General features: G+C 33.8%; 4 protein-coding genes across 5 annotated transcripts; 1 reads left to right on the forward strand and 3 right to left on the reverse strand.

Annotated features, from left to right (window-relative positions):
* Positions 1-15,791: 15,791 nt before the first annotated feature.
* LOC142637400 (dof zinc finger protein DOF4.6) lies at positions 15,792-17,708 on the forward strand. The gene is made up of 2 exons (XM_075811676.1): positions 15,792-15,950; positions 16,376-17,708. The coding sequence occupies exons 1-2, from the start codon at positions 15,927-15,929 to the stop codon at positions 17,240-17,242; spliced, it is 891 nt and encodes a 296-aa protein (XP_075667791.1). The 5' UTR covers positions 15,792-15,926; the 3' UTR covers positions 17,243-17,708.
* A 3,013-nt stretch (positions 17,709-20,721) lies between these two features.
* LOC142621816 (uncharacterized) lies at positions 20,722-25,209 on the reverse strand. Its single transcript, XM_075795181.1, has 3 exons — positions 24,679-25,209; positions 22,146-22,294; positions 20,722-21,098 (listed from the first exon to the last, which is right to left on the reverse strand). Exons 1-3 carry the CDS (start codon positions 24,853-24,855, stop codon positions 20,960-20,962), a joined length of 465 nt encoding a protein of 154 aa, XP_075651296.1. The 5' UTR covers positions 24,856-25,209; the 3' UTR covers positions 20,722-20,959.
* Positions 25,210-37,705: 12,496 nt separating this feature from the next.
* Positions 37,706-42,638, reverse strand: LOC142622543 (BTB/POZ domain-containing protein At3g05675). 2 transcript variants are annotated; one of them, XM_075796034.1, is made up of 3 exons: positions 42,406-42,638; positions 39,367-39,495; positions 37,706-39,185 (listed from the first exon to the last, which is right to left on the reverse strand). In XM_075796034.1, the coding sequence occupies exon 3, from the start codon at positions 39,113-39,115 to the stop codon at positions 37,820-37,822; it is 1,296 nt and encodes a 431-aa protein (XP_075652149.1). In that variant the 5' UTR covers positions 39,116-39,185; positions 39,367-39,495; positions 42,406-42,638; the 3' UTR covers positions 37,706-37,819. The 2 variants fall into 2 exon arrangements, with proteins under 2 accessions (XP_075652149.1, XP_075652148.1); XM_075796033.1 differs by lacking the exon at positions 39,367-39,495 and having other exon boundaries at positions 42,406-42,637.
* Positions 42,639-50,920: 8,282 nt separating this feature from the next.
* LOC142624228 (uncharacterized) lies at positions 50,921-51,769 on the reverse strand. The gene is made up of 2 exons (XM_075797764.1): positions 51,382-51,769; positions 50,921-51,246 (listed from the first exon to the last, which is right to left on the reverse strand). Exons 1-2 carry the CDS (start codon positions 51,767-51,769, stop codon positions 50,921-50,923), a joined length of 714 nt encoding a protein of 237 aa, XP_075653879.1.
* Positions 51,770-72,089: the final 20,320 nt, after the last annotated feature.

Consider the following 72,089-nt stretch of genomic DNA (forward strand, 5'->3'; position numbering starts at 1 on the left):
AACGTCTACATCACCATTACTGAGCTAAAAAAGGGAGTATTCAAGTATAAGACATAGGCCACTCAAATTCATATTGCAAAACCAAGTAATAAATCTTTCAAATATGAGATTCCCACTGCTCAAAAGCTCTCGTCATGAAGAAACTATACCTGAATTATTAAGTAGCTTATTGTTACTCTGATATGTCACATGTAGTACTGTATCAAGATAATTGCAGAATCATAAATGCTGCATTTGATTCTCAGAATATCTTACTACAAAGTTTAGAAGAGACACGCATTTTAGCAAATGAGAAACAGCTACTAGATAAATCATAAATGTTGGTGCAGGCAAGAGTCATAAGTGATAAGACTCATAGCACCCAAGAAAAGATAGACAAATAAAGGAGTTTCATTCCTTGACACAATTGGAAGTTCTCTTTTGGGTATAGGAGTTACATATATAAATCCCACGAAATTGAAACATAATATGAGGTAGATTTGGATTATATATGCTTTTAAAAATTAGTTAATTTGCATTTTGCAGCCCTAAATTATAGTGTCAAGTTCAATCCCCCATAAAATTATAAAACTGAGCAATAATAGGCAAAATGCTCCATGTCTTTCTCTACGTGAACATTGTTCGATTTCATAATTTTTAATTAAAATGTTGAAGTTAATGAAATTGTTAATAGCATAGGTATTTTGTCTATTACCAATCAATCATGCTCTATTTCATAGTTAAGTAGAGGGATTAAATTTGAGAGTAGAATTTTGAGGGAAAAATTGCAAATTACGCGTAAAATATTTACATAAAAATGAATATTTATTAATAAATGGCGAGGGACACACAATGGTTAATTGCAACTACTCCAAAATTTGGAGGTGTCATGCCGCATTTTATCTTTAAAATTTCGCTTTTAAAACTTTTTGGCCAAGTGGAAGACAAATGCCAAGTCTGTTGTTTAAAACACTCCTAAGTCCTAACTAGCTAGTTAAGTACAAATTAACTTGTCCAAAATGTTTCTACTTTTCCAATGAATACAACGAATTGAAAACCAAATAATGTTCCAAAGTGTCAAACATGTGCATGACTTTCAAATCTTACCAAAAGAAACCATTCTTAAAAAGAATTCTATTACTTTCTCCTGTGAACTACGCTCCTTTGGGTGAAGAAGTGGTCCTTTAACTGTGTGTGGCGCCGGCCTGCCCTATTGCAATCATGGCCCCCTCTACATTCTCTATTGCAATGTCGTGCTTTAGCTAATAATTCTGTTTTTTTGGTTTGGGCTAGAGGAAAGCAATGTTCGGCTATGACATTTCAAAATTTCAAATGCTAAATTTAGCCATGTGTTGCACACAAGTCCATCGTCTCTCCTCCTCAACCACTTGTGCTGATTTATTTTAATTCTTTGGTCAAGGTTCAATATCTTTTGATGGCCTACAAAAACCATGTTACCAACTAATATATAAATATTAGCTATTCTCTAATGGAGGTCTTTTAAGTTAAAAGTTAAAATAAAAAAATATTTTATTTTTGATACATCCAATCTATATATATATATATATATATATATATATATATATAAAGGTAAAACTGAGAGAAAATTCAATTGAAATTCAATTAAAATCTAATTTTGTGTCACGTGTCTCATCTAATCTAAATCTTAAATTTTTGTGCCAAGTAAATTAATTCAGTGAAAAAATTGGATTTCAATTAAGGTTTAATCTTGTACCACGTGTCCCATCTAATCTAAGTTTTTTTTTTTTTTTTTAATTTTGTGCTACATGAGTTAATTTAATGTAGAAAACGAGAAGTCCAATATAAATAAACCATAAAACACCTAATCATATAATTAAAAATAATTCAAATTTATAAGTCATTTATGTAATATACCATGACTATGTATGGTCCATTACTAACTATGTTATATATAGATATATTAAACCATAGTTTATAGAAAATTCAATTAGAATTCAAATTGGATTTTGTTTTTGTTAGCTTTCCATACAAATTAAATTGTTTAGAATTTTGTTATTATTATTTTTAGCACTAAACTAATGAATATATTTTTTATACAATTTCTATTCAGATATATGTATATGAAGATATTGAACATAACAAACTATAATTGAGTTGAACAATCTCATACTCATATCTCCATTTAATTTAAGAGATATTATTTGACCAATTTATTATTTTATTTTGTGTTATATTTAGTAGACTTTTACAAATAATAATTGTGAATTGATATTGTATATTGATGAGAATCAACAAGCATTCAAGGATCCATTGCATGTTCCAGTTGGGCTTATTACAAGAGCAAGATCCAAGAAGATCAAAGAAGCACTTAATGGGCTGATTCAAGAGATTTGGGTTGATTCTAACGCAGGATATTCCAAGCTTGGCCTAAAGGAAGATGAAAGCGTAATAAATTTAATTCAAGCTATTTAGGGCTGATCTGGCTTAATTAGGAGTGATTTATGGTGTGAAATAATGGCTGATTGACTTTCCAGCTCTATATCAGTTAAAGCAGATTTTTTCCTATTTTGGATCTGTTAATTTCACACCAAATCAACTTTTATTTAGGGTTTTATTATTTAGTAGTTTTTTAGGTATTTTCCTTGTTTTTAGGTGCAATTAATGCTTTTTAGGTCAAATTTGATTCCTGATATGGTAAGGTATCAATTAGGAGTTATTTTAGAATATATTTTCTTGTCTGTCAAGTTTTATGGAGCCCTTAAATAGGCTCTAAAGTTTGTAAACGTTTTTCAGACTATTATTGAATAGAAATCAGAAAAGGTGAGGTTTTGCTCTCTTTTGGTTCTCAAGAACTGTGAACTTATCAAGGATTCTTCCTTATGGCGTTCAAACTTTATACCTTTGGTTCGTGATTCTTTATAATCATTGGGTCAAGGTCAACTTATACCTTTGGTTCGCGTTTTTCTTATAAACGTTGGGTCAGGGTTTCTATCAAAAATCTGAATTTTAGCTTTCTTGGCCAAGTATTCCAATATTTTTGTTGGGTCTCAAAGCGTGTCGATTGAGGTTCGCATCATATATGTAGATCCGATAGTGATTTCAAAATTATAAACGTAATAGTAATGTAATGAGAAATTTAGTGTAACCAACATCATGAAATTACAGGAAAAACTATTTTAGTATCTCCAAATATACTGGTCAAACTATGTCCTTTATATTTAATAATCCAAGTTAATATCAATAACACCACTCCGATTCTTCATTCCCGGGCATAAGTATAGGTTACATACTAGTTTAGAATAATTTGTTGAAAAACTTTAAAGCCTGAGGTTGGTGGAATGCTCATGATTAACCTCTGGTCTCACTTGTGTGGGTGGGGTCCAATTTTATTATTCCTAATGATGAATATGCTCCGTTGGAAGCAGTGATAGTGGCATTGAAATTGGATCCTGCCTCCAAAAGACTATTTGGCAGTGATATTCCCTAAGGCAATACCGAGCTACAGAAGACATATGCCGCTTAGGGACGCATTCTCGATTAGGTCATAATTGGCCGGTGTGGGCTTGTTCACTGGGTATTTGAAATATGTTAGGCTCACTATGCGAGTTGGGCCCAGTTATGGCCCGAAGTAATGTTTGGGCCAAGGCCCAAGGCCCAACCTGTCCCGTACAACATTAATTTATACCATCCTTACATGCACATAACTCATTAATACACGTTACTTTGAATTTTATTGTTAAGATACACGAGTACTCAATGGATCCTGAACTCATGATTTTACTCTGTCTTACTCTTGCACACTTGATAAATTTTATGCTTTTGTGTGTGTGTGTGTGTGTTTGTCTTTTGCTTATATTTTGGCATTTCCTTGTACTTTGATGGATGCCATTATATTATAAAGTCTAATATTTAAGTTGTTTAATTTTAGGTATATATTTGAATATTTGAAGGTGTTGCGTGGATGTATACAAAATTTCACATTATAAATGTATTACAAGAATCCTAATTATACCTTGACTATCTTGTCTAATGTATAGTGCATTTATAAGCAGCACTTTCCTAATGTGTTGACAAATACGGAGTAGTATCATAACCAACCCAATAGCATCCCTTTCATATAGATATATAATTTTTATCCACCGATCATAATTTGTTCTTTTATAAATTGTGAGGAAAAAAAAAAGTGTCTAGAAACTTATCTACATATAAAAGATTCCAAGTGGGTCTCTTAATTAGACAAAGGACAATATTTGATATGTGCAAATGAAATGATCCTAATTCCTATTCATTTCACACTCAAACAGGGCAAAGGCCAACCCCTTCTTCCTTGGGTGGACATGTAATCTAACTGAGATTTGGTGGACCCTATAAGGACATATCCCTCATACGCGTTTCAAAAAAACCAGTGCACTCATCAGACGACTGTAATTATCTAATCAATTCACACTAATTTTGGAATTACTACTTTGACTATTCATACAATTCTTTGTTTTTTTTTTTTTTTTTAGAATTCAATATAGTCTTATATTATTACCTCACTCTTAAGAGGGGAATATATGTGTATTGACAAAGTCATCCAAGTTGCTAAGTAGTATTTTTTTTTTGTGCTGACGTGTCATGCACTAGCACATGCGGTCCACGTCAAGAGGAGGAGGAGAGGAGAGAACCTCCCATGGGATCACATCATCTTGATTTTGATTTGGATTATTTAGCAACGTGTAGAGACAAAAAAATTGTATGATCTAAAATCATCTCTATTTGGATTGAAATGAACACTTTTGACCTATCATGATTTTTTTTCTTATATCTTAACATTTTATATGCTATCAAATTTTAAATAATAACACATTGATATGCATTTAGATTTATAATTTTTAATCTCAATCATTAAATGAATTTCTTTAAGAATTGAAAATGCTTTTTTTTTTTTATAATGCTAAATATTTTAACACACATACACACATGAGGAAAGGAGAATTGAAAATCCTTTGATTGTGTTACTTATGTTACATAGAAATTCTTGAACCTATGAGTCATTATTTCATAATTTGTTGGAACAAGATGGATATAACCAATGGTCAAGATTTCTTGGATTTGACCGTTTATGTGGTATTTAAATTTTAAATGATATAGTACTAGATAATAAATACACCATTAGATTTAATCTAAACCACGGAATGGATTCATTTCAATAGAGAGAATCTTTAATATCAATATGTTAAGATGTTAAGTTATATTTAGAGTAACATCATTTTTACATGTCAATTTTGTTAAAAACATGTTCTAAGGATACAAGTTAATATTCATTTAGTGCTCTATCAACTAATATTTTTATATTTTTCAAAAAAAAAAGCTAAATTGTGCCCATATATATATATATATATATATATATATATATTGTGGGGGGCCGAGGACCGAGGATGAGGATCAAGGGTTGAAAGTGTACATTAAGGGGCTGAAGGCCGAGGACCCTAGGACAATGTTGCATAGAAAAGTACAAAGAGTAGACCAGTGATGTATTGCTGAGAAAGAAAGTCTCTAGTTTGGGGGTAGACAGCCTGTGGACTCTGCATTGAATGCTCTGCACCTAGCTTTCTAGCCGCATTAAATGATGAGCAACAACTTTATCAGCTGCATTGATGTGGAGGTGACCTGAACAGTGCAAACCACAACTAAGAAACTTCTTTCCACCACCTTCTACAAGCAATCGTACAAGTGTCAACAAAAGAAAGTGGTTAGGTGGGAGATGAATGGTTGAGATGCAAAGAGCAAGGAGTATAGATAGAGATGAAAGAGGCTAATGGAGGAAAAAAAGAAGAGATGAACACGACTCTAATAATTGAATGAACAGTACTGTTTGAATGTAATGGATTCCTCCTCGGGAAAGCTGGGAGGAGAGTGTTTCCTCCTCTTTTGATTTTGAATAGAATCCTTGAGACACAGCTGTCCTATGTTGTTTTGTTCCCTCTCTACAAATTCTTTGTTTTGGGCCTTAAGTGATTGGATCCACTTCCTGTTTTAAGTGGGCTATAATTCCTAGTGTGATTTTTGATCCTTACATATATATATATATATATACACATATACACACAACTAAAATAAACTTGTATTTGTCATGCAAGCAAAATAATTATTAATTTTTTTCGTTGAAAAAAAAAATATATATATATATTAACATTTATTATTCCATAACTTGTTTCCTTATAACACTTGTTAACAAAACCTTTGATCGATTGCTCAAGAGTGTAGCTTAGTAGTAAGAAGTCTTTACAGCTTATCATACCTACGAGTTTAGGAGTTGTGAGTTTAAGTAGTAATAAATCTCATTATTTTTTAGACAGTCCCATACCATACAAAATTAGGACTTAAGTGAGTAGAGAACAATAACCACACGTGAGAGCCCAATTTTCTCTTGATTTTTTTTTTCATTTAAAAAAAAAAAAACCCAAAACCTTTAATGGGGGATTCCTTACTTGTTTGGGTTAGAGAATAGTTGGCAATGCGCATGTTCAAAATAGTGGGGGGTCCACTCCACACACACACACACCTTGACCCCACACTTCCCACCTCCTCCACCGCCCACCCCAATATTCATTCTAAAATCGCATGCCTTTCTCGAAGAATTCAATATACATTACATAGGAATGTATGTACGTTTATGTTGTGCTGTGAGTGCTCTTCTGTAGCGTCAACATCGTGGGACACGTTTCCTTACCAACCATTTGTGCTTCTGTTTTTTGCATGGTTGGGTCCCACAATCAAAGATGCCCCCACATCTGACGGCTTCTATTCGCCGCCATTTTTATTTTTGTTTCAGTTCCACTACGCACTACAATAACTTCTATACGTACATGATGAATAGTATATGTATCTATATACGAATTGTTTCAGAGACTGTTTGTCTACAGAATCTAAGGAATGGTTGGAATAGTGTCAGTACAGTTCAATGTTTTTCCCAATTCTTTCTACGTAGTTGGATAGCATTTATATGTAGCTACAGTATTTTTTTGACTTTCATCCTCATCCCCATGCTTGTTATTTCAATGGTTGTCAAAATTTTGTGGGTAGATTGATTTTGAATTGGGTGGTTATACTGTTTAGATGTAGATGGATATAGCATTTATGTTTTTGAGTAATGTTATAGTACTTTGTAGTCATTTCAATGATTGTGAAAATTTCATGAAAAAAATTGTTTAGGTGCATGGAATTGTTATGTTATTGTTTAGGAACAGAAGAGGAAGTGTGGGACTGTGGGAGTGACTTTTGAGAGTGTGTATATATATATAAATATATACTGACATGTTTTCCTCTTAAAAGTGTTATTATAATTTTATAATCATATTGATTGAGACATGATGTTTAATTATACGTATCAAACTCTCTTTTAAGAGTAACACAATTGGTGGTTTTGGAGAAAATGATAACAATCATGTACCTGGTGTTTAGTGTCCATATGTGCTTCTTGAATTTTCTTAAACACAATGGAGTACATCAAAAATAGAATAAACTCTATTGTCTGGAAAGTCAACTAAAGAATATCACTAATCCAAATCTGATTTGCTTACTGCAATGAATTACGAAGCTTGAGTACGTATACCTCATTGTGTTACACTCCACTTGACTCATTTTAAATGCATGTAAGATATAGCATCTCATGCCAATTTTCCATGCTCGAGGTTTGCCAATAGGGGATGTAATGTAGTCCGTCTGTGGTGCTTATCCAAACGCTGTCGTGAAAAATTTCGGACCATACATTTTTTATTTTTTATAATTCAATAATTAGAAGTGGAGAATTTAAACTATAAATATTTACATTAAAAATATTATAAATGTCAATTAGTTGAAATATAAGACTTTTGGCTTTGGATAAGACATTAAATATTAATTACAGTATAGTTACAATTTTTTTAATAAAAAAATTATATTATAGATAAGCATTTTTCATAATTGTTGAGCTAGTAAGTAATTATCGACTTTTGTATAAACTCAATACTGATACAATTTTATATCTACCATTAACAACTTGTTAATATTGTGAAAATTGTATAAAATATTGTAATAAAAAAAATTATGACTTAGACATGCATGTTATAAAAATATAATCCAGTTAACGGGTGCCCTTAAAACATCTGTTAATAGGCCATTTGAAGAAAGTTTTGATATCATTTTTATGGGAAATATAAAAAATTATCAAAAAAATCAGTTTTTTTTTTCCCATAAATTGTTTCTAAAAATATTTTATAAACCAATACTCTTAGGACACTCATTAACTTTTCCAGTAAAAAAAAAATTTAATGTATCATTTAAAGAAAGTTTTGATGCCATTTTCATTGAAAATATAAAAAGTTGCAAAAAAATAATTTTCCGTAAAAATTTTATTAAAATATTTTCTAAACCAATGTCATTAATGTATTAACTTTACCCTTTTCAGATTTAACTATAAACGGCAGAACGTTCAAGGATATCGAGAAGGTAGGTCTAGGTGCTGTGATTCGAAACTAATCTGGACAGGTCCTAGCATCCCTATTTGAGTAGGTTCCTCTCCCACACACATCGGATATCATCGAAGCCTTGGCAACGGCATGAGCCATTTCCTTTGCAGTTGAACTTGGCTTCTCATCCTTTATCCTTGAAGGAGACTCGGAGGTAGTGATAAAGAGCCTCAAGAGCGACGAAGCGACACTCTCCCCATTTGGCCATATTCTAGAATCAACCAAACAAAAAACAGAGACCAATTGTTGCATTTCATTCTCTCACGTTCGTAGGCTTGGTAATTTTGTTGCTCACAATCTAGCGAAACATGCTAGACATGTTCAAGGCCTTTCAGTGTAAATGGAGGATGTTCCTCCACATCTTCTACTTGCATTTGTAGCTGATTTCGGCTAATTTTTAATGAAAATTCAAGTTATTCCTTCTCAAAAAAAAAAAAAAAAAAAACTATAAAGGGTTTTAATATATGTGCGTGTGGGGCGCATGTGATTTTGCTAAATGAAGTTAAAAGGAGATCGAAACCAAAGATCTAAAGATCAAAGCCACCACTAGGACCATTGCAAGAAGGACTTTTATATTAGTGTAAAGGACTTTGAAACTTAAAAAAGAAACTTCACCATCATCCTTCTCCCTGGTTTAACAATAAATTCTTTTTTTTTGTGCCCATCCTACCTAATATAAACTAGTTCTACCCGACAACAAATGGCTCCTCAAGTAGCTAGGACAACCCAAACTAGTATCTTGATAATCTTAGTTCATGATACGTATTACAAGAACCCATCAACCAAACACACCTAATGGATAACAACATTCCAGTCTTATCAATTATAGTTCTTTTACTCTCTATTTTGCCAAGTTTGGTACATGATTGATTGATTCAGTCAAGCGCTCACCTTGTGGAAATTAGAGGTCATTTGGTAATGTTATTTTAATAATGTGTAAGTATTGTAAAAATATGTGTAGGTAAAAAAATGTTGTAGAAATACGTGTTATATTGTTTAAAGAACGAAAACTATTGTTTAAACAACATTATCAAATAAGTCCTAGAATTGATTCCGTTCGTATACAGTCAATCATATATTTTATTCCACTATTTTTTTAGTTTGTGCAATTGTGAGTGGCCATATTTTTTATCTTATGTAATTTTTTTTATTTTGGTAAATATCTTATGTAACCTACTACTCTGTATTCACTACGTATATATTGAAATTAAGTGTGCAATTAGTTTTGTCTAGTCTCTACAATTACTCTATCAGAACTACAGAGCCAAGCAAAATTTGAGGAGCATTTGGTGGCCCTAGGGCGAGAGCATGATTAGGTATACTAATGATTTCATAGCAGTTTGTCCAGAAAGATAGCGAGGTGGGTCCTAGATGTTTGATGGATGAGTGGCCCATTTCATCAATCAAGGCCATGATTAGAAAGAGAAATTGAGCAAATCAGGGCCGTTCATTTTATATTCTCCTTAAAGATGTGACCGCATGGTGCCAGGTGCGTACGCTCAGACCACGGCCCACGCGCGGGTCAGTACTCAGTAGCCATACCAGTACACACATCACACCCATGGATCGAGCTAGCACACTATTATATCTAAGGGAGAAGTGACAAAAATTACAAAGCATATACAATTGAAGAAATTATTGAGCTATAAGAGCATTCTTATCGAGCATTTTAAAATTTTAGTATTTATCATCTCAAAACTCAATTTTATAACATATAATACACTACTTTACAACCTTCCTTCCTTCCTTTCATTAAAACTTCTAATTTTTTTAACACTTCATTTAAATATTATTTCTTTATCATTTTTTATTCTTTTTTATTCATTCTCTCTCTTTCTCTGTCTCTCTCTCTCCTCTGTGTCTCTCTTTTACAACCCAACGCCGCTGGCCACCATATCCACCCACCCATATCACAATCACCACAACCACCCCACCATCGCCGCAACCACAAACAATAGAAAAAAAAAAACCAACTTCCACATCCAAAGCCACAAAATCAAAAAATAATCCAAATCAAATAATCACAATATCACAATAAAGACCCAAAACCACCCCGATCAACCCACACCCAGCACCCAAAACCACCCTGATCAACCCACAAACCCAACCACCGCAATCAAGAACCCACCAAAATCAATCAAAACCACTGAAATTAAAACTCACCGATATCAAATTGCAAAACCCACTCGCCGAATCACCGTAGAGACCCACCATGAACCACCGTAGAGACCCACAATCCACAAAAAACCACCGCAGCCCAACCACACCCAGCATCGCATCCTGGCCACACCCAAGACCCACGAACTCGAGATGCAGAGAGAAAGGGAAACAGAGAGATGAAGAGAAAATGAAAGAAAGAGTAAGAAGGAGTGGACAGAGAGCACGAGAGAGACAATGAAAAGGAAAGGAGTGGACAGACATCACGAGATCGGCGGCGGCATGTGGGCATGGAGATAGCGCAGAGATCGGAGGGTAATCGGATCGGATAGTGGGATGGAGATAATAGCGATGATGATGACGAGGAGAGAGCATGTGGGTTTGGAGAATAATGGTGGCAGCATGTTTTGGCGAACTATAGAGGGCTTGCCCGAGAGAGAGACATTAGAAGGAGAGAAGGACGGAGAGCTCAAGAGAGAGGGACAGAGGAGAAGTGAAAGGAGAGAGAAGAGACTTGGAAGAGACAAACACAGAAGAGAGAGAGAGAGAGAGAGAAAGAAATTAATAAAAAAATTATAGTATAGTGCTACAGTGCAGTTTCAAAAATGAAAGTACACTGTAGTAGTATTGCAAAATTTTTGGCATATACCATTTTTGATGGAGCACGTTTTTGGGTCATAAATGCTAAAAAAAAAGCATCTTTTAGCATATAGCATGCTTAATAAGAATGCTCTAAATGTGAACACAAAAAGAGGACTGGAATTTTAGTATATAATACACCTCATTGTTAAACCAAACAAAGAATACTCTAATGATTTGTTTGAATGGAGGGAAAAAGAGGAAAAGTAGAGTAGAATAAAGTTTAAAATTAGTCTATTTTCAGTCGACTTTACTCTACTTCCCGTATTCTCCCTCCCTCCCTCCTCAATTCAAATAGATCCTAAGATTTAGAATTCCTTTGATATTGTGATTTTGTTGAGATAAAGAATAGGCCAAATACACTTTATATCCTAAAATTTGACCCAACTTCCAATTTTGTCCCCAAATTTTAAAATTTGCAATTTGGTTCCAAACAAAATTTAAAAGTATTAATTTCTTCATTCTGCGTTGAATAAATTGCAATTGCGAAATGAAACTTATATTGTTAGATAATGGTTAACTTCATTTCTTAACTTGATAAGATTTTGGGACTAATAGTAATTTTCTATGGTCTGTCCAAATTAACTCTACCATACTTAACCTCCTATTTAAAAAAGTTAACGGATCTCATGCGTTGAACCAACTCTCAAGGATGGTCTGAACCCACAAGTAAGAACAGCTTAAACTTCTAGACAACAATAAATATAGGGACATCCAATTTCACAATACCTTTGTTGGCACGTAGTTTTTTCATAGTAATATAGTATTATTTTTTAAGACATTTACAAAATTCTCAATTGCATTTTTAAAAATAAGATTTTCAAAACCCAACTTTTAAAATTTCTCTTTTTTCAAGAGGGATGTTTTCAAAACATATGTAGTTGGGCTTTTGCGGTTAATGGTAAGTTTGGTTAGATAAAATTTTCATGAGATGCTTTAATCTAAAATTGTCATGAAATGATTTAAATGGCCTCCCCACTTCTTAGGCGAGTTTGTACCTTCATAGGGTTCAAATTGTGGGCATCGTAACTAATAATATTATTTTTAACCATTATTAAAAAAAATTGCCATGAAAAGATTTAAATGGCTGCATGAGTCATTGTTATGCAAGTCATATTTTTTGGGAGAAAAAAGGCATTCCTTCGAAATTATTTTGAATAATAAGGTAATAAAAAAAAATTTCCCCAAAGCCTTCAATGGAAATTTTCTTCTTTACCATAAAAGAGTATATGCTTTGTTGGACCTTAGCAATGCCGACTAATGTCCAAAGATAGTTATCAAAACTTAAAGAGTCGGCATTCATCACTGGTTTCAAGTATTAGGGGATGAATTTCATGTGCCATTGAATTGGTATATACTTTGAGCAGAATGCTTTCTGTTTTTATAGAATTGATTCTTCAAAATTCTGACAATCATGTACATGCATGTCTTGGAGCTCTTGGTACCCTTAAAACTGTGATCCACGTACACTCTGAGCATGATAAAATGTTAATAATTGTAACCACATTATTAAAGTAAATCACTTTAATTTACATACTCATCAATTTTCAATAGTAGGTCAAAATTAATCACCTATTTCCCCTAGATATGTGCAATAATTATAATAAGTTAATTATAATATCACTCTACCTACAAAGGGCTTTAATTTTTCGATCGAGTCGAGTTGTACCCTTCATACAACTGGCATTTCATATTTGTAGCCCAGTGGCAGTGAGGGTCTTCTACTATGATCCTCTTCTTTTTTCTATTTTGGTGTTTCCCCCAGATGTGACTGGGAATTAAGACACTCACTTCTTTAATTTATTGTCCTCATTAATTAGGATAAACACCCGTGAATTCTTGATAACAAAAGGTATACTTTACAATTAATTAACTGAATAAACCTTCATGTTAGTGATAATAACATTAACCTTCCCGTATGATTATTCAAAGAAGCAAGACCCACCTCTTATTATAAAATGTTTGGCCTCATCATTGTGATAGTTAATTACTTGGCTGCCACCATGCTTTCCAAGCCTATGTTAAAGGGTCACTTTCCATGATGAAAGAAATACGTTTTGTCAATTCACCTTTTTGGGGTTCCTGGGGGATGTAAAATTTTACGTGTACGTACGATTTTGGTTTTGAATTGATTCTTTGTTTTTTTAAATTTTAATTAGACTCTACTTTTGGATACATATGGCTTTGCATTCATTATTTGAATTAAAAAAGAACAACAATTGAGTAGCTAGCCCAATTGGGATGCTATCAATGGAATAGAAGGAACATTGGTTTGTTGGATGGTTCAAAGCTATGGGAAAGCAATCCAAACCCAATATGTCCTTTATTTTATGCTGTTCAGTTCAGGCATGCAATGAAGCCATGAAAGTTTCCATTAGTCACTCCCTATAGTTATACTGGATTATGTTTCAATGTCCATCTAATATAGAGTGTGTTATTTCATTGAAATTTTTAGATGTGACAGTTAATACAACTTTAGATTTATAATATTTATTATAAATCATAGAAAAAATCCATTCCAATCCAAGAGCATTCTCAATTCTTTATGCATCTCATTCTCATATATATTTATGCATGAGATTAAAGGAATTCCTTTATAATCTGTCACATTATAACAAACAGTCACTATGGCCAAATAGTGCATAATTATTACCCCCACCCCCAATTGCCATACCCTAGCTTCTGTCACAATCTACAAGACTACTAGCTGATATTATGAATAAGGAACACATGCATTTGTGGATCCTGAGTCACACTTATTACTTTTATATGCTCCATGCAAAAAGGGTTTGTACTGATAGTAGAATTATTGGAGTCTGGGTTCTGTCTCAGCAAAAGCTATGTCAGTTTGTTTTAGCAGCTAATCCAATCTTTTCATCAACTTTTAAATGGTCGGTAGCATAGTCAGCTTAGGTTCGCCTGCCTAATTCTCTTAGATGTCAAATCCTTTTAAGTTGTTGGTCGTAGGAGTTTGTTTTCATTGGTATATATATTGAACTTAAAAATAAGTTGAACAAAAATACAATTTAATCTAAATGAAAAGTAATATTAATTTTTTAAAGTTACATATAAACCAACCAAATAAGTATAACAAGCTGAAAATGGATTATAGGCGACATGTCAAAGATTTGAAATTAAGAGAAGTGAAGAAAAAATTGTTAATATATATAAATTGTTAGATATATATATTTTTTACTATATATATAAGTTTTAAGGAATTTATTACATCAAAATCATTTACATTATGAATTTAAAATAATATTTTAGATCTGATAATTTCAATTTACATACTAGTATAATTGAAATTTACTTATGAATTTCTTCAATTGGAGACAGTTGTGGTTTCATACTTTGTTCAATGTTTGACCTCTTTATATTGTGTACTAATTGTAACCCACAAAAGAACAGTAAATGTTTTTTATGTTTTTTTTTTTAATGTAAATATCAATGTAGCTAATATTAAAATATACGACATGCAACTATGCAAGTTACTGCCCCCCCAAAAAAAAAAAAAAAAACCTTGTACTTCGGTATGAGAACTGAAAAGCCAATTCTTTGTAAGTTCCTTTCTTCTTTTTGGTTTTATTAGTAACAATTTCAATTGCAAAAACCAACGAACCAAATTAACTTCTTCTTCTTTTTTGGCTGAATGAATAAACAAGTTCAATTAATTAGTCCACTCCACGGTTGCATGACTCAACCAAATTGAGCAAAAACCTCACAAAGATGAAAAAAATGTGGCTGACCGAAAAATATGGACAAAATCTGACGTCTCCTACTTTTCTGGTCAGAAAGTAGAAAGCCATCACCAGAAGATGTCTACACAAACCCACCTACAAAGTTTTACATAATAACTTATAAAAAAAAACATACATAACATTCTATAGAGTAACAAAACTTTTTTTTAGTAGATATAAAATAAGATTTTAATAGACTAAAGTACACTTTTAGTTCTTAAAGTCTAGATTATTTTCATTTTGATTCTTTATGTTTTAAAATTTTCATTTTAGTTAATTTTTCTTTGTATCTTTACGTTTTAAAATTCATTTTGACCCTTCACATTTTAGCCCTTCATGAAATTGAAATGTAAATAATCAAATAGAAAATTGAATTAAACATGATGGATTAAAATGAAAATTTTGAAAAATAAAGAGTTAATATAAATTAGAATCAAACATAAAGCTTTGCAGTTAAATTGACACATTCTCATGCAAAAAATATTTAGGAGTTTAAGAGAAAAGGGTTCAAACAATCTCAAATTTTAAAGGTCAAATATATATTTTAGTTATTTTAAAATTTATATAAATATCATTTTTATTTAAAAATAAATAACTTTATTAGTTGAATTAACTAAAACTCAAAAACAGCCTAAGCAAAAAAGAGTGACTACATGTGCACCTTAAACAAATTATTATTTAATCTACAAATCGGCATTACTCAAATAATTAGAATATAATAGTATTTTATCCTCTCTCTCTCACATTCTCATATACAGTACAAACAGCACATAAAGCAAGGAAGAGACAAGGGTGATACATACATAAGACGTCCACCCAAACCGTCTTAAACATTCCTTTTCCTGCTCTTATAACCAGTTTCAAGGAAAGGAGCTCATTTTTACTCTCTTTGAACACATCATTTCCTTATTTTCCTTATCTTCTTTCAGTTGCAACATCCATGGACACTGCTCAATGGCCACAGGTAGATAGATCTATATCACTTGGTCTTTTGGTTTTCAATTCTGTACACAAGGCTGTAATTTTCTTTCTTTTTCTTGCTAGCTAGCTTTTCTAGATGTTTATTGGGTACTTTTTTTGGTAAAAAAAGATGATGGTGTTCATGGCTAGTGTGTCTAAGTCCCCACCTATTTGGATTTAGTTCTTATCAGTTCTTCAACATGTATTTCACTTTATCTTTCTCTTTTGTGTATATGATAAAGGAAAAGAAACCCTTTTTTTCTTTTTTAAGTGTAAAAGCAGCTAACTTGTTTTGCTTTGCTTGTTTTGTTTGTTTGTTTAGTTTCTGATCTTTCCTTGATCTTGAAGTTCTGGTTTTTTTCTTTATGTCTGTTTTCTTTTTTTATTTTTTTTCATTTTTTCCTTTTGTTTGTTACTGTCTCTCTATAGGAGATTGTGGTGAAACCAATAGAAGAGATAATCTCCAACACATGTCCAAAGCCTGCAAGTTTAGAAAGGAAAGCAAGGCCTCAGAAAGAACAAGCCCTAAACTGTCCAAGGTGCAATTCAACTAACACCAAGTTCTGCTACTACAACAACTACAGCCTCACACAGCCTAGATACTTTTGCAAGACTTGTAGAAGGTATTGGACTGAAGGTGGTTCTCTGAGAAACATTCCTGTTGGTGGGGGTTCAAGAAAGAACAAGAGGTCAGCCTCTTCTTCTTCTAATTCTTCTTCCTCTAATACTTCATCAAAAAATAAGCTTCCTGATTTGGTCACACCCCAAAGCCTGTCACAATCTTCCACTCAAAACCCTAAGATCCATGAAGGTCATGATCTAAACTTGGGTTTCCCAACCACGCAAGATTTCAGAACTATCACAGAATTGGTTCAAGTACCTAGCATTAATAATGATAACAGCAACAAGAACCAAATTTCTGGTACTTCTTCTACTACTACCAATACCACTACTGCATCTCATCAACTTTCTGCTTTGGAGCTTCTTACTGGAATTACTTCAAGGGGTTTCAATTCCTTCATGCCCATGCCAGTTCAGGATCCAAACTCAGTTTATACATCTGGGTTTCCTCTAGTACATGATTTCAAGCCAACTCTGAATTTCTCTCTGGATGGGCTTGGAGTTGGAAGTGGGTATGGAAGTTTTCAAGGTGTTCAAGAGAACAGTGGCAGGCTTTTGTTTCCATTTGAAGATTTGAAACAAGTCTCAAGTACCACAAATGGTATTGAACAAAACAAAGAGCAAGGAGATTCAGCTGGGTATTGGACTGGGATGCTAGGTGGTGGATCATGGTAAAGAAAGATAAAAGATAGCCTGGGTTATTTTTGGTTTTTTTTTTTTTTTCTTCTTCTTTTAATTATGGGTCTTAATTAACCTTCTATTAATTGGTGGGTTACTTGTCTGGATTTTTCATAGCTAACAGATAGGATACATGGGTTTTTTTTTTCTCCTTTTGTTTCTCTATTTACTATTAATAATTAATCTTATTTACTCTTTGATGAGCATGGTGGGATTTTGAAGCTTATTTTAGATTGGCTTCAGAGAAGGGTGAGATGGGATACTCAGTAAGGGTAGAAGATCAACATATGCCCATATTTTTTAGGGTTAAGAAGTAGAGAAGGCATGCAACATGCCCTTCATTTGATGTAATTTCTTCTATCACAAATCAAGCTAGATGAAAGGAAACCCACCATATTCTGTGTCACATTGGCTTGGTACAAAAAAGATTGTATAATGTGCAAGTTATTCTTCATCCAAATAATTATGTAAATGTGCAAGTTTGTAAGGATTTTCATGCATGAAAAAAAAATGCTTTTATTTATAGTATTTTTTCAATATGGAAAACAAGTAGTTGTTGTTGTTAATTGTTTTAGGGACTTGTAAGGGTTGTAACAGTGGATTTGAGTTACTTCCATCTCTCTCTCTCCCTATTTTGTTTTCTTGCTGTTTGTAAACAGGTTTTTTTTTTTTTTAAAGCTTTTATATAGCACCACATAGATTCTTCTAGCCATCAAAGCAAATCTCTAAGAAGAAGAGCGAGGGAGAAAAAAAAGAGCTAGATAGTCAGGTGAGAAATCTGATCCCTCCACATGACATTGTTATAAATGAGTCTTCAGAAAAGTAACTCAACACAATGTTAGAACCACTAAACCTGCCTCAACCAAAAAGTTCACCTACTGACTTCTATATCTAAATAGTTTTAAAGACTCCCTCACATTGCCACCATTATAACAAATGATCATTGCTTCCATGCCCACCCCTTTCATTCTTTCTTTCTTTTTTTCTAATCGAAAGATTGTCAAAGTTCTGACAAACCCTCCCTTCTTTGGTCCTGGTAAGGGACCCACAAACATTCCCCTAGGCAAGTGTGCTGAAGAATAATACACCCCACTAAGTTGATCGATCTAGATCTATACCCTCCATTTATAAATTACTTTATTTTGGTTCTTTGCTGTAAGCCACTTGGTGTGTGCATAATAACTAGGAAATGTTTATAGATCTACCACCTTCTATCATGGAGGTCTTTTTCTCTTGCCAAATTAAGTCATTTAGTTTATATATAATCTGTTTAATTCTACTCTGTCCTTTGTCTATGTACTGTTTGGAAACTAGAATATCCAGCCACCCCAACATAACTTTGGTCCAAGTTGACAAACCATATATTCCTTGAGCACCAAGGGTGGTGGATAGGTTCAAAGTTTTTGTGACCACGCATAGCTATTAATGGAAAAGATTAATTCAAAAGGATCGGAAGACCAAAATGATAACATAACTTACTTGTTTGGTGCCTTGATGGATCATCTAAACAAGAATTTAATTAGACTACCTTTCAAGTTTTGCTATTATAGTATATCTTTTGAAGAGTTTTAAGGAAATTCCCATATTATATATGCTCATTCTTTTCCGTAGAGTAAAAAATATGCAAACATATATACCATGGAAAACCTCAAATAGCTAAATGTTTATTATGAATATTCTATAGATTTTGCTCATAAATTCAACTGTCGGCAAGTTTCTATAACCACTAAATGAAAATGACCGTTTTCTTTAATTAATGCATGCAATGTGTTGCTTTTCTTACTCGTGGATGGTTTTGCTTTTCCAAATTATTCCAACACTGAATAATTCCCCAAATTCAAATTTGATACCTATAATTTTATAAGCGCGGTACCTTTTGCTTGATGCACATGCACTCCACATTTGAAACGAAACTTTGCATGTATCAATACACTTCTTTTGAGAGAGAGAGAGAGAGAGAGAAATCTGATCAGCATTGCCCTATGTAGAGAACCAAGTTCTTAATATTTGAATCCTAACAGCGACATTTAAAATGAAGTCTATGGAGGTTTACAATTGTTTGGATACCAAATTGGTGATATGCAAGTGCATAATGCAAAATTAACAACCTAGGGCCTCAGATTATTGTGTTGTCTGGGGCCAATATTGTTCTATACATTTGTATCCGAATGAAGACAAAATTTACAATATAATATCTTTTTAAGATGTTAATATTTAACTTGACATGATTTTAAAGTTACTTAGTCATTTAGCCTTTTTCTTTTTAAATCATGTTTTAGAAACACTAATTCATCACTTAAAATCACATTTTTAAAACAGAATTTCAACTCATTTTACTCAATTTTAAGTGAAATCATGCTTTCGGAGTCGTATTTTTAAAACACATTTAAAAAAAATGTTAAATTACCAAATAACTTCAAAATAGTGCCAAATTTATATAATTATTATTAAAATAATATTATTTTTCAAATTTTGCCTTGAAATGCACATTCACTTCATTGCATTTTATCCAACAAGAAAGTTTGAACAATTTTTGTATCACATATTTTGCCACAATTCTGAAGTTGTAGAGGAAAAATTGTGAATCTCTACAATTCATAGTCGACCACTCCATCAAGTTATGGTAAATGTTGCAGTCATAGAAGAACTATTACCAGGTTATGTTCTTACTATCTTGCGTAAAAGTACTGTTAGTAGTTGGCATGGAAGTATCGGAGGAAACTGAGCTTTGGCATTTTCCTTGAAACGAAACAAAATTTGCAGTCAATTGCAGTGTCACTAAGTAGCAATATTCTATAATCTAAAAGCTTGTGAAATGAATATGATGCTGCACTCACTGTTTTACTACCTAACAGTAGGAGATCATAGTAGGTTGCTTATCAACCAAAAAAAACAAACACATAGTTGGTAGGACTCGGATGACCAGGTCAACCGTGGTGTAAGCTTTCCACTTTCCACTTTCCACTTTCCACTTTCCACAGATTATTTAGCAGTGGATTCCACCGCATTGTCATGTTATCAAATCGTATCTCAGCAAGATATATTATGAGCTCCTGCATGGATTTGTATTTTTAACTACCTCGAATTCGTTGATACGCTCCATTCACGGACAACTATGGGACTAAATGTTGCCAGATTTACAAAATTTGGTCATTTGAACAGTTCAAACATTCATGTGCTAGGAGCACCTGAAATGGCAGTTGGGTTCATCATGACTTCACCATCTCAGCAATAACAATAACCTCATAACCCATAGGTTGAGAGCCTGCTTATTTGGAACAAAGAAATTTTGTACACAGGCCCAATGATATAGTTTTAAGCTGCACCAGTAGAATGGGACTGGATCCGGCACCTCATTCACCTACCAATGAGCATTATCATTGAGAGACAATGAGTCTAGTAAGCAAAAGCAATCTTTACAAATTTTTTTTTCTTTTCATTTTACATGAAACAAACTAAAAGCCATTTGCGCCAGGTGACAATGGACTAGAATAGCATAGCACGAGAGTTCACCAATGTTAGCAGGTACACAGAGAATACAACGAAAGTATTTCTCTTGAAAATATAATGAAAAGCAATATATGTAAAATTTTCACTAACAGGAAAAATATTACACCCTTTCCAGTTTTAACGTCTGTACAGGGATATCAATTGGAGTATCAAAATGATCAGCCTAGGAACTGGAGGTAAACCAAACTTGAATTTCTTCACAGTTCATTGATCAGCATTGATTCCAAATATACGGACCTTGTGCATGTGCGGGAACTTTGCAACCACCAGCACAAAAACTGCTAACGTGTTGAAGAAGAGCATAGGGTGCTGATAGTCCGTTGTATGTGAGGCTATCAAATACCTGCCAAATGAAACATATGATTATCAAAGAATGGTTCTTATAAGGGTACTCCTAATTTGAACAAATCTTTAATGTCTTGAGTACCTGAACTCAGAAAATATTTCATGAAACCCCTAGCAATTAGTCTTAAGAGTTTGATATCTATGTTCAAGAAACAAACAAAGACTTTCCTACAAGAGAGAGACTCTTCTACAATCAAGAAAAGCAATAAATCATGAGTAAGCAAAGGTCTGGCCAGAGTCAGGTAGATCAACTATTCCAATCAATAATGACATAAATCGTGGCATTAACATTCCTTGGGTGGGATTTTTTTTTTTGTGGGGGGGGGGGGGGGGGGGGGGAAGGATAACCAGGGTTCAATTGCACAGCAAAAGAAAGTTTTCAAATCCAACTTAACTCTACAGTGCCTTACGGAGTCCCCACAGAAGACATTTGTTAGGGAGACCACAATTTGACCCCCTACAACCACTCTAAAAATAGGCCCGCGTGGTATGATGTCGAAGGCTATAAAAGATTTGAGTGTCTTCCTCATCACCAATTGGTTTTGAGGTGGAATGGCATAACTCATGGTCCGACAAATTGTATCAAAGCCAAGGTCATAAATTCGAGTTACGAAAGTGTCATTGTAAGGGAGGGATTGTTGGAGAGACCACAATTTGACTCTCTACAACCACTCTAAAAACAGGTCCACATGATGTGATGTCAAGGGCTATATTGAGTGTGTTTTCCTCATCACCAATTGGTTTTGAGGTGAAATAGCATAACTCACGGTCTGACAACATCAACCCACAAAAATGATAGTTTTAAGAGAGCACTTAAGATAATATTCGAAGGCACACTCCTTGTATAGAAATTCCTATATTGTGGGGTACAATCATCGGTGATGCCAACAACCACCTTCTCAAGTCCCCCCCCCCCCCCCCCCAGGCGGTTCCACCTCATGTGCCAATTATATTTTTTCAACTAAAAGGAAATTGGGGTAGTGATGCTATAACTACAACATACATTTCATATTTTCATGTAAGAAATGAAATGAGAAATACTAACAGCACAACAGGCACCACAGTCAAAAACTTTCTGTTGCGAGTGAGCTGCTTGCCACTGTCTATCTGCTCCCACCAGGTCAACCTGTTGTAGATACCTTGGTCATCGGCAAATGGTGTTCCCTTCTTCCAATGAAAGAAGTGATAAGTAACCTGAATGAAGAAAAAATAAAATCATGATATGAAAACAATAAGAAACTTATGTTGATAGCTGGAAGTTATAACTTTGCAAAGGGAAGATAAATACATAAATTTATTTTCTAGATAATGGATACTTATTTTAATAATGGCCTTTTTCTCATCAAGCAGATACTTGACTTGCAAACATGCATACTCTGAAGGAAAGCAAACATTGCAACAATGCCAAAACAAGGATGCTAAAAACCAAGGACAGACTATTTATCTTCATTCCTCTAGATGATTTTCCAAGTGAAAAAGAAATGTGATTACCAAACTCAAGTAGAAGGGGGAAAGGGTAAACAACAAGAGATAATTCAGGAATAATGCTAAAACAATAACATTTAGTGGCTACTTATTAGGTTGCTGATTGCAGTTTCACCATATTTGATATGAAACATTTACTTCTAAGGTTTTCAAGTGTGACCATTCATTCACATGATAGTGAATTTATTATCAAATTAACATGTTACAATAATTCAGAATAGATTTGCCGCAAAAGCTGGACAAAACTGAACCAAGATATAGGGGAAAGATCTCCATAGCTAAAATTATACCAATTTATTAAGATATGGATGCTCACAATGATATATTGTCCAATACCTCATATTAATAAGTTACAAAAATGGGGATTTTTTTTATTTTTGGATAATTAATCAAATTCAGAAGTAGCTCATCAACAATGATTATGGGATTATGGAGACACACTTCAGACCAAGAGATACAAAGAAATTTAAAAGTGACATGATGCTCAAGAAATATAATACATCTTTCTATCAGGCATACTTTCCCCAAGTCTTTATAGAGTAGTTATCCTTTATATTAAACTCTCTCTGCCTGTTTCACAGGTGCACCTAGCATCTTCAGCAATAAGAAACCATGCGTCTAATTAGTTGAACCATGAAGAGAGTGCTCAAGGCCCACCTCAGAAAGAGGCTGACTCATAGCATACAAGCTATTAATGCTCTTAATACTGAAAGAATATTATTATATCTCCTAAGTCCTAACCATTTAGTCACTTTCTGTACTGCATACCATTACCTTCCACCGTCCTCAGCTACAAAAATTCGGTTACTTTTATCACAAAATTGTCAAAAATATTTCCATTTCAGAATCCAAAACTTTACAATATACCATGTCCAACCACAAATTTGCCACCTTTTCCCAATTCAACTACAAGCTTACTATATCCAAAATTCAGCTCAGCAAAGAACTAAAGCTCTAAGCCTCCAACCCGTATTTCTGCTTAGCAAAATTTTTTTTTTTTTTTAAAAGCCTCCAAAAGAAAGTGTGCCCTAAGCTCTAAACAAATTTAGTTACTTTTTTATCACAAATTTGTCTATTTCCATTCTAGCATCTAAAAGATTAACAATGCTAGCCTGAACCATGTCCAACCACTAATTTTCTATACCTCCCCAATTCAATTGAAACTTACATATCCAAAATTCAGCTCAACACAGAGCTAAGCTCCAACACAGAACTTGCCCTAACCTCTATTCAAAATTCAGTTATGTTTTTTCTTGGGATAAGCTAAAGATTTCAGTTATTTTTATCACAAAATTGTCAAAAAGTTTCCATTTTAGTATCCAAAAATTAACAACAGTATCCTAAACCATCCTCCTACTAATTTTTCATTCTTTCCCAATCAAACTAAACACTTATATTGAGTATTCAGCTAAACGCATAGCTAAGGTGCAATACAAAGCGTGCCTTAAACTCTATACAAATTCAGTTTCTTTAATCAAAACTTATCAGGAATATTCCCATTTCACCCATCCAAAAACTAACCAGACTATCATGAACCATTTCCAACCACTAATTTCCCAGTTTCCCAACTCCACTAAAAGCTCACTAAATCCAAAATTTCAGCTCAACACAAATCTCCATCCGAGATGAATTCATTTGATAGTTTAGATTAAATATTACAAATCTAATATGTATTTCAAACACGCAATATCATGTAAACCGTTAAATACAAGAAAATAAAAATCTAAACCGTGAAATGAATCGACGATCCTATACAAATTCGATCACAAAACCATCATAAACCAAGTGCAATTACTAATTTTTCACCTTTTTCCCAATTTTACTAAAAGCTTTCGCTATACATGTCAAGAATTTCAGCTCCACACATACCTAAGCTCCTAACCTATACAAAAATTAACAAAAAAAAATCCCCAAATCAAAAAACCAAAACACTATTTCCAAATTAAGCTGAAAACGATAAAATTAAATCCATGATTCAACTAATTAGCTCATCTAATCCCCTAAATAACAAAACTAGCATAAATTAACAAATTCAGATAAAAAAGTCAACCAGTTTGAAACCCTAAACTGAGAGAGAGAGAAAAAGAAAGTACGAGAAAATGAGCGAGGTGGACTATGGTCCAAGCCAAGCCAGAAGAGCAATTGAGAACGGAGAGAACGATGAGCCACGAGAAGAAGAGGATGAGAATGTAGGTGGTCCACACGCCCGGGTACGTGAACCATTCTGTGTTCCGGTTCAGATCCGTGGGTCGCACCGCCTTCACATACATCTTTCTTTTGATTTTCTTCTCTCTCTTTCTCTCTTTTCCTTTCTTTCTCTTTTCCTTTCCTTTGTATATTTGGTCCTTTCCTTTCTTCTTCTTTTTCCCAAAATGACGAAGTTGTCCCTTTGTATTTGTGATGAAAGGATTGATTGATGATGGGTTTGGTTTTATATTAGTAGGGGGAGCCGGGGAGGGGGGGTGTAGCTTAGGGGTATAGTTGGGGATTTTGGGTTGATGATAGGGGTATGGTAGGAAGTTTAAAGGTTTGGGGTGGTGGGAGACGAGATCAAAATATCATCTATAGGGGGAGTCAACAACTTTGAATGCGTTTGGCTGTGGTGGTTCAAAAAAAAAAAAATTGGTTTATTGGATAACAAGTCTTGGGAAAGTGCTTAATGGAATCAAAATTGGGTTAAGAACTTTGTGAGTCAGTAAACTATTTGTATTTTTTGATGGGGAGAATTTAAGGTGGACTCCTTTTTTTTTTTTTTTTGGTTTTCAACGTGGTGCCTAGACCTTACACACACCTCGACTAATCCCCACTTGCGATAGGAGTTTGCCGTTGGCCATAAGGTGTTACAACAACTGGGAGTCGACACCTCCTTCTTGATCAATTGTAACTTGGATAAAAAGAGTTTGAATAATTGCAAAGTACACCCTTAAAGTTTGAGGTTGTTTAGATTTTACTCCCTAAAATTTGAAAAATTAGATTTTATACTCCGAAATTTGATTCCGTTAGCAAAACCCCATCTTCCATTAGTTTTGTTCGTTTCAAAGAATTCAAAAGAATATATAATTGGTTCTTGTTTATATTTTGAGGATAGTTCATTAAGAAACAGATTAATAATGATTAACAAATCAGTTATATAGCAAGTTTAGGCTAATTAGGAATCAGATTAACATTGATTAACAAATCGGTTAAATGAAATGTTTGTGCTAATCGAAAAGTTTGTAATATATGGTGATTGTGGTTTAAACATTTCTCTTCAAACATGGCTATAGACTAGTTCAATGAGTGAAACCAAATATTGGTACAAGGGCAACTTACTACTTATCCTAAAAGTGTAAACTTATAAAAAGAAGTAAAATTTTTTTTTTTTTAAGCAAATTGAAATATTTGAAGTAGATTTCACCTGCAAAATTATGCATCTCTTGTAACTCATTAAAAAATATATTACGCATCTCTTGTTTAAAAATTTTATTTAGTACTATTGAAGTACAACAATATGGTATTATTTCCTCTCACATCAATTGAGGAACTCCCGATCAATTTAATTAATAAAACTTACAAACCAATCATAAAAGAGGATTGAGTACTACAACTATGTCACTGTATTTATGGTAGTACTGAATAATTACCCCTCTTGCTTAAAAGAAAGCAACCCCCCAAATTTAAAAATAGTTTCTTTACTTAGATATGTAATGTTTATACTTTTTTCATTAATATGACTATTCATTTGACAATAAATAGTAGTAGAGTCCGATTAATATATGTCCTTAGGGCACACATTAATCATCTAATTTAAAAAATATTTTATAAGAAATTGAAAAAGCCTTAAAAAATTTAATTACTTTTTCGCTTTTTCATTAAAAAAATTTCGTAAAATGGTTTACTAGCATATACCTTAAGGACATACGTTAGTAAAACTCATAGTAGAAAACTTTGTACTTTTTCAACAACAAAAATAAATAAATAAATAAAAAATAATCTGACACGTTGTCATTGTCAATGGAAATGGTTTTTTTTTTTTTTTTGAGATAGATAAAATTCTACTTTAACCTAATCTAATTGTATATGTGTGTGAAGCTCCTTTCTGGAAACTTGAATTTCGGCTTTTACCCCCACACCCCACAAACACTTATACTTGTGAAGTGATTATCATGCTAAAAGTGCGCAGTGGGTCAAAAATAGTTGACAATCAATATGATGAAGTAAGAAACTACAAATAGAAAGAAAAAAGTGTATATAATTTGTTACTAATAAGACTAGGAGTGAGTGATTTCCTCTTTAGCAAGATGAAACAAAAATTGGTCAACTTGAAACCCAGAGGAAGATTTTTCATTTTGCAGAAAGTATGGTGAATTTTCACCCCAATCACCCAATGCATTTGTCAATGAAAAACTATAAGTAGGGCTGCACCGACCAAATTTGAAGAAGAAAACAGATGGGGTAGTTGCTACCAAACTTAAAACATGTTGAATATTATAACACACTACAAAAAACGCGGGCTGTAGCCGCGTTTTTTAGCCACGTTTAAAAAAAAACGCAGCTATACTTGACCTATAGCCGCGTTTCAAAGAAACGCGGCTATAGACCAAACCTATAGCTGCGTTTTTAGGAAACGCGGCAATAGACCTAACCTCTAGCCGCGTTTTTTATAAAACGCAGCTTTAGACATAACCTAGAGCTCCGTTTTAAAAAACGCAGCTCTAGGTAAGGTTTATAGCCGTGTTTGTATGTGTGTAGCTGCGTTTTTTTAAGGGCCTATAGCCGCGTTTCTGAAAACGCGGCCATAGGTCCAGTCAAATTTTACTTTTCACCTTCATAGCATGTACAGCCCAATAAATTTTTTTTTAAAGTTGGGGCTATAGCCGCGTTTTTAGAAACGCGGCTATAGGTAACAGGCCAAATACACATTCGGCATGAGCTTTGAGCGGACTAAATTATTTTTTTAATGGAGGACCTATAGCCGCGTTTTTTAAAACGCGGCTATAGGTAACACAAAAAACAAAAATGGAGTACGCTGAGATATGTAGAATAATAAAATATTATATTTCTAACAAAGTAGGACCTATAGCCGCGTTTTTAAAAACGCGGCTATAGGTCTACTTTTTAAAAAATAAAAAAGTAATGACCTGACCACTCACCTACCCCATTTAATCCCTACCACTCCATTCAAAATATCTATCTTTTCTCTCTAATGCCCGTGTTCTTCTTTTCTTGTCTTTTCTTTTTCTCTCAACACATCCATTATTTTCTTTTTCTCTCAACACAACACAATGGTTCTTTTCATTTTTCCGGCAAAGATGACCGGAAATATTCATGGGAGAAGCTAAGGTTCATCTATCTCTACTATTTAAGGTAAAAAATTTCTAATCTTCTTATGGGTATTATACTTTTGCTAGAGCTTATTTTTATTTAAACTTTATGAGCATTGGGAGTAATATTTATGTGTTTATATGTATGGGTTTTACATTGGTGGAATTATTTGATTTTGAATTTTTTGGATATGTGCTTGAATTTGTGCTATAGTGCTTATGTTTAAATGGGTTTGTGATCTTGAGGTTGTGCTTTTGTGTTTGATTTTGAATTTTTTAAATGGGTTTGTGTTTGATTTTGAATTTTTTAAATGAGTTTGTGTTTGATTTTGAATTTTTTGGGTTTGTGTTTGGTTTTGGATTTTCTGGGTTTGTGATTAATTTTGAATTTTTTTTGTTTGAATTTTGAATTTTCGGAGGAAAAAAATAAACCCAGAAATTTTTTTTTTGTTTTTAATAAAACCTATAGCCGCGGTTACAAACGCAGCTTAAAGTGGGTCTGTAGCCGCGTTTTTAAAAAACGCGGCTATAGACCCAATGCCTATTGCCGTGGTTAAAAAACGCGGCTTTAGGCTTGACCTTTAGCTGCGGTTATAAAAACGCGGCTATAGACCCGCAGGGGCTGTTGCTGCGCCGCTTAGGCCTCGGTTGTAAACGCGGCTCTAGAAAACGCGGCTATAGCCTATAGCCGCGTTTTTGGGGTCTATAGCCGCGTTTTTGAAACGCGGCCATAGACCCCGTTTTTTGTAGTGACATGTGGAATATTATTCTAGGGACATGAAGCATTGACATCAATCACATATATATCATATCATATAATATACTATATAATAAAATTAGCTTTAAAAGCCACAGTTGCACCAAGTAGCTTCACTAAATTGCAACAATTTTTTTCCTGTAGTTACACCAAATGGCTACACCAAATTATAGCAATATTTTGTATAAAAACATGTTTTAGATAAGACAACAACTTTTTTTGTTATCAATTTCTTTAGATAAAATAACAATAATTGTTTTAACAAAACATGCAATATGCATTTAAGTTTCAGTTGATATAAACACCAATTTATTTATTTTTATCAATTCCTTTAGATAAAGTAACAATACGTGTTTTAACAAAATATGCAACATGTATTTTAGATAAAATAGCAATAAGTATATTAACAAAAGATACAATGTGCATTTTAGATAAAATAACAATAAATGTTATTATAATAGAAAGCTTCGAAGTCATGGTTGCGTCAACTGCCAAGTGACTTCACTAAATTGTAACAATTTTTTCTAAGCTGTGGTTGCTCCAAGTGGCTTCACCAAATTACAACAATATTTTGAATAAAAACATTTTTTTAGATAGAGACAACAACTTATTTGTTCTTATCAATTTCTTTAAATAAAAATAAAAAACAAATGTTTCAACTATCAATTTCTTTAGATAAAATAACAATAAGTGTTTTAACAAAACATGCAACATGCATCTAAGTTTCAGTTGATAGAGACAACTTATTTGTTCTTATCAATTTCTTTAGATAAAGTAACAATAAATGTTTTAACAAAACATGCATTTTAAATAAAATAACAATAAGTGTTTTAACAAAATATGCAGCATATATCTAAATTTCAGTTGATACAGACAACACTTAATTATTCTTATCATCTTCTTTAGATAAAGTAATTATAAGTGTTTTGACAAAACATGCAACATGCATCTAAGTTTCAGAAATTTAAATCCTACTCCAACTAAAAATCTATTGTCAAAATTTCAAAACTTATATATAAATATTTACCAATATTACTCTTTCCATAGAATCCCTCTTCCACCCTACTTTTTTTTTTTTTTTTCAAGTTGCAATTTAAACATATGTATTTGTATATGATAGTTTTGATTAAATAAATTCATTTTACTTATTGTTATTTGTTTCTAAATTTGTATGTGTGGATATTATTTCAAAGGAAGCCTACTAGGGACACCCATTTAACTTCTTGGTTTCTCTTAGGAACAGATTATATCAACCTAAAACTAGATTAATACATGTCAAAAGGATTATAAACATCAAACGACACAAATATAACAATTATAAAGAAAATATATCAAGAACTCACAAATCATATTAAGCAAAGGAGGAGTTTGTTGAAAAACATTCACCTTGCTTAGGATCATAAGTTTGAGGTTTTTAACTGACCCTTCAGTGCCTACAATACTAAAATTAGAATGAGATAACAAGATAATTAAAAAACACAATAGTTTTTAGGAATCACAACTCAAGAACAACTTTAATTGAAAATGGTTTTGAAAACAAATAAGAAAAACTAGTTTCTGCCTTAGTTTAATGCTAGAAAGAGGAAACTATTTTTAAAAAAAGTGCTATGGTCAAAATAGTGAGAAAATGTTATTTTTCAGCATCATTTTCAAATAGCGATTTGAGCACTTTTGACTTTAATTGAAAATGGTGTTGAAAATAAATAAGAAAAACTAGTTTCTGCCTTAGTTCAATGCTAGAAAGAGGTTTTGAAAAAAAATTTATAAAAAAAAAGTGCTATGGTCAAAATTAGGGCTGTCCAATAGGTCTAGGACCCGACCGAATCCGACCAACCCAAAGCCCATGTTCGGTCGGGTTTGGGTCCTTCTCTAAGAAAACCTGAATATTCGGTTCGGGTAATGGGTTAAGGATTTAAAAACCCATATAACCCGACCCGACTGAAAGTTTTAGAGTAAAAAAAATTTATATATATCTTGTTTCTTTTGAGGTGAGCACGTGAGATTGAGAATGATAAGACTAAAGCACTGTCAAATTAAGAACTACACGCATCTAGAGTCTTCCACGCAAAAGCAAAAATCAAATCACTAGAAGTTCGAAACGGCTAAAATTGAAATGGAAATCAGTCTTCCACAGTTCCACATGCAAAGCCTCAGTCTTCAATCCCATCTCAGACTTCTCCCTATTCTTAGTATCTCACTCTTTCATAAATCAAAATCTCACTCTCAATCTCAGTCTCCGTTCTCTCTACTCTCAATCTCAAGTCTCTCTAGTCTCAACCCTTCACTCCATACCCTTTACAATCCACACTCCTTTCCAAACCCTAGCTGTTGTCGCCACTGCCTCATCACCACACTCACAGCTTCGCCTCACTTTCCACCATGGGTTAAGCCTTCTCATGCTCACGGATCAGCTTCTTAGTCTCAAGACTCTTAGGTATATTTTCTTCCTTTTTCATCTATCTTTTTCTCTATTTTGAGATATGGGTTATTCATCTTGTTCAATTTATTGAAAACTTAAAGATCATAGTTGTGAGAAATTGCTTAGCTGTACTACCCTAGAGTTGCATGTGCTTGATTCCACTTCGAAACATAGTATCTGGTGTAGACACTCTCTCTAGTCTCTATACTTTTCAATTTGATTCAAAGATTAGGGGACCAAAACAGACAAAGTGATTGGATTCAAATATGAAACCCTAATTGTCTTGATTTGATTTGTTGGGTCAAAGATGAACCCCTAATTTGAGTGTGCTCATTTGTGTTCTTTTTCTTCATTTTTATCCTGTGTAGGCTGGACCGTGTGGTGGTCCTGTTTGTGTTTGCCTAATTTTTTTCCTTGTTCTGTTTTTTTTTTTTTTAGTGACCAATATATTTCTATCTTCACTATAAAAATTTAAAAAAAAAAGAAAAAAAGAAAAGATGAACCCCTAATTTTAAAAGATGAAATCCTAACACATTTTTATTTGATTGTATGTTATTGCTAATTTGTTTGATTCATTTTGTTTTCCTAATTTAAAAAATTGAAACCCTAATTTTATACAGGAGTTGAAATTTGTTCAAGTCGGCTACTCTTTTTGCTTCCTCTTCAAGGTCAAATCCCTAACAGCTAAGGATTCTCTAAGGTATCATTTATCTTCAATTGTTTCTCTTTTAACTTGTTGTTGTTTGTTTGTTACTTTGTTGTTGTTTTTGTTACTGCTTTGACATGTTGTTGTTGTTGTGTCACTTGTGTGTGTTCTTGTTACTGGGTTAGTAGTATCATTGTTATGGTAGTTTACTAATGCATAAATTTGATGTCTTTAAATTATGGAACCCTCTAATGATGCATCCCCTCCCTAAACAACACCTACTGCCCAAGCTGAACCTACTGCCACTCCAACTAATGCTGAGGTTCCCCTACTTCCACCTAAAATAAAGGCAAGGTGTTTAACAATAGGAAAAAGTCTATTGCTTGGGACCATTTTGAAAAAATAGATATTGGTGAGGGTCATTTTAAGGCTGGTTGTAATTTTTGTCAAAAAACTTATCTAGCTAATAGTAAGGGGCATGGTAGTCCATAGGGTGTAGCAATGAGATTGACAAATATTTGGTTAAAAATTGTGAAAGTAGAAAGGTGGATGTGAAATTTGAGATATTGGGGGTGGTGGAAGGCCAATTCAAATAGGGATCAAGTGTTATCCAAATTGGCTTGGGATGTGCTGGTTGTACCTCTTTCTACTGATGCTTCTGAGTTAGCATTAGCATCGGAGGACGCATACTTGATCCATTTCGAACTTTACTCTCTCCACTCATGTTCAAAATCTTGTTTGTGCACAAGATTGGCTTCAAGCCTTGGTTCCAATTTCTTTTTGCAAATCAAAGGATGAGTTAGAGGCCTTGGAAGATGAATTTCATGATTTAGGTTATATTTTAACTTTCAAACTTTTTGTCTATTAAGTGCTATTAAATGTGTCTTATTCAAATGAAATTTAATCTAATAGCCTTCATTTTTTTTTTCTCTTTTCTAGTTATAAGTCCAGCAATAGGAGGTGGTAGAAGTTCAAGCTCAAGCAAAGGTATCTCAATTAGTGTTGATGACTAATCACTAACTGGGTAAGTTTCTGCCCTTACTGTTATTTCTATTGAGTTTTGTTCTGCCCTCTCTATTGTTTTTGGTTATTACTATTCTGTATTTTTTGGTTTTGTCCTTATATTTCTATTGATAAATATCTTTTTGCCCATTTTCTTGTAGGAGGAAGGACACATTTTGTATAGGAGGCAGATTTTTTGATACAATTTGGAAGCTCTTTTGGACATATTGTTTTTCTAACTTATAATTTATAAATCAACTCTTACTTATAGGAAAGAAAATTTATTAAGTTTATAGGTTTTCTTTTCTACAAGTCATGGACTTAACTATAGCGTAGTTGCTCTTTAATGCTTTAGAAAAGCTATTTTTTGGAAATACTTAAGTATTTCATAATTGTAACTAATTATAACTAGCTATTGTCTTGGTAGTTTACTGTCTTACACACTTGCAATAACTGTCTTTCTGCGTTTTCTAACTCTATGGAAATATTGCAAGATGCTCTTATTATCTGTTATTGCCATACTTGTGGTGTGGTTGTGATTGATTTATTTGTTGAAATTTGTTTGCTGGCTTATGTTACATGTATGGAATGATTGGCACAACTTGGCAGTTTAATAGGTTGAGATGTGCTTTTGTGCTTATTATACTTTCTTGATTTGTTTTTGGATTTTTAAGGTACTGCCCAGGTCTTAAGGCTAAGGCATTTTGAAAAATATTTATTTCTTGTATTGTGTGGTTTTAATAGGTGGTTAGAAAGTGATATTATGTGTGTTTGTATGTACTACCTAGGTCTTAAGGCTAAGGCATTTTGAAAAATATTTCTTTCTTGTATTGTGTGGTTTTAATAGGTGGTTAGAAACTGATATTATGTGTGTTTTTATGTACTGCCCAAGTTTTAAGGCTAAGGCATTTTGAAAAATATTTCTTTCTTCTATTGTGTGGTTTTAATAGGTGGTTAGAAAGTGATTGTGTGTTTTTATGTGCTTGCTAATTTACCCAGGTTTTTACGTGTTATTTACTGTATTTGTTGTCATTATATATGAGATAGGAACATTAAATTTGGACTGATAAGGCCTAGAGGCCCAAAAGATTCAAAGTTGTGTAGTGGCATACAAGCTAAGCTTAAAGGCCCAATTTGATATATATATATATATATATATATATATATATATATATATATATATATATATATATATATATATATATATATATACATGGTTTAAAAATATATAAATATTTATTAAAAGTAAGCCCATTAATTTGGGCTCAAAAGGCCTGTCGAAAATTGAGTTAAAAAAAATTCATGTAAACTCACAAAATTGCCCCAATTTGAAGCCCAAACTCGCCTAACCGACGAATTCGACCCTTTCAACTGATGACCCGAACTGCCGGGTCTGACCCATATATTCGGTCGGTTGCGGGTCACATTTTTGGTAAGTCGACCCAGTCGGGTCAAGTCAGTGTCAAGCCCAAACCCAACCGAACCCAACCCATGGACAACCCTAGTCAAAATAGTGAGAAAATGTTATTTTTCAACATCATTTTCAAATAGCGATTTGAGCATTTTTGAGTTATGATTACTTTTGAATTATTGTGAACTCTTTAATTACCTTTGGTTAATATATGTCAAGCTCATCATTGGGGCTAAGGACCAGAGGTTATTAACGAGTACAAAATGAGATATCTACACTATCACTATGAAAAATCTGGTTCAAAACATGTCTTTCATGTATTGTAGTACAACTTGATTCCAGGTTACTTTTACTTAATGATTTTTAAAACTTTATATGTGTTTATCTATTTTTATATTTTAAAATTTCTATTTATGCTTTGTGTTATTTCTTCGTATGCGGAATTCCTCCCATATCCTTTTAGATCATATAATTTAAGATTCCTGTGAACTTTCTCTTAGAATTCCTCCTATATCTTTTTAGATCATAGATAATATTTAGCTAAATTAGATCTATCAATCTAAATTCCAATGTAAGTCTATCTTTACTTAAATTCTTTTTCATTTTTTTTAAACGTTGAAATTTGGATTGATTTTTGTTAATGAATTGGGAGTTTGGCTTGTCCAATATTTTAATTACTAAATTTATTATTATTTTTCATATTTTAATTAATATATGTGTTCTTAAAGGCTAAAGCATAATATAATTAGAGACATTACCCAAATTGTATAAGTTAGGGTGTTAACCATTTAAATAAAATTAATACTTGTTGGTGCTCATTTTCGACAAAAGGGCCCAATGAAAAAGGTGGAGAAAGAAAGCAAAAAAGTAAAGACCATTGGGCCAAAATGGCAGAAATGATGGTCCACAAGCCCACAAAATAATAAGTGGTCTCAAAGAAAGCAAACGGGCCGAGAAAGCCCTAAAGAATGAAGTAGTAAACTCATAGGAATCATAAGAAATGGAAAGAAAGCAAAACCGGCCGGAGGAGCCCAAAGAAAGAAATTAGTAAACGGGATTGGTTTGAAAGGCTAATAAACCCAAAGGCAAAGGATGTGATAATTGGGCTAGGGAAGCCCAAAGGACTTAGCAAAAGCCCATGGGAATGAAAGAGGTAAGAACGAATAGAATGGGTCAAGGATGCCCGAAAAATGAAATGAGCCAAGGATGCCCAAAGAATGAAGTGGGCCGAGAAAGCCCATGGTGTTGAATGGACTAGCCTAGCAGGAATGCTGGGTAGTGAAGACTAAAAGAATGAATACTATGAGAAATTGGCATGGCAGGCATTACAGCCCGCAAGCCCAGAAGTAATAACAAGGCAAGGAAGGGGTGAATGATACCATAGCAAGAACAATGCAGTGGCGTGATAGGAGCACCAGCCAAGCCACGAACAAATGATAAAAAGGGAACATGGGCCAAATTAAAGAAAAGAAAGCCCATACCCAAGCAATGACCAGCCTGAAGAAGATCATGGGATGCAGAGAATGAAGACCCAAGAACTCATTCACGTCGCAAGAGTTAAACAAACACCAGAGCGTGCAACAGGATCAAACAAGCCTGAAGGCCATGGCAAACGCATAAGAGCCAGAAAAGCAATGAACTCATATGGAAGTGAGGCATGCACACAAAGCTCAGGCACCACTTACCCGTACCCAGCCAATACATGGTATGTGGGCCACGGGTCAAAGGTAAAAGAGGGTGTGGCTTGGTGATGAGGAGAATGAGGAGCCTATTTTGGGGTTCCCACTCAAGATTTTTTGGGGGAAGTGTCCTGCTAGAATGACATATCATCCAAAAGAGGTAAACATGAGTTGGAGCCACTAGATACACGCTTTAGAGGTTGGTAAGGGAAAGGATTAACCCTTTATCCAGCTAGGAGCGTTAAGGGAGAGTAAAAACAAAACAAAATTACTTTTATCTGGGAATGAGGCGTGGCACAGCTAACATAGTATAGTGGTGGTGGATGGGTAGCCGGCAGACCAGTAGGCAGTCTTGGAAGGACACTTACAATAGGCCAAAAGCGATTAAGGTGTTAAAATGGCAAATCCAATCACAACAGGCAGTATAAAAAGCCATAGACATATACAGTGAAGGGGAGAAGAAAATAAGGGGGAGAGTGAAAAAGGAAAAAAAAAAAAAAGGAAAGAAAACAGAGAAGAGAAGTAGAAGAAAAGAAAGAAAACAAAAAACCAAGAGCAATGAAGAAAACATGAGTGATAGGAGTAAAAGCATGCTCAATAGGTCACCCACTTCTCTCCCTCTCAATAGCCCACTCTCTAATGAGTCAAGAATCTGAGATTAAGTCATCTGGGTCTGTTTTCCAAAGTGAATAACTTCTACAGTAGGATTTTCCTTTGAGGTTGCCCACATTGGAGACTGGTTCCCCTTTTGGGCTTGAATCTACTAAGGGGTTAAGTTCATTCCTCTAGCAAACTACTCCTCTTTTCCTTTGCCATGGTTGACTAATGATTAATATGACATCTCATTATTAACTTATTCTTGTCGTAATCGTGTTCTAATGCTTCTTCCTTTGTGGAATTATTCATGTATTATTATTAGCAGAAAGTATTTTAGTTAAATATGTTTTAGTTATCCTGTTGTATTGTATTCTCCTGCTATAACACTTGTAACAGTTATTCATGCTGTAAGCACGTGAACATACTCAAGATTCCTGCCAAGACACGTCAACATAAGAAGGACTCAACTTGTGCACAAGCTGGTCTAAAGTGTGTCTCAGTTAGGCCAGTCCCGACTCCCTACTCCAGAATCATGGAGCCGTGGCACAGCAGGAGCAATCCAGCCTAGGACGCAAAAAGGTCCACCACAATACTGAAACAAATGATTTAAATATCAAAATAAGACTTAAAAGTGAAAATTATTTTAGGTGTACATATACAATTGATTTTTTAATTTTAAGTTTAGGATTAATTGTTTTAGGATAACCTTATTTATGCAAGTATTAGAAAAGGTTTAACTGCTTGAGTTCAAATCAACCTCCTCATTAATAAATAAGGAATTATAAATAAATAAAAACAATTAGAAAAGTTTTTATTGATCATTTTAATTAGAGATATTATATATAAGGACAAATATACAAAATTATGCATTTTATATAATAATAATCATTCATTTAGTTAGAAACTAGTTCTAAAATTATGTAATGATAACTCATTTAGTTATTATTTCTCATATATATATATATATACACACACACAAAGAGAATTCATAACTAAAACCATGTAGCGCTTGAGACTTTCACTAGTTGTACTCAAAAGCTGGTTGGTGCTCACAAACACTTGAGTCTTTAGGATGAAACATTCAATTAAAATTCCAATCCCAAACAATGTATGTTCTAGCTGTTTAAATGCTATTAGACCATTTTGCAAGTTCAGATCGATTTTCTTATTGGTTTAGTATGAATCGACCAAAATGAACCTACCTGGGCAATGATCATCTATTAATTATGCCCACTATTTAATAATATGTTGGGAGTATGAGTATGTTAGCCTTGTTAGGTGCATGGAAACTACAAGGAAATTAAACTTAAAGCAACACCAACAACAAATAGAGCTTAATTCCATCAAAATACATGACTGAAATCGTCACAGAACATTCCAGCTGAGAAAATAATTATAATACAAAATGCAGAGAGAGAACTCAGAGGCTGACAGTAGCATTGTTAATACTGTCTAAGCCCTGCACTAATCTTCTCTTTGCAGACTTGGTTCTGTAACACCAGACCTCAAATGCCTCAGTCAAATCAGGAAACCGAAGTTGCTCGGTTTTCATCCAGTCTGCCAGAATATCAGCCTGATCATTTGATGGCAATGACAGTATCAATGAGACTATTGCCCCCTCAATGCTCTGGCAAAGGTCTTCAGTCATCATGTAAGGAAATTCTGTATCCTCATTACCCTTTGAATCCAAGATGGGTTTTATCATTCTTATATAAGGGAGCCATGTCTTTAGCAACTGCACCCGACATGGTGCTGGAAGAATCACATTGCCATAGCCAACTGCTTCCAAGACTTTTCCGGTCACTTGTATCAACTTTACTTTCAAACCCCACATAACACACGCAAGTTTCTCGTCTTCAATGATCCCTAAAACACGCACAGAGATTTCAGCCCACTTGAACACAAAGTCCTTCATTAAATCCATCTTGGGAAGTATGTTACACATCCATTCAATATCAGATAAGGTCTGCAAAATTTTATCCTCTGCTGTATCACATACAAGGCTGGACTCCAAAAGGAGTGACGATAACCCGTTCTCAAATGATGAACAAATGTTGGAAAGACCAATTCTTACCACCGATTTTACTTCATCATCAGCTGTAATTAATGGCATATCTTCATCTTCCCCCAGCATGAATTCAACTTGTTCTTGAGCAGAAGTCTTGAGCTCGTCTCCAAATGGAGGACATGGTCTGCCAATGGACATGGCAAAACGAACTGCAGAAACAAAAACATTTTTTGTAGCACTTGCATCTACAGGTTGGATCCTGGCTAATATGGGCGTGGCCATTGGACCCAGTTTAGCAACTGCTTTTATAATTAGTTCCTCTTCCTTGTCGTCCCAAGGAACAGCCTCCAAGTACTGGGTACAGCTCTGTGTGATATCTTCACAATGTATGGCAATGGCTGTTTGAAGAATACCAACAGCAGATTTAACAGAACCCAACGACTCCAGAATCGAGCCTACAGGGAGATACAGCAACCTCAAAAGTTCAACATAATCATCATAGTCAAATTCTGAGCAGTGAATCTCAATGCAAGTACTAGAGTTTGGAAGGGAGACCCGACTGGCAAAGAACTTGCTTCTATTTATGAGAACGGCAGAGTGGGAGTAGAACCATTCCGGTCTTCCTTCTCTATTTTTCAAACGTATAATAATGTCACTAGTGTTCCGATCACCAAGTATGCAAGTCTTGGCTACTTTGGCTGTGTCCATGTGTGAAGAAGATGACAGCCAAATTCATACTTCATGAAATCTGAAGAACAAATCTTGCATTGAAGTGAAACTGTACATTGTAAAAAGATAGTAGTCAATCCAGTATCCACACAATTCCATATCTTTGAAAAATATGATTATCTTCCATAAAAGTATGACAAGTTTGATTCTTTCAAACAATAATTTTGTTCTGATATATATTTAGTATTGTGAAGAATAGAATAAAATTACATCCAATGGCAAATTCATACACATAAAGACTGCAACACTAGAACAAACGTAGCTCTCATTGTGCATATCTCCACGGGCATGACAAGAAGTCTCTCTACTAAATGTGAGTCACAAAAGGTCCTGCATTTGGGATAATGTACCTATGTTCCCTGCATGTATAAGTATGTTTTGAAACACATAAACTCAGGGCTACCTCAGGCCGGCTAACAATTAATCTTCGTAGATAGAAAATTATCATAAATTTTTCTTATTGCATTCCTTTGGTGTTATGCCTCCATACTAAAATGCTACTTAGCTGAATTGTTTCCACATCCACAAAGGCAGAAATACAACCCTTGTAATTTCAAAGGAAAGCTAGTGATTTGCCAATAAATTCATCATATTGTAACCACCACAGTGCAATCCTAAAGGGTTGTAAATTGCATAACTTACAAGAACATCTGGATTTATGATGTGCTTGCTAAAGATAACCCAACTTCCCTATGTTACTGACACAAACGCTAACATTATAATGTTAAAATTTCACTTTGCACCACTCTGGTGTTAACCAAATGGAACCCATGTATTGAAGCTATATTTCTAACAACACTGTCATTCTGATTGAAGTTTAAAAAAAAATAAAAAAGATACAAGAATCAAACCTATGGCGTTTGTTTCATAATAATTGCTCTTTATCATTAGCTCAAGACAACAATGGATTCCTTTTTAGTTTAGGCAGGATTCATCCACAAGAGACTTTCCAAGGTAAGCTATTTCCAACCCACAATTGAATTTAATACTCTACAAGGTGTACTCTATGGAGCAACCAATATCTGAAATTCTTGCACAGTGCATCTATATTATAGCAAGCTCACGCATCAATATTTTTATATTTAAAGCATCTTGCATACACCAAAAACCAATCTGTGTCTTGGCACGATAATAAACAACATAGAGCAAACCCCATAAGTCCAAATCCTATCATACCAATCCAAAAAATAATAGTCTCATTCTTTATAAGTAAAATTTTTGAAATAGATTACTTGTTAAATGAGCAGTGAAGAAATCAATCCATGATTTTTTTTATTAAAAAAAAAATTCTCAATCCGCTAATGAATATGAAATTATGTGTGATTGGGGATATGCCAATGTCTTTATAGAATAGTCATCCTTTATATTATACTCTCTCTGTCTGTCTCACAGGTGCACCTAGTATCATCAGCAATTAGAAACTACGCACATAATTAGTTGAACCTTGAAGAGAATGCTCAAGGCCCACCTCAGAAAGAAGCTAACTCATAGCATATAATCTTTTAATGCTCTTAATACTGAATGAACCTTACTATATCTCCTAAGTCCTGACCCTTTAGTCACTTTCGGCACAGCATACCATTCTACCATCCCCAGCAAATTCAGTTACTTTTATCACAAAATTGTCAGATATATTTCCATTTCGGAATCCAAAACTTAACAATATTATCCTAAACCATATCCAACCACAAATTTTCCACCCTTTCCCAATTCAACTACAAGCTTACTATATAAATTCAGCTCAACAAAGAGCAAAGCTCTAAGCCTCCAACCAGTATTTCTGCTCATCAAAAAACCATAAAAAGATAAAGATAAAAATAAAAATAAAAAGGCTCCAAAAGAAAGTGTGCCCTAACCCCTAAACAAATTTAGTTACTTTTATCACAAAATTGCCTGGATTATTTCCATTTTAGCATCTAAAAATTAACAATGCTAGTCTGAACCAGGTCCAACCACTAATTTTTAATCCTTTCCCAATTCGATAGAAACTTACATAGCCAAAATTCAGCTCAACACAGAGTTAAGTTCCCAACACAGAGTGTGCCCTAGCCTCTATTCAAAATTCAGTTACGTTTTTTTTCTTCAGAATAAGTTACAAATATCAGTTATTTTTATCACAAACTTGTCAAAAATTTCCCATTTTAGTATCTAAAAACTAACAACAGTATCCTGAAACATACCCACCTACTAAATTTTCATTCTTTCCCAGTTAAATTAAACACTTATATAAAAAATTCAGCTTAATGCATTGCTAAGGTCCAATACAAAGCATGCTTTTACCTCTATACAAATTCAGTTACTTTAATCACAAAATAATCAGGAATATTCCCATTTCATCGATCCAAAAACTAACAAGATTACCATGAACCATGTGCAACCACTGAATTTTGCAGTTTCCCAATTCCGCTAAAAGCTTACTAAATCCAAAATTCAGTTCAATACAAATCTCCATCCGAAATGGATTCAATCAATAGTTCAAATTAAATATTACAAATCTAATATGTATTTCAAATCACGAGGCACCATGTCATTATGTCAACCGTTAAATACAAGAAAATAAAATCTTAACCATGAAATGAATCGACGATCCTATACAAGTTCAGTTACTTTCATCATAAAATCATTATAAACCAAGTGCAAGTACTAATTTTTCAAACTTTCCCCAATTTTACTAAAAGCTTTCACTATACATGTCAAAAATTTCAGCTCCACACAGACCTAAGCTTCCTAACCTATACAAGAATTAACAAAAAAATCCCCAAATTAACGAACCAAAAAACCTATTTCCAAATTAAGCTGAAAAAGATAAAATCAAATCCATGATTCAACTAATTAGCTCATCTAATCTCCCAAATCACAAAACTAATACAAAAACAATAATCCAAGAAGAGAATGAGAATGTAGGTGGTCCACACCAAGGGATGCAAACCCCATATTTCCAAATCCTATGCTATCATACCAAACCAAAAAACTATAATCTTATTCTTTAAAAGTAAATTTTTTTAAAAATAGATTACTTGTTAAATGAGCAGTGAAGAAATCAACCCATGATTTTTTTTTTTTTTTTTTTAAATTATTCTCAATCTGCTAATGAATATGAAATTTATCTGTGTGATTGGGTATATGCCAAAAATTCAAAATTTGTACGAAAAAAAAAAACATAAACCCATTTTTACAATATTCCTTCAGGGCAAAAATTAATGCAATTTGTGGGCATTCATGAAGAAAAAAATTTTTCCAAATGGGCAGTCTGTGAAAAATCTACTAACCTTGTAAAAGCACAGAACGAATAGGTCTAACCGTAGAGGATAATTCTACCACTTAGAAGTGATTTTAGAACAGGAATGATAAAATAAAGTACACATTTGAAACCCAGAGATGTTTGGGACTCTTTGAGTTCAACTTGCCTTTCTGAGAAACATGAAAAGCCAAAAGTTCCAAATGACAGATATGACCTTCTACTACATGCAAAATTATGGTTATTTTTTGCATTACCTTGTGGATTATGACTAAGTTCTAAGGGCATTTTTGTGCAACAAGACTGTGTTGGGACATTACCCTAAAATGGGTGACAAATGATTGGTTGAGACAACTGTTATTGTGTTTTACTAGATACTCATACTTGCTTTTTATCTTAACTAGGCAAGGTTAATAGTTTTTTTTTTGGGAGAAACGGCAAGGTTAATAACTTAATAGTTAACACCTGGATCCTACTAGGGTGAGAGGACAAATTTTAGGAAAATACTAAATTCATTATAAATTAAGCTGGTAATAAATATGATTAGTATCAAGTCCAATACACAATAATTAAAAAGCAAATTTCATTAATTATAACACCTTAAATTCAAACATATGATTTTATTGATCATTGAAGCACAAATAATATTTTCTTTTTTGACAATTAAATTCAATGCAACTATCAGTTTTCATTTAATTGGGGAACCTAAGCTTTAGCACATAAAATTATATCTAAGTCTTACCCAAAAATAAGAGGTTAAAATTCAATTTAGTCCTTTCACTTTTATTTCAATTGTCAAATTAATCTTGAAAGTTTAATTTTTGTCAATTTAGTCTCCTATTTTATGAAATGGATTAATTTTTTCCTTCTATTTAAAATTATTAGAAAATAAAACTATTTAATCAATTTTCAAAATAATAATAATAATAATAATAACAAATCTTGTCAAACAATAAAATATATTAAATGATGAATCTCATGAATGCTTTTAGTTAAAGTTTCAATTAAAAAGTAAAAATGTTTAAATGATGTTTGCTAATAGATTTTGGATGGAATGAGTAAATTCACTCCTTCTACCAAGTAAGGGTCTAAATTGACAAAAATTAAATTTAAGACACTAACTTAATAATTAAAGTAAAAGTGAAGGAACTAAATTAAATTTTAGCATGATAAATCCACAAGTTACCTTATTTATTTATTTAAAAGTTGATGTATTAGTTTGCAAGGCTTATCTAGTAAAATTTATAACAATTGTATCATTTTAAAATTTACAAACATCCTCCTTTTAATATCAAATTGATATCTTTCTCAAAAAAAAAAAAAAATATCAAATTGATATGGTAATGAATATGATTGGTGTCACATCAATAGCATAATAAATATTTTTTTTGTTTTGTTTTTAAAAATTAGCACATCAATTTGTGGGGTTTATATTAAAATTTATAATAATGATAATTCAGTTCTAAATTTTATAAAAACCATCATCCTTCATGTCATAAACTTGTATTGACTTTCTCCTATATACGTACAGGAAAAAAAAAACACATTTCCCCTTTTGTGATATTATTTATTTTATTTTATTTTATTTATGTAATATTATTTTATTGAGTTTATAAACTTTATATTGTAAAATAAGTTCCTTAGCCCAAAGGGAAAGAAATTGTGAATAAAGTGACTCAAAAGTAGGATTAAATAGGCAACTTTTATTGCTTTTATGGGAAATTCATTTCGATTTGCTAACAATAAGGATGAAGAAAGTACAAAAAAGTTGCAACCTTGCTTTCTTTTTTCATGCAAGTTGCACAAGTTGTGTGTATTTTAAATATAAATTGAAGGAGATATCAAGATGCATGGAGACAATTAAATAGAATACTAATCCAAGTTGTGTCAAATGATCAATCTGCGTGCTTACTTTACAGAGATTCCGTACATACAAATGGAAATTTGTGGGCATCAATAAATAACAACTATATCCTCAGCTGCCCTAGATTCGATTGCCAAGATATTAAATTTGCTGTCACTACTCAATAGTACCCTCTTTTGCTGCGATTTTGTCTTTGCTCCAAGATATGTAAATTTATTTTCCCTATAATTTGGCTCGTTGGATTGCCTTTTGTAACTGAGATGATCTGGATCGTGTATATCATCTACTTCCTTCTCTCTTGGGTTTTTTCATAGAGGTTAGAGAAGGATCAAAGCTCTCTTCTTCTTCCAATTTTATCCTATACCTATAGCATATGCTGGGAATTTCTGCCAAATAAGAGAAACAAAATGAAAATGAAAAGCAAAAAATGTCAAAAGGGGGCAATTGAATATTGTTAGGTTCTTCGCGTAGGCAGATTCCATGACATTTGCTTCTAATGAATTTTAAGTTTATTGATGTAATTAATGATTGAAAATTTTAGTTAAAGTTTGCATTTCAAGTTGCTGCTCAAAGTGTTGATTTTAGAAACTCGCTTGACATTTGCCAAGCAAAGAAGAAGGTGCCTATTCAAGCGAATCATCATAATTTGAGAGGCTCGCTTGACCCTTACTTGAGTGAGATTGTGGAAAATTCAATTACGAATCTATTATTTAATCCTTTTTTTATTAGGTTTTGTGTCATCACTTAACCTTACGTGTGCACCTATATGAACCGCACTTTGCACAATTTTCAAATAGAGAAAAAAAGGCCACAGCCTATGCTATTCAAGGAGAGAATCTTAGGAGTTGTTTGGATTTTGGAGTTTTCATCGCTCATAACTCTATTTCTATCACTTATCACTTAAAAATGGTGGGTCTCACAGAGGCAAGGTTTGTTTGGATGAGTTTTCAGAATTTTTTTACATCACTCAATTCTCACCAGAGTAAGTAATGAGTTACAAAAACTGGAAACAAGTTTTAGATATTTTTGAGTTATGAAAACTAAGTTACAATGGCGTTCTAACTTAGTGAATTTCACCCACATGTTAAGTCACATCTGTGGCAGAGCAATAATGCCCAGCCAACGGCTACACCACTATTCATTCCAACATTTATTTCTTTTCTCTCATTTCTCTTAACCTTCTCTTGGACTTGTGTGTTTCTCTCAGCCTCCATTGTTGTTGTTTCCGAAAGGTGAGATTGCTCTCCGACATCTCCATGATCCGGTGAGTGTGAACACTAATCTCCCTCTTCTTCTTCCACAACTCTAGGGAGAAATTTGAACTTCACTTGTTAATATCTACCTCTGGACCAACTGCCTCACTTCATACATGTTTTTTATTAGTACCATCATAATAATAGAATTGAGGGAATTGCACGAAAGAACATAATAGATTTTGAGCTGCGTCTTTTCTTGTGTGAAGAGGAGAGAGAGTCTTCACGCGAGTTACACTTGTGGCCATTTTGTCTCTACTGCTGAGCATTAAATTTTTGTGAGTCCCATAGCTTTACATAAAATTGAGATTTCCCATTGAAATACCACTGAGAATTGGGAGCCAAACAGAAAAATGAGAAGAGTTATGAGAAATTTGGAGTTAGAGTTATGAGAATTGAGTAATGAGTTTAAGTGATTAGATTTGAGTGTTGAGTGTTGAGATATGAGTGAGCTCTAAACCAAACAGGGTCTTATACCTATTCTCCTTGCACTTCATAGAAAAATCATTGACCTTTGTCCACTCATCTTGTGAACCCAAAGAAAGTGTTTGATTGTGTGATACCATAGAGATTTACTCTAGTAAGGTTCATTGAAGAAGAAATCTTCAAGGAAATGCCTTAGAATGCATCATAGATTATAGTTCGTGTGGAGGAAATCTTTATAGAATAATTGGGATTACAATCATAGTTTTAAAAACCAGACCGAACTGGCCAGTTCGATCGAGAACCGGACAGTATTCGGTCCGGTTATGCTTAAAAACCGAAAATGTAAGAAAAACCGAATTTAACCAATAACCATCGATTCAACTGAAAAAATCAAAAACCGGAATGGTTGAATCGGTTTTGCAAAATTGATGAAAGAGATCTGAAATGGAGCTTCATTTTGCTAAAAAATCTTATTTTTACCCAAATTTGCCGGTCTAAGTGGGTAAGGACAAATTTTTTGCTGAAAAAATCTTATTTTTTCTCAGATCTGCTTGGCTTGAGAGAGTGAGAAAATTTATGCTCATGCTTGGTGTTGAAACCAGCCTCTTGGACTGGTATAATGTATCCACAGCTCTTCGGTGAGACAGGGAATGAGAGGATAGGATGCAGATCTAGCTTACAGAGAGAGAGAGAGAGAGAGAGAGGGGTGGGGGATGGATGGAGGTACTGAGAACAAAACACTGAAAATTGAAAAAATAAAAGTTTTTGATTTAAAACGTGTGGGGTGCGGCGTGCTAGATTTGTGAGGGTAAATTTAAAATAAATAAAAAAATCATTAAAGAAGGGTGTACGTGTGTGGCTGGGAGTGAGATGGTGGGAAAGTGGATTGGTTAAGTTAGTGAGTTGTCTAATGTCTAGTCACCTGACTTTTGGGGGGTGGGGGGGTTCAAATTTTTTTTAATAGATAAATAGTTAAAGTTAAACTATTATTTATAAAAATAAATATATTAAAACTTAATAGTAGATTTTTTTTTTGTCAATAATTACTGACTAGAAAAAAAAAGATAGTATGCAAAAACAAAAAAAAATCTATATTTTATATTTTCTTAAAATAAGTTATTAAAATTCATATAAAAATTATTTAAATATTTAAATAATATTAATTATGACATCATCGATTTGATCATTGGTCTAGCCCCGGTCAGACCATAAAACCGGTAATCAGTCTCTTTTCTAGTTCTTTGTCTATTCCGGTTTTTAAAACCATGATTACAATAGTGGGGAGACAATTGGATTGTTTTCGAATGTTGTATAGAGGATCTAGGCTACAAAGAGTTTGTGAGTCTTAACTATTTGACTATTTGTAACAATTCCATTATAGTGGATTTTCTAAGGACTTGTTTGTGTTCTCGGAGTGGCTTTTTCTTTGAAGAGATTCTTCACTAGTGTTCCACTTCGTCTTCAAATCATGTATCGATTGTTTTTATATATTTAGTTTTATAATTTGGTGCATGTTGTACAATGGTAAAATATAATCATATTATGAATCACTTAATTGAAATAAATCAATAATTAATAAATAATTTAACCATGTATTTAACAAAGGGATCTATTTTTAAAAAAAAAATTAATTATTGTCAGAGTATTTATAACACACAATAATGGCAGTTGATACACAGTGGCAAAAGAGAACCAAAATGTCCAATTTTTCAATGCTATAAATCATGTTATTAGAGTTATATATTTGAAAGACAATGAGTTTGAGTTAGTCACGGCTCTTTTTTGTTAAAGATGAAATTCATCCATTTTTTATTAGGAAAACAAAATTGGTAAATGAGGCTACTAATGTAGTTTTCCTAGCTGGGTGTGATCATTTTTTTTTTGCTAAATTTCAATGTCATTAAACAGAACTAAGAACACGGTGAGCAATCTCCCTTACAAACTAACTCAAGAGATCGAGGAAGATTACTTTTATTGAAACAAAACAAGTAGAGGGAGCTGAGTGCAAATCTAGCAGCTAAATGTGCTGCTGAGTTGCAATTTCTCCTGATCCATCTAAACTTGCAAGAAACAAAACAAGAAAGTTAACTACTTATGTTGCTAACGGTAGTGCTTATGTTCCAATCAAGAATGTGATCTGGTGATGATAGAGCTTTGAAACACACTTGGGCATCCCCTTCAATAATGACAGACTTCCAATTTTCTTGAATTGCTAGGTGGACAACCCATAGAGTAGCAGTTGCTTCTGCTTGAGATGGTGCACAAAGGTGATATCTAGAGCCCCAAATAAACAGAACTTCACCCAAGTTGTTCCTAGCAACTACATCCAAAGCTGATCTGGAGTTGTTCAGCACTGCGTCCATGTTGAGTTTGACCTAGCCAAAGGGAGAAGGGGTCCACGCAGAAATAGGTTGCACAGAATGGGTAGAATTCATAACAGAGAAGGTTTTCAAGAGCTCTACGAATCTTAAAAGCACATTTTGCTTCGATTTGTGAATGTTAGCTCTACTTTCTTGGAATTGGGTCTGGTTTCTCGTCCTTCAGATTTCATCAATAATCAGCGTCATTTTAAGTGAGATAGTCCATTGATCTTGAATTGGGAGTGGAGAGCTTGGGGGAGATATGATGAGCTTAACAATGTCTTCATTGGATACAAAGGAAGAGACATTAATTCTGATACCCCAGCAAGCTGAAGCCCAAAGTGCTCTAGCAAATGGATATTCAAAGAAGAGGTGTGCAAAAGATTCATCTCCAGAGTTACAAATGATGCACGTAGGATCAATATGGTCAAATGTTCGGTTTAGGTTCACCTTCGTAGGAAGGGTATCAACTCCAATCCTCCACAAAAATATTTTTAATCTCTTAGGTAACGTTGCTTTCTAAATCTTCTTCTAGAGGTTGTTCTGCAGGTTGTTACTGATAGAGAATCTGAAGGAAATATCATGTACAAATTTGACTGAAAACGCACCCTTAGGGTCTAGCACCCAAATGAGCTTGTCTTGCCTGGAATTATAAGGAATTGGAATCACTAAGATAGCTCTAGCTGAATCAACAGAGAACAAGTCAGCAATCATATTATAGTTCCAGGATTTGGAGTGTTGATGGATTAACTGGAAAGCTCTTAGAGGGTGTTGAGTGAATGTGCTCACTTTGGGTTGAGGCTTGAAGCACTCTAGCCATAGGACCCACGGATCTGTCTAGACATCTATCGACCTACCATCACCAAGTTGATAGCATGCTCCTCTTTCGACAAGTTTTTAGTGCGTTCAATTGCTCTCCATGTAGGCAAAGCTGTTTTGGGTGGGTCTGCTTGGAGCCAATCATCGCCTACTTTGTACTTTGCATGGAGTATATCCATACAAATGCTCCTCTTACCTAAACATACCATCGAGGCTAGCTTAGCTAGAAGGGCTGAGTTTACTTCCTTTGCTTTTTTGAAACCGAGACCGCCTACACTTTTGGGATGACATAGATTATCCCAAGCCTTTCAAGCTAAAAATCTACCTTCTTTTTCCTTTGGTTTCCACCAAAACCTCCTAGTTAAGGAGTCAAGCTTATCACAAATCTTCTTTGGAATATTGAAAGAGGAGAGTGTGTAGTTTAGTATGGCTTGGGCAACTGAATTGATGAGGGTGCACCTACCTACCCAAGAGAGACATTGGCTTCTCTACCCTAACAGCTTAGCTTCGAGTTTTTCTTGAAGGAATCTAAAATCCTTTGAAGGGGATCTAGATAGGAACAAGGGTGCTCCTAAGTAGATAGCTTCCTTTTTTAGGCTTTTCATTTGGAGATGGTGTTTTATGGCTCCCCTACTTGACGAACAGGTATGTTTGGAAAAGAATATTCTAGATTTGCTTCTATTTAAGCCTTGTCCTAACCAATCGCAATACCTGTCAAGACACTTCGCTAAGATTTCCGCATCATTTCTAGTGGCTTTTAAGAAAAGGACAATATCGTCTACGTACATGACATGTGTCACGGCAAGACCTCTAGCACTTGCTTTAGCGCCACTGATGATACCGGAGCAGAGTTCCTTATCCAGCATTCTCGATAGAACCTCCTACCCCAAAATGAATAGGTATGACGATAGAGCATCTCTTTGCCTCAAACCCCTACTAGGTTTGAATTGTTCAGACTTGCCTCCGTTGACCAGAACTTTGAATGATATTGATGAGATGCAAGCTAAAATGCACCTGATAAAGCCACTGTCAAATCCAAAATTGGTGAGCATAATTTGGATGAAACTCTAATTAACTCTATTGTATGCCTTTTGGAGGTCCAACTTAATGGCCATGAAGCCCATTTTGACTTGTTTGACCTTGAAGCTGTGGAGCAGTTCATGGACAACAACCTGATTTTCTATGATCCATCTACCCAGAATAAACATGGATTGGCATGTACAGATGAGCTTGTGGAGTACGAGTCGAATCTTGGCAACCAACAACTTCGAAATGATCTTATAAACTACGTTGCACAAGCTAATAGGGCAGAAGTTATTAATAGAGGAGGGGTTCGAGATTTTAGGAATGAGAATGATAAGTGAACTATTTACTTCCTTGGGCAACCTGCCAAACTCGAAAAAGGAGGTGACTACTTGTGTAATAGACTCACCAACGATATGCCAAAATTCTTTATAGATCAGGGCAGGGAAACCATCTGGGCCAGGTCCTTTCAGATCTTGCATTTGAAAAAGAGTGGCCTTGATCTCTTTAGGTGTTGGGATATTTTGAAGGATGGAATTTTCCTCCTCAGTGATACAGGGGGAAATAAGATTATCCAAGTGTTCTGGGAAGAAAATTTCTTCTTTTGTAAACATGCTTTTAAAAGAGTTGAAGAATAGAAGTCTAATATCCTTCGAAATGGTAACCCAAGAGCCATCTTCAGACTTAATGGCATCAATGTTATTATGCCTTCTTTGGATTATAGTAGATAGGTGGAAAAACTTTGTGTTTCTGTCCCCTTCTTTCAGCCATAGTTCTCTGGATTTTTGTTTCCAAAGTATTTCACACCTTGTGAGCCATTTTGATAGTTCCATTTGAAGTGCTTCTTCTGCTTTGCCATTGTCCTCTGATGAAGGGTTTTTTTTTTTTGGTTAGATATCCTTTCCAACAGTCTATTGATTTTATCCTGACAATGCCCAAAACTTCTTTATTCCATTTCCGAAGAGCTAATCTAGTTGCAACCAGCTTTTTACACAGTTTAACAAGCGCAGATCCACTTGATTCTTCATTCCAAGCCTTTTCCACTACAAAGTTGCACCCATTGTTTCTCACCCAATCAGCTTCAAACTTGAAAGGTCTATAAGCAAAGCTATCTTCTCGGTTTATGTCTGGAAGGATAGGGGTATGATCAGAATTAATGGCTCCCAAGTGAGTCACTGATGCCTTGGGGAAAGCTAACCGCCATGATATGCTCGCAATCCCTTTGTCCAACCTTCTTTTAATTGCTGAACTGCCTCACTGACCTCTCGCCCATGTATAAATATTACCAGAATAACCCAAGTCCACTACTCCAAACTCATAAATTAAATCTTTTAGGTAGTTGGTGGATGAAAAGCCCCCTCCTTTGGATTTGCTTAGCACTTTGTTGTCGCTAGTAGTGAAGTTGAAGTCTCCAATGCACACCCAAGGGCAATTGCAAGAATTAAGAAGAGCCATGAGGTTTTCCCAAGCTTTATGCTTCTTGAAAAAGTATCGGGGGCCATAAAAGCGAACAAGGAGCCATTCGCTTAGAGCATCAAAAACTTTGATAGCAATAAGGTTTTTATTGAATTCTACTTGTTGGAACGAGAAACCGGCCTTCCAAAAAACACATATACCACCTGTAGTACCCTTAGCCTCAACAACATACATATTAGAGAAATTTATAGTATTCATAACATATTCCATTCTACTAGTAGAAGCTTTAGTTTTATAAAGAAAAATAATATCCAGGCTAGTCCCATTTAATTGAGCCTTTAAGGGCTCTGATTGTCACAAAATTACAAATGCCACGATCGTTCCAGCTAAGGATTTTCATGGTGAGGTTGGGGACTTCATAAGGCCTGCCTCCTCGGCTGTAGTAGATGAAATAGAGCATGATTTGGATGTTATGGGTTCAACAATGAAGCTAGGGTCAAGATAGTGCTTACCAACAAAATCGTCAGACAATACACCTGGAATTGTGGGGTCTCCTATGCTTGAAGCTTTATGCCCTTCTTCAGCTTCTATGGCTTTCCTTAATCTTCTAGGGAGACAATCAGTGATTTTCCTCTTTTGTGGGAGGAAAGAATTGTGGGTATCTTTCTGGGGTAAAGATAGGGTTTATGGAAGAGAGGTTTGTGGAAGGGAGGTTAGGTCATGTTGTTCCTGTGAATTTTGAGGTTGGGATGTATCTGTGGAGGCAGGAGGTATAACAGGGGAGGTAGATATCGAATTGGGGATTAGGTTTGAAAGTGGAGATGGGTGTATGTCTAATTGTGTTGGGTGTTTGGTTGTTGGGTTTTTGCGTTAAGTGGGCCGAAACCAAGTGAGAATGGTGGGCTTGAATCATTGGATGCGGTATTGGTTTCTATCAGTGGGTTGGTGTAATGGGCTTAAGGGATGTGTGTTTTAAGGGGTAAGTCCGTATGGGTGAGGATAGGTTCACTAACGTGGGTTGGTGGGCTCCCCAGCTCGTGGCAGTTAGACTCCAACATAACGACAGTACACTGAGGGGTGGATTGGTACTATGATGACACTTTAGGGCTGTTGAGTTGTGGTACATCTGGATCGTACACCTATGTTACACTGACGTTGTGTGGACTATGGTCATTGCATTGTCCTTATGGTATGGTTTAACTGACAGCATCATCATCGGTCGGTGCAGTGATGTGATTGGGCTTTAAGAATGCTTTCGTTGGTATGTCGGTGTTCTTTGCTCTTAGCCATGGTCCAGCTGCGGCAAAATCAAGACCGAATGGATTGTGGAGGAGGAAAGCTTTTCCTTGACAGATTCGTGTCTTATGACCTACCAGCCCACAGCGGTAGCAAACATATGCGAGTTTCTCATTCTTGAGACCAATCCAAATAGCTGGTAAGTTACTTCTAGGGAGGAAGAAGCCGAGCATAAGGGGTTGAAGAAGATCCACTTCGACCTAGACTTAGATGAATCTCTTCCAAGTACTGCTGCCCTCTCTAGCAAGATCCACCTCCAAAACTTTGCTAACTTTTTCACCAAGTTTTCGAAGATTATCTGGAGATTTCCACAGCTTTGGGAGGCCGTGTATCTGAACCCAGAACATGGAAGATAAGAATAAAACTTCATGCTATGCGAGGGATGGGCTCCAATGTTTCAAGACTAGGCGACCTCCTCTTATAGACCATGGTCTTCTAGTGAATGCATTCTGAAGATCGGCCTCGTGGTGGAAGCAAAACATGTAAACGTTCTTGTCCACTCGTTTGAGAAAATGGCAGGACTTACGTTTTTGTTGGTTATAAGCTTCCCCAGCAAGATGAAGGAGGATGCTTTTGGGTCAGGTTGGTTTGGAGGGAGCTCTATGCAAGCGTCTAAACATGAACATTTCTCAGTATGAGCAACGAGGTCTAAGACCTCCATTGTGGGTGAAATGATGAAGGTGTGGAAGAGGAAGGGAATGTGTCTTAACGATGTGAGATTGGTTTGAGAGGAGGTGGGTCTATGGGGATGAGAAGGAGGGCCCTTGGGAAATAGGAAGGGAAAAGTGCTACAGAGAGAGCACAAAGAGAATACCTTTGGATTTTTAGCTGGGTGTGATCATAATAAGTAAGAGTAATGCTACAGTCACAAACTATTTTACAATATTTTTACAAATTATTGTGTGGCAAATTCTTATTAGTTCTAGTATGGGTCCACCACTAACATCACATTTATGTTTATCAATGATTATTTGAAAATTATTAAAACCACATCAGCAGTTTGTAAAAATATTGTAAAATAGTTTGTGTTTGTAGCATTACTCAATAAGTAATAACACCCTAACCACTTAAGACCTCACACCACATTGCTGAAGAGATAGGTGAATAGCCTGCAGTTTGGGTTTGAGGTGCCGCAACACACTACTGATGGGAGTACCCAAATCTATGCCTTGGGGCATGTTGGCTCAAGCCCTTACCATTAGTTTGAAGTGAATTTTGTATTTTTTTTCTTTCTTTTTTTGAATTCATGCTACTTTTTTATATATCCATACGATGATAATCACAAAAACTATCTTCTTTGTTATGTTGAAATTTTATTGAAAAACATATGAAGTTTGTGGTTTAAGAGTAAGCACCATAAAGGTTATGTAATTACTAATTATGCACCATAAATAGGCTATAGAAAGTTTATGGGCCCATTTAGAGTATAAAATATTTGAAGGTATATGATTATGGAAAGTTTATGGGCCCAATAGAGTCTTCTAGTCTAGCAAAAAAGGTTACCAAATTGTTAAGATGATAGTAATAATAACCCAACTTTTTTTACCCAAGAGTTTTGTTGCCAGAGGCCCAGAGTAAGCCCATGAAAAAAAATGCCCAACGCGAAGAATCTATCAAGAATCCAAATTAGTCAACGCAAGCCCACCAGTAGAAGCGTCCACCTCCCTAAGCTCAATAGCTTATGAATATCTAGATTGTCAAAAGCCCATATACCAACTAATTTTAAGTTTATAGCTCAGCATATGCTTAGCCTCCTTGCTTGGTCTTGATTTCATTTGCAAATAGCATCATCAACTGCATTAACAAGAGTTTAGCTTTTAATATTAATCCATTGATTTGAATGTTTTCCTTACTAATATATCTTGAATTTTGATAATGTGATTTTAGGAATTATGGAACTTTTGCAATTTTTCGGTCGAGTTGAAGTAAGACACACGTGAAGGAAAGAAATAAGGCAGCACATGACCTTGTAAAACATGCCCAGTTTATTGATAATTTTGTTACCTGGATGGAGAGAACTCTGCCCATCATAGATTCTACAATTTATTCATATGTAATTCAGTTTTTTTTTTTTTTTCACTCATGAAATAAATTAAAATGACTGATATATCTTGAATATATCTACAATATACCTTGAATTTTGATTAAGGTTGGTTTGGGAGATATACATATGGTAGTGGTGATTTCACTTTCACAATGCACATGATAGGAAATGCAATACAAACATCAAGTCATTTCCTTTCCCTCTTGTTTCTAAGTGGCCACAAGGTATTTCTGATTGGATAGCAAGGATGTTGAGATTAGCAATAGTTTTTGATCTAGTGATTTGTCTATATGCATGCATAACTCTATATTATAAACTAAATCTACAAGGCAAATCATACCTGTAGCTGTAAGGATTAAGAATATTATCTGCATTATGTGTCTCCTCTAGAAAATCCAAAATTAGAGAGGATCCAAAAATAGATAGGATTTTGGAAAATTTTATGGGCCACTTGCCCTAAAAAGGTACATCTATCAAAGTACAGAGTATATCTTTGTTTACTCATATTGTTTAACGTTTGTACGCTACATAATATATATAGCCTTTTTAATAGATTCGATAAAAGTTAAACATATAATATCCGTTTTGTTATAATTGTTTTCTATTATGAAATCAAAATATCAATGCTTTTCTTTTTTATGCAGACATTCAATCCTAATTCCTTTATTCAACAACAACAAAAAATCATTTTATCAATTGAGCTAATTAGAAATAATAATACACTTGAATTTCAATTATGAACCAAAAAATTATTGAAGTGTGCATAAGCTTTTGGAATAGAAACGTAAAACATTTTATCAATTATTTTAATCTTATATTAGATTATATGAGTGGCTTATGGTATTTGCGCATGTAACTTGTTGTCAATGCTTAGTTTGACTATTATTTCTATGATTATATAGTAAAAAAAAAGAAAAAAAAATTATAAACCCCAAAAAATGCCAATACTAACAACAATTATGTTTTAGTTCCAAAACTTTTGGGTCGATTATCGATAGACTAATTAAGATTGGCCATCTGTGTTTTTTTATTTTTTAATGTCATTCTATATCCTTCTCAAAATAAAAAAAAAATGTCATCCTATATCATGTTCAAATTATATTATACGTTCACTTCCTTAATTGATATGTTCCTCTTTTTTCTTTTTTCTTTTTCCTTAACTTGAATAAATTCAGTCTTTTTTATTAGTGTATTAGACTATTAGTCTCTCTTTTAAGCACATGACCAAACTATTCAAACACTCTCACTTATTTTTTTCATTAATAAGACCATCTTAATTTTAAAAAATAATTATAAAAAAAACACATAAAAGATGTTAAAAAAAAAATCTTCTTTGTTAAAAAAATAATAATAATAATGTTAATGCCTGGGATACTTATCGAACCACCAATGAATTAATAATTGTTCAAATCCAACCTAATTTTATTGATCCACTTGATTTCAGCTGGATGCAAATCACAGATCAAGGCATCTTCGAGCCCCATGCTTCACTATAGTGCTAGTGGTCGATAATTGTCCAAGTTTCCAAGATTAAAATATTAAAAAGATAGATGAAAAAAGAGAAAGAAAGAAAGAAATTTGGACCGTAGAATGAAGATGGCATCATGAATTAGGATAATACTAATTTGCAGTGTGCAAAAACAATTCTGTCATATTAGAATGAGATTATTTTTATTGACTTATTTGGTTAAAAAAAATATAAAAATACAACTTTATAAGAAGAAGAAAAAAAAAAGTGAACCTTTAAAAGGTTATATATGACTTAAAAAAAAAATAAAGGTTATGCATAAGCAAATGGTGCAAATAAGTTAAGATTTTAAACTAAAACGAATACTCTTAAGTCTTAATCTAATCTAATTTTGTTAATACCAACCAATATTTAATTTGTAGAAGCTTTAAAATCGTTTAAAGTAGTACCAATTAATAGGGTTTTTGAACGTTGTACAAAAAATTTAGAAATTTCAATCCAGAAATTGGACTAAGGAAAAATCTAATCCAATTTTTGTAACTTGTCAGCGAGTATGACTTTTTAGTCCATGGACTTGGAGATTTGAAGTCAGGCAATTTTGTGAAGGGAAGTATATCAAAGAGCTTTCGCATTAGTTCGTCTAAATTTTTTTATCTATTTTAGAATAAGGACTTATTTTTTCTATTTTACATAGCAATTTTTTCAAAACACCTACATCAAATTGTCTATTTTACACGATATTCTATTTAAATGTTAATTTTTCTTTAATTTTTTATTATTATTTTATCTTTTTATTTTTGTCCTTATCTCTCTATCTCTTTAATCTCTCAATCTCAGGTTCTCTCTCTCTAACAAATTTCCTTCCTTATCACAAGCTTGATCTCCTCCACAAGCACCGATCCACCGATCCAATTTCGTCGACCCAGAAACACTAATCTCCACCATCAATCCACTTTTGACCCATAAACGACATCTCTATCGCCGATCCATAAGCCATCAGCATTGATCAATCGATCCACAAGCCACCACCATCGATTTGTATGCGTTGGTGTGTCAAGTTCACAATAATCTATCTATTGGTTTGTCCGTGTGGGTGTGTTGTGTGTCTCTGTGTTGGTTTGTCCTTGTGGGTGCGTTTGTGTTTCTTTGTGTTGGTGTGTCCTTGCGAGAGAAAAGAAGAAGTCTAAGTTCATTTCAGAGGGAAAAGATAGATAAACAAATTAGCAAAATTGGGAAATTAATAAAATAATATAATACACAGCTACATTAACTCTATATATATACAAGATTATACAAAGTCTGATGCGTGTGTTTTTTATGTTATATTATATAAATTTTTGCACTTTTTGCATTTTTAGACCCCCTAATGCAATTGCTCTAAGGTAGATTCACCAACAGGACATTAAAAAACTGCCCATATTACCCAATAATTACTTCATATAAGTTCAGACAACATAGAAATTGTAGAAAAATACAAGTGAAAATTATATTTTAAATCCTATAGTTTAAGAGTGTCACAAATTAAACTCTATAGTCTCAAAAGTAACATACTAAATAATGAGATTTTAAAATATAATCATTTTAAACCTCAACTTATTAAATTTAATGCCATTGTATTTGAGATTTGATATAAGTTAAGGGTTTAATTTGCTACTTTTTGAAATTTCAAGATTCAATATGATACTTTTGAAATATAGGATTCAATTTTTATTTTTATTTTGAAGTAATAAGTTTTAATTTGTTAATTTTTGAAAATTTAGGTTTAGTTTATTCTTTTTTTAAATATAATTAATTTGCTACCCACCTAAACTATAATGTTTAAAATGTGATTTTCCAAAATTATAATGTCATTTAGTAGTGCAAAAAAGTGAGTACATATAGATTGGGATCCACCATAGTTGTTAGAGTAACCCCATCTTGTTAAAATTCTAACAATTCACGGCTAATGAATGATTAAGATTTTGTGACATATTCAACTTCTTAATGTAGAGCAAGACTTACGTACAATTTTTTAAATATTGTATCTTAGATATTATAATGAAATTCAAGCATGTATCTTATTGATTAATGTCGTTTAACTATATAATAAGATTAAAATCTATTGTATCCACTCCATAATCAATGCTCAGTATCATTAAGTTAATATATTAATCGATTTTTTATATAACAAGATTTTTAATTTTAAGTATATATGTGTGTAAAATTTCCTCTTAGAAACTTAAAGTCCAGTTTTTCCCCTTTACTTTACAATAAACTTTGTACTTATGAAATAACTATCAAATCAAAATTCAAAAGTTCGCGATGGTAATAGAAACTAAAATATTGCTAATACGAACCAAAATAATGCTAGTAGTAAATGATTATCCATTAATTATACATGATTATTACTTCTATAATATCTTAGAAAGACTTGGCTCGATTCCAAGGTGTCTACTCTCCGATGCACTGAATCCATAAAAAATGACCCATATCACCATCGTCATTTCGGGACCAAAGCTTTTGCCCTTACTAGAATTTTAAAGAACCAGAATTGTACAGTGTACAAAACGGTAAGCGTAATAATAAGTGTAGTACTAAAACCAAAAACAAATGCAGCTGTAAAATACACGCAAAGTAGAACAACAGAAAAGGACAAAAACAGAGACACAGACAGAAAACCAAAAGGACTTCTGCTTACGTCGTATCCCATCATCGTGCCTGACAAGTCATCATTCCACCGAAACTTAATGGCTGACGTGTCTGTTCGAGACCCCAGAGGGGGACCACAATCATCTACGGTGGTCCCCACTACAGTCGAGCCCCTCACCCAATCACACAAATAAGGAAAAAAAGAAAAAAAAAGGCGTCTGAAGTGTTCGGCTAATTGCCCCCTCTATCACCGACATTGGTCTCTCAAAATTACCGCCGTTCGATTCACACGTCAATCAATGTCAGGTGACGGCCACGTGGACGTCCCTAATTGGAAAGATCAACTCTCTCGATTCCCCCGCACCAAATGTACTGGCCCACAGGTTTTGTGCCTGATAGCTACCCCCAATGACCAGGGGTAGAGGAATTCTATGTGACTCGCTCTCATATACAATACAAGTCCACTACTTAAATAAACAAATTTTTTTTTTTTATATAAATCATACATGAATATCCAATGTAGGAGTCTTTGTACGGCATCTTCAATGTTTTCAAGAGAATGATACCTACTAATGTAGCAACAAAAAAGAAGAGGAAGATAATGATACCTACTACCTAGAATAAAGCTATTGTGTTAATTTGAAATGATTTAGTACTGAATTTTGACAAAAATATTGCTATAATGTATGAACAAATTATTGCATATTTATAATCAACTTGCATATTTTAAAATGAACTTGTGAATCTAAATTATAACTTTGTGTCATATTTAATTGTGTGTATTCCCTTCTCGTGGGATCAATCATGGTATTTAAATTACACTTTGATGACTATATGTCTACTTATTGTGGGATTAATTATTGTTAAATTTTTTTATTGTCACACGAAATAATTTATTGAATAACTTACCAAGTGGTAAAGACAAGACTTAAAATAATAAAAAATAAACAAGTTGACTCGACCTGATCTATTTTTCACATCATATCAATTATCTAATTAAAAACAAATGAAGATATAATATAAAATTGAGATTGTCAATCCTTACTCAATTTGAATCTTAACACTGTTGGACTCTTGTTCTAGCATTTTCTCTTCTCATGAAGTGATTGTTCACTTGTCATTTGATGCTTAATCATGGAAGAGATACAATTTAATATTGAAAATAATTTGTATGATCTCTTTCCCATGAGAATATATCAATATATTAAAAGATGAGATGTAAAGCTTGAAAGGTAAATGTAGTCTTGAATTCATCCCAAGTCTCTCACTCTGCCCCTGATTTTAAAAAAAAAATTTAAATGAATATTTCAAGAATATTATATAATTAACTTGACTAATGTTCCTATCAAAAAAAAAAAAATTGTCTAATGTTCATCAATGAGCGCTCCAACAAAGTATTTCGCAATTCTTTGTTTTGGGGGGGGGGGGGGTGGTGGGGGTTAGAATGGATTCTTTAATTCTCAAGAGCTTAATGCCAACTACACAGCAAAACTATGAGTTGAACTTCACATTTTACATACTCAAATGCATTATCAATCTATAGAACTTGAGTAAATCATAGGATTAACTTAGGTTTTTTGTCCCAATTTTCAATCAAGTTGTGTCATTTTCAAAGTGGGATTTGCTCATAAATGGCAAACTCCTTTACAAATCGATTTATTTAGCAATACAAACTTGTACATGATTTTGTTTATAATTTTTTTTCACAACTATTAATGTAATTTATTGTTATTGAAGTATAATAGTGGTGATAGCATTAACCATATATTTATATGAATAAGATGTTATCACCTTAATAACCCTTGACACAATTATTGTGAAAAACTATGTACCTAAGTTTGTTTTTTAATGGATTAATTTAAATCTATGCAATCCCTCAATTCAATTGCAAGGATACACATCAGAAATCAGAATGATCCTACATGTGTAGAGTTGCAGGTAGAAATGCAATTTATTTATTTATTAAATTACACATTTACACACCACTGAGGTGAGAAGGGATTAAAAAAGCATATCATAGGTTATAGAATAGTAAGTAAGTTGGAGAGAGTGATAGCAGAGAATAGTGTACTGGCTCGAGTAAACAGGTAATGTTGTATGACAGAGAGTAGACATTCTCTGATCACAGTTTTGCCGAGGAGGGAAAATGATTGTCGAAAGTGTAGTGTAGGGTAAGGTCTGGGTATTGTTTGTTTCCGTGGTGGGGACCACGTACTATAGGAATGGACCTGTGGGCTGTGGGTGGACCTGCCTGCAGAGGAGACCACCTTCTCGAATACACCACTTTCATGATTAGATCATTAGTGTTTTTTTTTACTCTAATTTGCTTTTGCTAATTAATGCTCTGGGCCTTTTTGGCCTTTTAGTGTAAATGTTAATTTATTTAGGCTGTGTTTGGTTGGACGGTAAATGAGTTTCAATAAATATTTTAAGCATTTGCGTGTGTTTGGCAGCCAAAGAAAATTTGGTCAAACTAAAAATCACTTCCTATTGACTGTAAAATAGCCATTTCCAGACTGAAAACAATTTCCATTTCTATTTTACCTTCAATTCATTTTCGTCTCTAATTTTCGTCTCTCACGCACTCTCGGGTTCTCGCTCTCTCCCTCACACCAGTCGAGCTCCACTGCCAGTCCGAGCTCAACCGTCTCCCTCACGCCAGTCCGAGCCACACACCAAGTGACCCACACACCTTTGATCGACCCATCTATTCAAACCCACCCTCGCCAGAAGTTTCCTCCATCTTCGTCGAGCAATACCCATTCCTGAAACCCAGAAAACCCACCCCAAAGAACCCACCACTCCGACGAACCCACAACTCCGATGAACCCATTCTGCAAACCCATTTCTCAAACCCCACCACACCCATCCCTCAAACACAGAAAACCCATTCGTCAAACCCACTCCTATGAATCCATTCGTCAAACCCACCATTCCACGAGATCGAACCCAGTTGCCTCCGCCGCGTGATCAAACCCAGTCCCCTCCACCGCGAGATCGAACCCAATCGCACCGGTCTCTCTTCCTTCTTCTCTCTATTTGACAGGATTTGATGAATTTTTTTGTTGGGTTTGGTTTGTTTTGTGTTTATATTTTGAAAAATGATATTATATATTTGTTTGAAAGCTGAGAAAATGTGAGAAAATTTGAGTAATGTGTTTTTTATAGTATATTCAAGAACACAACCAAACACCAAAAAATATTTTTTAAAGTATTTTTTAAAATACAACCAAACACTAGAAAATATTTTCCTTTCTCGAAAATATTTTCACCTGAAATTATTTTCCACTCGGAAAATATTTTACACTGAAACAAACACAGACTTAAGCTGTGTGTGTTTTGCCTAAAAACACTTTTAGGAAATTATTTTACATCTTTATGTGTGTTTGGTAACTACAAAAAATAAGGTCAAATGAAAAATATGGTACACATTGATTGGAAAATAATCCCTTTTGGCTGAAAAATCGTTTACACTCTTATTTTATCTTCAGTGAATTTTCGGAAAACACACATGAAGAGAGAGAGTAAGAGAGAGCTCAAGCACACTCCACCTGAAGTGATTCCCAAGCACATCCTCTTCGGTCAGATCGTTGTCCTCGTTCCCTCCATGCGGACTCACACACCTGAAGACAGAGAGAGAGCTATAAGGGAAAGTGAAGAAGAAAACCCAACCTTCGCTAGTTTGATCACACCGCAGGTTCATGCCTCAGCCTCACCAAACCGTCATCGTCTTCGCCATAGATCTACATCGCTGGTCAAGGAAGCTTTCTCTTCTCTCTTCCTCTCTCTTTCCCTTTGACCAACCAAAGCCGAGAAGCTATCAGACCCACCCACGATCTCTAATCCACAAACCAATCTCATCGCCGTCACCGTCACCGTCGCCTCCTTTGAACCAACCCACTGATCTCGCCGCTATCAGACCCACCTACCTATCTCGCCTCCTTCAGACCCACCCACCGATTTGTGGTCCTTTACCTCTCTCTTTCTCTCAATCTCTCTCTCCCTCTCCCTCTCTCACGATTCGTGCTTATTTTTGAGAAAGACTGAATTTTTTTTGTTATGTTTTATTGTTGATTTGGCTTATATATTCAGATTTCCTATTATAATATTTGTTTGGAAGCTGAGAAAATGTGAAAGAATGTGTTTTTTAGAGGATTTTCAGAAATACCACCTAACACCTTAAAATATTTTCTAAAACATTTTTTGTGATGTGACAAAACACCTGAAATCATTTTCATTTCTGAAAAATATTTTCACTTGAAAATATTTTATACTTTGAAAGCATTTTACATTGAGCCAAACGCAGCCTTAATAATCTCCCTAAAACATTGAGATAACATTGACTCATTTAAAAAGTCATTTAACCGACTCTTGTTTAAGAGGTATTGTTAGTAATATAATTTCCTTTATTTTCTCTTAAAAGTTACTATTATTTTTAATATAGTTTATGGTGTGTTTTTATGGTAGAACTTAGAATTTTTCGGTGATCTCTTCAAAAAATGTCATTTAATTACTTTTTAAATTATTGCTTCATAATCTTATAAAAAATGCTTCATAAAAATATTAAGTTGACTATATAATTAGTTTATATCTTTTAATCTTCAATATTCAAGTTTCAAGGTAAAAGAAAATAAACGTGGAAAACATCCTTTACTAATGCATATTTTAAAAGAAAATGGTAGTCAAAAGCCTTATAATTCAACTGGTTAGAACTTTTGGGTTTTTCTAACCAATCCAAAGTTCGAATTTTTTACCCCTTTTGTAACTATTGAAATATAAATAAATAAATAAAAATAGAGTTTAAGATCTAGATTTTATTGTCTAATTATTTAGAGTCAAAATTCGATCATGCCACCCAAAAAAAAAACCCCTGTTGTCACTATCACCATTAGTTGTCAATATTCAACCACTTTTGCGCATTGTTTTTCTTTAGACATGGCACCTTTCCTCTCTCTCTTTTTTTTTCCTTGTAAATTTTCATTTTAGGATTTGTTTCCCTTTCAAGCCTCCTAAGTTAAGGATGGCAATGGGGTGGGGCAAGGCCGAAGGATGGGGTCTTCATCCCCGCCTCGGATGGTTTTGTCTTGCCCCATTCCCGCCCTTTGGGGCCTCGCGAAGCCCCGCCCCACCCCACCCTGTAGAACTCTACTTTTGTTTAATTTGCCCTACAACTAGTACAATTTTTTTAATGAAACCTATTTCATTAATAAAAATATACTTGAAATTACAACTAAATTTATCCCATCAAATCAAATCAATTTTTAGAAAAAAAATTTGAATAATATATCCAAGTGTTTAACAAGATAATTAGGAAAAAAAATCTCATAGTATAACACATAACAAAATAAAGACAGAGAACCATATTAGGTAGAATAAAATAAGCTAATATTGATATTTTTGTTTCAATAGCAAGGTTTTAGGGTATAAAAAATTTACAATTATAACCCTTAGCAATGCGGGGCGAGGTGAGGTAGGGTGGGGTGGGTCTAAAAAGTCTAAACCCATCTCCGCCCCATGGTGCGGGGCTAAAATCTTGCTCCATCCCCGCCCCACCACCTTTGCGGGGTGGGAAAACCTACACGGGGCGAAGCGGAGCAGAGCAAAATTGCCATCTCTATCCTGAGTCACACAATTTAGACCATCATTTATTCATTTGATCTCAAATTATGCTGAATTCACCAACTAGATCACTTGTTTCATCATGACATTATTCTCTACTAATATTCCTCAAGCCACCAATGTAGTCAACCTCTGGCCATAGTAACCACTCTTTGGTCATTGGTGCAGTCATTCTTAGGCCCTTGTAACTATCTTTTGACATTCATTTGTCGTATAGCTATTGTCAACATTTTGCTTGATTCATTCTACATTGTGCCTGACCTATTTTACCTCCGATCCGGTCACATATGATAATCTTTAACGCATCTTCACAAACCTGCATTCCAAACTCAAGTTTTCTTCAATATTCCACCTTGAGTTTGAAGGGGGGTGTAAAAGATATCAAGACCCAATCCTAGTCATGCCCTAGTCTAATCCTGCTAGGCCTTTCCTCCTACAAATACCTTGTTATAGATTCATAATAATACATAATGCTAAATTGTGTCTAGTTATCAAGGAGTTTCTTTTCTGGATGCAAATAATTAGGTTGAATCATGTTAATTCCGCCCCTTTCTTTTTCTTTAAATCTTTTATTTTCTTCCTTTTATTCTAACACTCCTAATGTGGTTCTAGATTGAGACCAAAAAACGTAGAGCACAATTTTTTTTAAAAGTGTACATGCAAGTTAGATTTGAGCTTATATGAGAGAGTAAATAAGTTATCTAATAGTATATCTTGATGAGAAAGCTTATGAGTGACAAAAATGCAAGTTTTGACATCACAAAGTCCAGAGTAGAAGAAAGTGATTGCAAGACTGTAAAGTTGACACAAGATGTACGTCGAAAACCCTAAGAAAGGAATGAAAACCCATAGTTTAAGTAAGAAAGAATCATTCTTGCTCTGTTCAGTTTTGTATTGTATGGAAAAGATGTCACCCTTGTACAATGAGGATGTTCTTCCTTAAAAGAGAGACCTTGTTTTCTACCTTACTAACTTTCTACTCTCTTCTCAAAAGATTTACTTGGGTTCTTACCCTAAAACTTCAGCTGCATGTTCCTCTTATAATTTGAGAAATATGGTTGAGTACAAAGACAGGTGTCAAGTCATCATTTTCTTATTTTGGACCTTATTATAGCTAGGGTACTATTTGGTGACTGGAGGAGAGAGAATACGCCAACATCAGCATTGTGGCATGCGGGTAGGTGACTTGGCTACTGCCTGGGGAACAACTCTTGGGTAATGAGAGGGACATTAGAAGTATTATAGGTGATACATGTGTCCCTGAAGTGGTCCAACATGCACTCATCCAATAAAGGGTATTTCTATAATTGCTGACCTTATAAGGTCACTATCTCCCTTTCGTGCGTGCTTGAGTACTATTTCATATGCATATCTTACTTCATTCCCAAGGCAGTTATGCCTTTGGCACAGGTTAAGGACAGAACTTTGTAGCCAACGTTTCCCCTTCCTTTGCTCACAACCACTCCATGTGTAAGGTCCAGATCCAACCACATAGACATTCTTTCAAGCCTTCCTTGGTATACTGTACAAAAAGTTAAAGCTAATTTATGAAAACAAATTACTATTTTCTTTAAGCTATAGGAAGATTATATTATTATTTTTTGTTATATTTAGCTTGAACCCTCAAAAAAATTTCCGACTCTATTGCTATATTGCTTTACACCATGAAGGTAGATATCATGATTTTTAGGCAACAAGATGACAATTGTGCATATTTAGCCGAGTCCAAATCTTTTGTACCATTTTTTGTGTATTACTTTATATTCCATTAATCATTACTTGCTATGTTTTCATTTTACTTTCTTTATAGAATAACTAAAGTTTAAAATGGAAATCAGTCATACACATGGTAAGTAGTGATTGGTAGAACATAGAGTGATACACAAAAAGTAATACAAACGATTTGGATTCCATTTAACCTGAGTCCAAATCTTTTGTCCCACTCTTCCTGCTCCACTATATACTCCACAAATAAAAATATGCTACATGTTCATCTAATTTATTAAATACTAAATTTATGCCTTTTATTATTTCAATTAGCTAAATATGATAGGTTATTTATTTATTTTAGGAAATTGAAATAATAGAAAGCAGGGGTGTTCACCAAACCGCAAATATCGCACCAAAACCGCCTGCAAAATGGCATAACCGCACCGCACCGCACCGCAAATAATAGTGCACCGCACCGCACCACACTGCACTGCATGGTGCAGTGCGGTTTGCGGTTTTACAATTTAAAAACCACACAAACTGCACCACACCGCACCCTCTCTATATATTAATATATTTAATTATTTTTAATATTAAATATATTATTAATAGTTTAATAACCCTAGCTTTCCAAAAAAAAAAAGTTTGATAACCCTAGCAAGTGTTGATTAGGAAAGTTAGCCCAAAAAAAAAATATAAATAAAAAAAACTAGCTCAATAGTTTAAAACTTGGACCAAAACAAAGGGAAAAATTAGTTTTGGGCTGGGTAGAAAATGCCTAAAATTTGAAAAATATATCAACTTCAAATCATTCAAACCTCATCTTATACACCACACTGCATATGAAACCGCAAAAATGAGATGCGGTGCGGTTATGGTTTTGACTAAACTTTAAACCGCACCGCACCGCATCACACCGCACTGCACATGTGACAACAAAAATAAGGTGTGGTACAGTTATGATTTCAGTTAAATTGCACTGCAAAGTGCGGTGCTAGAAATGGCCCAAAACCGCACCGCACTGCACCGTGAAAACCCCTAATAGAAAACATAAATTTAGTATTTAATAAATTAAATGGACATATGACATGTTTTTATTTGTGGAGTATATAGTAGAGCAAGAAGAGTGAGGCTAGAGATTTGGACTCATTTAGCCTAGCCTATAATTAGCTTATAAATCCATTAAACGAAGTTCAAGGATTTTGGCAAGTGCTTCATAATTATTAATAAAGTTCATTGTTCTTCCACTTTATTTTTTGAAGTTTCCCATATATATGTTTGGACTTTGGAAAGAATTGAAAATTCCAAGCTCCCGTTTAAATTCCAATGTTTGAATGAGCATTTTTTTATTAAAAAAACAAATAATAATAATAATAATATTATTATTATTATTATTATTATTATTATTGTTATTATTATTATTATTAATAAAGAGCAATAATAATTTGGTAGTAAAGGCAAATTGTTATAATGTTAATGTTTTTAATGAAAATGTGGTGACGGTGATAACAACCCTAGTAAGTGGTGAGGATGGTGGTGATGTTGACTACAATGGTAGAGATGGTTCTCTTGATGACGTGCAGTGGGCATGGTGATAGTGACAATGGTGATGTGGACAATACAGATGGTGGCAATCATAAAGTGTAATGATAAATTATATGAAAATGGTAATTTGATACATATAGAATTACTAAATTGAATTTAGGATTTCAAAAATTGAAAATCTCATGTTCAAAATTACATGCAATTTTGTAAATAATTTAAGACTTCTCAAATTACAAAATTGAGTGAAACCACATTTTAAACTTCCTCATTTAAATACTGAATAAGTGTTTTTCAACTCAATTTTTATACTGCTTATTGAATTAGACAAATTTGTATTGTGAGTGATGCCTAATTCCTAAATGTAATATTATAATAAAAAACAAATGAGAAAGTTGTCCACCTCCATATTCATTTCTTTCATTATTATATCTTGCACAAACCTCATTCTTTTTTTCTTTTTCTTTTTTTTGTTGTTGTTGACAAACGAAAGTATTTAGGCTTCTTTGAGTATTTAACTATTTTTTAAAGTGTATATAGTCTCTCTGTCCCATTTATACCAACTTATTATTGGAAAAAATCAAATAGGAGTTGTCTCAAGATGTAAGCAAGAAGTTTTAAACTCAAAATCTTATGGATATCAAGAGGCCTTAGAAAAATACTATCTGTGATTTTTGCATTAACTAAATATTAATTAGATTCACCAAAGAGAGATACATTTAGTCAAATGAAATCGTGGAGACCAGACCAGATGGTTGTTATTTGGGCAAAAATAGTGTCTAGTACTTGTTATGAATGAATCTTTACCATCCACATTATAGGCATTTCCGGTTGTTGGAGTGAGGTTGTATCAATATATAATCAAGATGTTGTAATCATATTGCATACTTCCAACCAAAAATAGAAAATCATGTTGCAATTTTTGGTTCCTCAACTGCTAGTTACCGAAATTTCGCATGCAATATTCACTTGGGACTAACAAACAAAGCCATAACATAGCAATCCTCTGAGTTCATTTCTGTGTGGAACTTATACAGAGCTTCAAATAACAATCTTCTTTAGGATTTGAAAGGCTAAAACCTGCCTCGCATAGCATAGAATTCTCCTTTGAGGTAACATGGTAAAGATCCGTGAGATTAGCATTTATGCTACACTTTTGTTGGACAGTAGAAAGCTTATGTGGCAGCTCAATTACATTGTCAGCTTTCGCTTCCAATAAAGGTGTGAGATTCCTTGCAAGATTTGCTTTTTACAAGAGAAGTCCAAGACATAATTCTAGCTAGTAGCCGAAACCCATTTGCTTTTCCTTTGGACCAAATGATATGGAGAGAGTCTAATATGGAGGTTGAAGTAAAGCTAAGGATCCTTTTGTTTCAAACAGATATAAGTGTTCGGTTAGGTACTTAAAAATATTTTTATAATAGAGAGGTTGAAGTAAAGTTAAGGCTTTGTTTGTTTTGACGGATCAGGTGTTTCGTTATGTCTTTAAAAATATTTCAGAAAATACTTTTAACTATTTGGTTTCATTTTGAAAATTCTATATATATATTACTGTTTTCTCATTTGTAAGGTGCCAAGAAAATAGTGTAAAAAAAAAAGAGAAGTTTAGGTAATAATAAAAAAAAATTGTATGCAATTAGCAACCGGCGGAGGCTACTGATAAATGGAGAACAATGGCATTGGTGAGGGGTGATGGCATAGTTGGGCTGTTGACAGTGGGACTAAACTCTAAGGTGGAGGTGGAGGTTGGGCTAATAAGTTTTGGGTTAGACGTAAAATGTTATGAGTTATGACTAAAAATAAAATAGTAAAACATTTTACATCCAAAGTGTTTCTATTTTACAATCAAATGAAAATTATTTTTAGGTTAACTAGCAATTTCATTAAACACCCACAAGTGCAAAAAATTTATTTCAGAAATTTAATTTCGTTTGAATCAAATGAGGCCTAAGTCATTCAAGAAAATTTATTTGCAAATGCCAATGAAACCTTTTTACAATAATTTGTTCGTTTGGTTCTTTCAGGAATCCAACAATTCATAATCTAGGTCAAATATTTTTGACAGATGCGTGTTTTTCGCAAGACTAGATGATACTATCTGGAATGATAGCTTAGGTTTATAAACATTCATTGACTTGACGCCAAAGAGTCAAACCGAACGTAATTACTAATTACAATCATATTTATATGCAGTGATCTACATTTTAAATTGATGATTTTACAATTAATTAAAAAGTTATACATTAAGTTTTTTTTTTTTTTTTTTGAGGGGGAAGTTATACATGAAGTTTACAATGGCCATTTACATTTACTCAACATTTGTTAGATAAAAACCAATGAAGCACATACAATCCAAAATCTTCAACGTGTCCAAGTCGGCCATAGTTGTGAACACATTGAGAATACTCCTATATGTATATCAATGTATAGGGGAATATATAATATTTTAGACAAAATTTAGCTACAAAATTAATTGTAGCTTAATGTTACATTCTTACTCAATATAATAAACAATGCTATATATTTTGAAAATCTAATCGTTGAATTGTATGTTCTTTACGCTCTTAGTACACACATTAAATTTTGTGTCAATCAGATATTATTTACTATATAATTTATAAACTTATATTTTATGCATAATTTTAAATTACAAAAACTTACAATTTAAAAAATTTATTGATGACATAATTATTGATTTTTAATTTTCTAGAATTTTTGCAAATATAGAGGATATAAGAAGAAGGTGCAATCCAATGGTTGATTTGTCAAAATTCATCTCTAATAAAAAAATATTAAGGTTGTAGCCTAAAGCTACAACCAATCTTGTATCTAAACTTTGTCTTAAATTTTTTATTTGAAAATTTTCCTTGATTTTAAATAAGTTTTAAAATATTTTGATAGTTGTTATTAATGAATAATTGACTTTATGTTACTCGTATAAGACGCGTTGCTCATGCTTGCATTGGGTTGCAACTTGCAAGAAAGCTTTCTCCTGGTATGAAAAGAGAAAAAGGGATGACTTTGCTGAATTATTATTTTTATTGTTATTATATATCTACGACTACATTATTATTATTATTATTCCCGAGGTGCAAAAAGAGAAGTAAAAATTTCCATTATGATAATATTCATTCAATAGTCAAAACTTACAAAGTCGAAATACAAACACATGTGCCACTGTTAGTCGAAAGAGAACATATCATTATAGCTCTCATTAATAGTTTCTGTCCGATATCCATTAAATTGGCCCCCGTTGCCCCTTTTTTCATGAGGGAAAGCATGTTTTGTGCTAGAGATCAATAAAGCTTATTTTAGGTGCCATTTCAAAATGACACTATAATTAACATGTTGAAGCAAATCTTACTTGTTTCATTCAATCATCATAGAAGTAGGACCTCTCACTCGATTCACATTGTCACCAATTCAACAGTTCGATTCTCATTTAAGCAGGCCTCCCTTTAAAAATTAAAATACAAAAAAGCGTATGAAAAAAGATGGACAATGAGCAAGCTAAATCTTTCTCTTGGATTTAATTCCTTCACTTTTAACTTAAAAGAGATGAGAAATAAAGTGTAGGCAAAGCTTTTGATACGGTTGACTTCATTCTCAACGGGTATGATGAAGCGTGTGTTGCCTCTAGGGGACAAAATTATAAGCTTTTGCTAGCTAAAAAATGAAGGGTTTGTGAACCTAAGGATAATGGGGTATTGTAACTTTGCGTCTGCAATCACTTGTGGGTCTTTCTCTCCCCCTTTCCTCTGACACACCCACAAAACAAAATGGGCTGCTAAGCAGTTTTAAAGCTCCCGAGAGACCTTATAATTTTCAATGTTGACTAACCAATGTACACCTAAATGAATGTGTTTTAAAAGGAACATTTATTGGATAACTTTTAATCATTTTTTTACGTCTGATTTGTTTAAGAAAATTAATCATAAGCTAAAGAAAAAAAAAAAGGTGGACCTTGCTGGTTATACGATTTCATTTATGGAGAGTTGGTATTGGCTGAGGGGATAAAGGATTGGAGTTCGTGTTATGTCATGCAAGCTTGGAGTATCAATGTAGAAAATCCAAAAGAGGGAAGTGAATTGAAGTTTGGCATGAGGTACTGTTAGTCAAGATTCTCAGACTTAGGAGGAGATTTTGTGGTTTATATGGGGACCCCATTTGTGTAACTTATTAGCAGTGCATCAACATTGCTTTTTTTTTTTGGGTAATAAACAACATTGCTTTGGTTCTATTATGAA

This window comes from Castanea sativa, chromosome 1, assembly GCF_040712315.1.
Source record: "Castanea sativa cultivar Marrone di Chiusa Pesio chromosome 1, ASM4071231v1".
In the NCBI taxonomy this organism is placed as follows: Eukaryota; Viridiplantae; Streptophyta; class Magnoliopsida; order Fagales; family Fagaceae; genus Castanea; species Castanea sativa.

Coding starts and splice junctions, on each gene's coding strand:
- LOC142637400 (XM_075811676.1), top strand. CDS start 15,927: ATGGACACTGCTCAATGGCCACAG. Junction 15,951..16,375: donor ACACTGCTCAATGGCCACAG/GTAGATAGATCT, acceptor GTCTCTCTATAG/GAGATTGTGGTGAAACCAAT.
- LOC142621816 (XM_075795181.1), bottom strand. CDS start 24,855: ATGTATGTGAAGGCGGTGCGACCCACGGATCTGAACCGGAACACAGAA. Junction 22,295..24,678: donor TCCACCTCGCTCATTTTCTC/GTACTTTCTTTT, acceptor TTCTTCATTCAG/GTTACTTATCACTTCTTTCA. Junction 21,099..22,145: donor ACTGTGGTGCCTGTTGTGCT/GTTAGTATTTCT, acceptor TTCATTTGGCAG/GTATTTGATAGCCTCACATA.
- LOC142624228 (XM_075797764.1), bottom strand. CDS start 51,769: ATGTATGTTGTTGAGGCTAAGGGTACTACAGGTGGTATATGTGTTTTT. Junction 51,247..51,381: donor TATTTATACATGGGCGAGAG/GTCAGTGAGGCA, acceptor CTATCCTTCCAG/ACATAAACCGAGAAGATAGC.
- LOC142622543 (XM_075796034.1), bottom strand. CDS start 39,115: ATGGACACAGCCAAAGTAGCCAAGACTTGCATACTTGGTGATCGGAAC.